This window comes from Pipistrellus hanaki (genome assembly GCF_964339955.1).
Source record: "Pipistrellus hanaki genome assembly, chromosome: 3".
Taxonomy (NCBI): domain Eukaryota; kingdom Metazoa; phylum Chordata; class Mammalia; order Chiroptera; family Vespertilionidae; genus Pipistrellus; species Pipistrellus hanaki.
The window spans coordinates 65,644,636-65,716,724 of NC_140505.1; the positions used below are offsets into that span (position 1 = coordinate 65,644,636).

The following is a 72,089-nucleotide window of genomic DNA, read 5'->3' on the forward strand; positions in this document are numbered from 1 at the left end:
TGGACATCTTGTACTGAGTCAAGCACCATTATAAAGCTCTGTAGAGATTTTTTTCTTTTCTTATGGACAAACTCACTGTACATATGGGCCTATTTTGCTGGTAGGTGCCTAATACTTCAGAATGAAGAATGTGGCTGCATAAAAGTTATGGCTGCAGGATGAAGCCACTGGGAGAGTAGCCAGAGGGAAATGAAATTTCTTTCATGGGAATTGTTGCTAGCGCAGTCTCGGATGTATATACAATACTGAGCAAATACATTTCCTTTTAGAGCCAGTCTCTTGCTATTTCCCATAGACATAGATTTACATGAGTATATATACCCTACTGCCACAGAATTGAGTATATTTTGAAGTTATTTTAAATTAAACAAAATCTATTATGAATGTATGGCAACTATAAGCAAACAACTTTGATTAAAAATTTACCAAATCTGATCTGTATTGTAACATACAAAATTGCTTAGGACACAAATCAAAGATTGCAAATATGTACCATCAGCATATGATAAAATTACAATGATGATCATTGCTAAGATTTTTTTTAAGCCATAGATTCATGCCCTAACTCCAAGTTGTAAATCAGCTGTTTTTCATATCATCTTGAATTACTATACATCACCTCCCACTGAATTATTTGATTTATACCTGATTTCGTAATTTATTATACCTTAATATAATAAATCTTAAATCTAATGACTCCTCACAATTTGCAAGCACCTTCATATACATAAATTTAATTATTTTCTCTTCACAATAATCATGTGAAAAAATCACTGATGTGCATTTAATTATAAAAACCAAGCACAATCTCTCTCCCTCTCTCTCTCTCTCTCTCTCTCTCTCTCTCTCTCTCTCTCTCTCTCTCTCACACACACACACACACACACACACATTTTCACAAAATAGGTAAAATAAAAAAAGTATCCCAGGATTAAAAAAAAAAACATCTATTTTTGCACAGACTCTTGCAGTAAAGCTTTTTAACCCAAATTTTAATAGCCTGTTAAATAATGTATAATATCAAAGAGCAGTTAGAACACCACTCCAGATGCCCAGTGGTACGTAGGCCAAATAGAAGAACCTGAAGCCAATGATAAGACACAGCCTGACTACAAGCTTCCTGTCTTCAGTGGAGTGGAGGCCCAGGACAAGTAGTGTGAGCAGGGCTCAGAGGGCTCCCCGAGCCAGCCTTGGCAAGCCATGGCCCTTTTACCTGAACACCAAAGACAAAGGGCAGGAGCCTGTTAACCAAGTGATTTAGTCACAGATGTAGTTGTTCCAAAAAATTTGAGTTATTACAGGGTGGTCCTTAAGAATCTCAACTTAGATAAACTGTTGGCTTCTGTCTCAAAGTTAGACTCTCCCTTAAACAATGTGTCTATAATTTAATGATTTTTCTGGATACCATAAGAAAATTATGCTGAAAAAAAATGTCATTACATTCCTTCATTTTAAGGGTTTCTCAGAAAACTTTTTTCACTAACATTAATATTTACTCCTTGTTCTATATTTGTGCTGGTAAGTCTAATAGGAAGCACTATGGCTATATAATGCATCCTTATTCTTTTTGAAAGCTATGATGGCATAAATAGATAAACCAGAGGTATTTGTTTGTTTGTTTGTTTGTTTTGTTTTGTTTAATATATTTCATGGATAACTGAACTTCTGACAAAGTGAAATGCCTTCATCTGTAAAGTGGGCAAGAGTGTTCAGTGCCAATGTCTCTTCAGGGACTTAGTACGATTTTTTTTTATCCAGGAAACTAAGTAGATCTTAACTATGTGTGGTGTCCTACAGTAAAGTAGTCATTCCATACTTTAAGATTTACATGCTGATTACTATGAACTTTATAGATGCAAACAAAATATTGGGGTATGAAGGACATTGTTTGTTGAAAAGACAGCAAATTGTCCCCGAGAATTCATCTTTCTTCTTCTTTTAAAATATATATTTTATTGATTTTTTTTATAGAGAGGAAAGGAGAGGGATAGTTAGAAACATCGATGAGAGAGAATCATCAATCAGGTGTCTCCTGCACACTCCCTACTGGGGATGTGCCCGCAACCAAGGTACATGCCCTTGACTGGAATCGAACCTGAGACCTTTCAGTCCACAGACCGAAGCTCTATCCACTGAGCCAAACCGGTTTTGGCTCTCTCTTCTTTCATTTGATAATAAAAAGGCCTGTCTTTGGGTTTTAGCTGGACACTTGACATTTCCCAGCTTCCCTTTCACTAGCTATAGCCCTATGAATACATTTTAAACAGTGGAATGTGAGCAGAGATAATATGAACAAATTTCGGTTCATATTGGTTATGAGGAAAATATCTTTTTTCTCCTCTTTCCTACCCCAGAAAGAGGTAATAATCAGAGCAGCCACCTGAGGCTCACTCACAGAAGCCAAGTGATAAAAATGGAAGGAAATTCTGCTAGCCTGGATGTCTGAAGGATCATATGGATCAATATGACCAATCCATCTTGGACCAGCTGTTTACGTCTGGTCTGTTACAGGAGGGAGAATAAAATTATATCTGGTTTAATCTCAGTATTATTGGATCTCTTTGTAATGCCAGCCTTGCTAATTAACATACCACCTCAGCTTTGTTTAATAAAAGAACATTTTGTAAAGTCTTGAAGTCAGAATTTTTATCATAATCAACACTCAATATTCAAATATGCTAATTTAACAAGTTGAAATAAAAGTATGAGTAGAATAAGTGAAGATAGTGCAGTCATGTAGCACTAGCTTACTGAATATTTTATAACATTAAATTTTTTTAAATGTCCTTTAATATTATCTTGAGTATGCTATTTATAACCAAGATGTCTTTCAAATGCACCACTCAATGAAATCTGATATTTTAAAGGAAGAATAAGGACCTATTCTGAAAGTTTACTATCTAACACAGAATATAATGTACTTTAATAAAATTATATCTGTAGTATGGAAGGATGATATTGTTGGCAGAATCCACATGGAGAAATGTAAAATCCTATATAATAAAAGAGTAATTGCAAATTGACTATCATTCCAAGAGATAAGATGGCCAACCCCATATGGTCAAAGATGTCTGCCCCCATGTGGACACAAGATGGCATACAGGAAAGAGCAGTTTTGGCCAGTTAGGGGTGACCAGGCCAGCAAGAGAGGTCAGTTATGGGGGACTAGGCCTGCAGGGGAGGGCAGTTGTGGGTGATCAGACCAGCAGGGAGGCAGTTAGGGGTGACTGGGTCAGCAGAGGAGGGCAGCTGGGGGGGGGGGGACCAGGTCTGCAGGGGAGGACTGTTGGGGGGGACCAGGCTTGCAAGGGAGGGCAGTTGTGGGCGATCAGGCCAGCAGGGAGTGTAGTTGGGGGGATCCAGGCCTACAAGGGAGGGTAGTTGGGGGTGACTAGGCCTACAGGGGAGGACGGTTGCGGGGACCAGGACTGCAGATAAGGGCAGTTAGGAGTGACCAGGCCAGCAGGGAAGGGCAGTTAATGGTGACCAGGTCTGCAGGGGAGGGCATTTAGGGGTAATCTGGCAGGCTAGGGAGCAGTTAGGCGGCGATCATGCTGGCAGGGAAGTGGTAAGGGTTTAATCAGGATGGCAGGCGGAAGCAGTTAGGGACAATCAGGCAAAGGCAGATGAGCGGTTGGGAACTAGCAGTCCTGGATTGTGAGAGGGATGTCCAACCGCCCATTTAGGTCTGATTCCTAATGGGCAGTTGGACATCCCTCCTCCCCCCCTGGCCTCTAGTAATAATAATAATAATAACACAAAAACTAACAACTAAAATTTATGTGATATCAGTTTTGTGACAATTTTCCTTCATAGAGTATATTATTCAATCCTTAGAAACTCTATTTAAGGTTTCAATTATCATGGACCTTCTGCTTCTGAGGGCCTCTCACATATGAATGGCCAGTCATTTCTCACTCAATCCTTATCAATCATCTTTGTCCCAAAGTCTGCTATTACAGTACAAGTCCTTCAATTGGTGACAGCCTAGGCATCCTTGTAGCCCAGGCCTTCTCCTCTTCCTCAATAGAGGATAAAACTGAACTGGAATTTGAGGAAGGCATTTTTCTCCCTATATTTTAATTGTGGGGTTTTTTTAGAGAGAGGAGAAAAGAGAAAGAGAGGAACATTGATGTGAGAAATATTGGTCAGTTATCTCCCATATGTACATGCCCCACTGGGGAGTGAACCCATTGACCCCTTCAAAAACATCCCCCCAGGCCTTCATAAAACTATTATTTGCATCCATGGGTTATGCATATATGCTTGTCTTCCTTTTGTTAAGTTGCATTAGTTCTTCATATATTTTGGAAATCAGCCCTTTATCAGATGTATCATTAGAAAATATGTTCACCCAAAAAGGTGGTACCCTCTTCATTTTGTTGATGGTTTCTTTTGCTGGGCAGGAAAAAAAAAATTATTTTGAGGTAGTACTATTTGTTTATTTTCTCCTTAGTTTTCATACAGTGGTCTGCAAACTCATTAGTCAACAGAGCCAAATATCAATAGTACAATGAAATTTCTTTTGAGAGCCAAATTTTTTAAACTTAAACTTCTTGTAATGCCAATTCTTCAAAATAGATTTGCCCAGGCTGTGGTATTTTGTGGAAGAGCCACATTCAAGGGGCCAAAGAGCTACAGTTTGCTGACTATGGTCCTAGGAGATATATCTCTAAATTTATTGCTATGAGAGAAGTCTGAGATTTTGCTGCCTATGATTTCTGCTAGGATTTCTATGGCTTCTGACCTACATTTAAGTATTTTATTCATTTTGAGTTTATTCTTGTGCATAGTGTTAAGTTTCATTTTTCTGCATGGAACTGTCCAATTTTCCCAATAACATTAATTGAAGAGATTGTCTTTACTCCATTGTATGCTATTGCCTTGTTAAATATTAATTGATCATAATAGCTCGGGTCCATTTCTGGGTTATCTGTTCTGTTCCATTGATCTATAAGCCTGTTCTTCTGACAGTACCAGACTACTTTGATATCCATTGTGATCCCTCCTACTTTGTTCATCTTCCTCAAGATTGCTACAGAAATCAGTCATCTTTTTATGGTTCCATATAAAATTTTTGGAGTATTTGTACTACATCTGTGAAATATACTGTTTGTATTTTAATAGAGAAAGCATTGATCTTATAGATTGCTTTGGGTAGTATGGACATTTTGGTGATGTTAATCCTTCTAATCTGTGAATAAGGTATATTCTTCCATGTGCTTATATCTTCCTCTATTTCTTTTTCTGATATCCTTTAGTTTTCCAAATACAGGTCTTTTAATTTTGTGGTTAAGTTTATTTCAAGGTATCTTACTTTTTTGTTGCAATAGCAAATCAAAATATTTTTTAGTTTCTCATTCTGAGAGTTCATTATTGGTTATAAAATGCTATTAATTTTTAGCTGTCTTTTAGTATCCTGCTACTTTGCCAAATTCGTGTATTAAATCTAGTTGTTTCTTGAAGGAGTCTTTAGGTTTTTTTTTTAAGTACAATATCATGTCATATGCAAAAAATGACATTTTAATTCTTCATTTCTAATATGAATGCCCTTTATTCTTTTCTTCTTCTCTGATTGATGTGGCTAAGACTTCCAGTACTATGTTGAATAAGAGTGGTAAAAGCACACATCCTTGTCTTGTTCCTAATCTTAAAGGAAACACTTTTAGTTTTGTCTCATTTAGTATAATGTTGGCTATAGATTTTTCATAGATGGCCTTTATTATGTTGAGGTATGATCCATCTATTCTCATTTTGCTGAGAGTTTTTATCAAAAATAAGTGCTGGATTTTTGTTGAGTGCTTTTTCCGTTTCTATTGATATGATCAAATGATTTTTGTCTTTCAATTTGTTTATGTGATGTATCACATTTATTGATTTGTGAATATTGTACTAGCCTTACATCCCTGGAACAAATCCTATCTGATCATAGTGTATGATCTTTCTAATGTAATGATGAATCCAATTTACTAGAATTTTGTTGAGGATTTTGGCATTTATGTTCATCAGGGATATTAGCCTGTAATTCTTCACCTTTATTGTATCTTTATCTAGTTTTGGAATTAGGATAATGCTGGCCTCATAAAAAGAGCTTGGAAAATTTTCTTCTTCTTGAAATGTTTGGAATATATATTTCTCTTAAAGTCCTCCAGAAGGGGTGTGTGTGTGCTTATTAATATATTCAGGTGTCCTATATTGGGTGCATATATGTTAACAAGGGTTATATCTTCTTGTTGGATCATCCCTTTAGTACTCTGTAGTAACCTTCATTGTTCATTGTGATGACATGCATTTTGAAGTCTATTAATATTTTGTCAGATATGAGTACTTCATGGTAAGTATAAGTGACCACATTTTGTCCAAGTTTAACAATAGTTGAGCCTTATATATAAGTACATGAACAAATTAGCATCATTTATCATGCATCATTTTCAAATGAACAATTAACTTATTTTTAAATTTCTGTGGACTTCAAGTTTGCAGTGCATGAGAGAATCTGCATATATACAATTATATGTGTACTAGAGGCCCAGTGCCCAAATCTGTGCACCTTGAGAGGAACTGTGGGCCTGGAGGCTGCAGTGGACACAGGACTGGGTCTTGGACTATTGTTTGTGCCCCTGCCTGGCCCCTCCCACTGCAGCCCCCAGTCCCCTCTCTGCCAGCAGCTCCGCTCCTGCTACTGCCACTCCCAAGTTTTAACAGCACTGGCCCTGCTTGCACCTTCTAAGGACACAGAGAGATTGAGGCTGGTGCCAGCAGCAGATGCAAGTGTGGCCAGCCCTGTCAGCTGGTATGAGCAGTGGCTGTTACCCTGATTGCCCCTCAGGAGCAGCAGGGAGGTAGAGAAGCCCTGAGGTGTGATTGGGGCCGGCAACTGCTAGTGGTGCCAAGTGATTGCGACTGGCACTGGGTGCCAGCAGTGGGTGCAAGCAGGGCCCACAGTGGCAGCAGGTGTGAGCACTGGGTGGGATTGCAGTGTGCGGGAGCAAAGAATTTTCAGTAGCCACCAGAGGCTTTCCCCGATGACAGTCACCAGTACCCTGCCTTGCCTTGGTCTGGTGACCCTCCCTCACCTGCTCTACCATCCTGCTGTGGCTGACGCCCACCATGTTCCACACCCTGCTGCCTGCTGCTGACATCCACCATGTTCCGCATAGGACCTTGAATATCAGTACACATCATAGTGACCATTAAAAGAGTTGTTCAGTTGTTAGGTTGTTCTGCTGTTCAGTCCATTTGCATATTAGCCTTTTATTATATAGGATGGCTATTTTAAGCTTTCCCTTATAACTAAATGATGGATCGAGTTAATATATATTTAATTTGCTTAAAACTATGCCCATTTCCTTGTTAAAACTATATATCTGTTAGCTACATTCTTACCATGGATTTTTTAAAAGAATTATGACTATGCAGAACATTTGATAATTGAAAAAATAAGATGTTCTGTGATGAACTGAGGATTTAATGAGAAAGGTGAGCCTATTGTAAAAAATAAATCTGGAGTTGAACATATATTTTTTTTCCTTCTTTATATGATACCATTGGATGCTGTCTTTTTTTTCTCTCACATGAATAAAAACAGAGACTCGGGAGGCTTCACATTTAAAGTTTATGGGCAAGCAGGATGCTGCTGAGGAAAAACAGAACAAACTTTCTACACAACTTTTATCTGAAAATTTGGAAAGTGAGGAAAAATGCATGTCCCACTTTCAAGGTGCGTGATGAGATAAAATAAATCAAGGATTGGAGCTGATTTAATTCCTTTAGCCTAGGACTAAAGGGGATTCTACTTTTCTACAGTGGTTACAGAAAATTGAATAGGAGAGCACATAAAAATGTATGTCAAGGCTATAATTATGTATATAGAATATGTACTTGTCTAACATGTGCTCACTGTAAATATCAGTTTAAGTTCTTCTGGTACATCGGAGAAAGAGATCTAGAAAGAAGAAGAAGAGGAAGGAGAAATAGATGTAAAGAAGGGAGAAAGTATGCAGATGGAAGAAGATTGGAATGAGAAATTAAACTTGTGAGAGGAAGGAAGGAAGGAAGGAAGGCATAAAGTCCTGTGGGTGGTGAAATCCTTTCATCATTGCTTCATTTATACTTCTTACTTATGATAATATATGGAGAGCTTATAAAACATATGACATCATATTTTCCAAGAACTATTCAATATTGCTGCTTCTTATTCCCATCCAGCATAACACAAACACAATTTTACTGAAATATTGCATGCTATAAATAGAAGACAGAAGTTGGTATTATATTCATTAACATTAAGAGGTATTTTCAAATTATCTAGGCAATATTATATTCTAAATCATGCAAACCTCAATACCCAGGACTGATTAGTGCTATAGATGTCATAGCCTGCTCCATATTTCTCTGAAGTTCTAGTTTTGTACTGCTATGCTAGCTCAGTTTGGGAGTTCTCTATGCATATTATCTATGAGCCCACTAGAACATTTTTGTTCATGTTCCTCTTCTGATCAACCCATAAGCTGATAAAAAAGACGAGAAACAAGAAAATTGTGTGAAAAATAAGGTAATTCAAAATAATCCCTTGAATAGTATCTGAAAGTTGAGTTTTAACTTCAAAAGTATTTATTTTTCTATTTTCTATGCCATTTTGTAGAACATATATCTGTATTTTATTAATAAAAATTTTAATTAGATAAAAATTACCATTTTTGTCTCATTCATAAAGTCTACAATAAAACATAAATATTGAACACTTTAAAATGTTAGCAATATCAGTACATATTTATGTGCTAGTCACTAGTATTATCTATTGGTTTGTTAAATAATTTTGGCCTTAGTGCATACCTATCTGAGTTGATATTTTCTTTGTCTGTGTCTATACCCAATCTTTGGCTAAGCCAATTAATTAATCTGCCAATTAAATAAAACAATCAATTAAATTCAGCTTATCAAATGACAACTGTTGCTTTTTACTACATCATACCAAATACATATTTGAGTATTTTTATATTTTTCAACTATTTTGACAATATGTATAAAAACATACTTTGATAAGAGCCTTCTCCTATGCCAACAACAGTTATGAAAGTGAAACATTACTGCTTTGAAAAACATCATATTTATCTTTTAACTGCTACTTCCTAGTACAAAGTAAAGGCAATACTTATTTATTGACTAAATTATTATTTTATTACTAAAGCAAGCATTTGGATACCTAAAATATCTGGGGATAGATGTAAAATGTATAACTGGTTTCAAAAAAAGACAAAAATAAAACAAAGAAGCATTTCTAATTGATCTGGCATTCTTATAATCATATAATCATCAAATTATTCTTTCTGTTTTTTTTGTTTTTGTTTGTGTGTTCTTGTTTTTTTAAGGCTAAAATACAAACCACCTCAAAATATATCTGTTTAAAAACATCGTATACTTTATTAGGCTCAAAAATCTGCCAATAAGCACTCCTCTGGTGCATCTCATCTCTGAAGACATCACCTGAGAAGGCTCAAATGAACCTGGATAATCCATTCCCAAGAAGGCATAGCACACAGTTAACAAGCCAATGCTGGGTGGTAATGAGTTCATTTAGGCACGTTTTTCAGCAGCTTCACTTCCTCTATGTTGGTCACTCAACATGGATGCTTGGACTTCAGAAATCTGTGACTGAGTCTAAGAGTGAGTATACCAAGAGGCAGTAAAGTAGAAGCTTCCCATCTCTTGATATCTTGACCAAGTGTTGACACAAATCACTTAGATATTGTTTTATCAGTCAAAGCAAGTCACTCTATCTTTCGACACATAATCTAGGGCACATGTGTCAAACACAAGGCTCGCGGGCCAAATCCAGCCCGCCAGGCCTTGCAATGTGGCCCGCACCGTGCTGTCATCACTGCACTCCGCTGTCAGTTTATGACATTGTCAGTTTATGACTGTTTAGTAAACCATTCGGCCCGCGATTTAGGCTGGATTTTAGATTTTGGTCCCTTCTCTGATTGAGTTCGACACCCCTAATCTAGGGGAAAGAATTCTCTCCTTTTGGGAGAGTGAATTTGCACTAATCTTTAAGCTGACTTCTATCTAGCCAAAGATTTCTCACATTCTTTCCATGTACAAAATATTACAGGAAACCAAGGTATACACCTGTTTGTGCTGCCTCTCACAATCACACCAAAATTACAACTAAAAGACAAAACGACTATCATCCAGAACCTCCTATAACTCGAAGGAAAGAGAAAAGTGCCAGCCTTGTCACCCCTAACTGTCCTCCCCTGCAGGCCTGGTCACCCACAACTGCCCTCCTCTGCTGACCATCTTGTGGTGGCCATCTTGTGTTCACATGGGGGCAACCATCTTTGACCACATGGGGGCAGCCATCTTGTATGTTGGAATGATAGTCAGTTTACATATTACCTCTTTATTATATAGGATAATTGATATATAACATTGGGTAATTTAAGACACACAAAAAATGATATGAAATATGTATTATTTGCAAATTATTTCCAAAATAAGGTTAGTTAACTCATTTATCCCCTCACATCATTAGAATTTTGTATGTGGGTGTGGTGGGAACTTTTAAGATCTAATCTCTTACCAACTATCAAATATACAATATAGTATTTCTAACTAGTCAACAACTTGTATATTACTTCTCCAGAAATTACTCATCTTATAAATGGAAGTTTGTACTCTTTGACCATGTTCATCTATTTCCATCACAACCACCTACTCCTGGTAATTACCAATCTGCTTTCTGTTTCTATGAGTTGGTGATGTTTTGGATTCCACATGTGAGATCACACACCATATCTGTTTCTCTGCCTGACTTATTTTACTTAGCATAATGCCCATAAGATTCAACCATGTTGTTCCAAATGACAGGATTTTATTTTTGTTGCTGAATAAATACCAGTTATATTTCCCTCAGAAAGTTGGTGTTAACCATTTTTTTTTACACATCACTAGTTTGGATGCCCTAAAAAAGGCAAGAATATGCAAGGACTCAGAACACTTCACCATTATGTTTGGTGTTTCAGGCCTTACTCAAAGAATAGAAAAGCTCTTATTGAAATTTAAAACACACACACACACACACACACACACACACATACACTAGTAGGGAGGATGAATTAAAAAGAGGAACTAATACCTGCAGAGAAATTCAGTCCAGGAGGCTAGCCTATGAGATTAAGAATATTGATTTAGGCTAGGCTAATAGCAGTGAAGATACAACAAAGTAAATATGTATAATAACTATTTAGAATATAATATATACTGAAACATCACTGGATTGAATAAAGAGATGAAAGAAAATGTGATGTAATGGATAATTTCTTTCACAATTGAGTAATGTTACATAATGTTACATAATGATAATGAAGAAATGTAGGAAGGTGAGCAATCTGGGAGTAGGGGAAGTAGGGTTTTTCAATTTGTTTGATATACTACAACTAAGGTAAACTACTTAAGATATCTGTAAACTATTTAAGATCACTAGAGAATAAAAAAGTCACAATAATAATTTATTCAACAGATCATATATAAAGCACAATTACCTATACAGGTTTTAGTAACATAAATACTACTTATTTTAGGGAATCTTCTATTTCCCAGAAATGATATTATCCTATAGAGCATCTAACTATTTTGGAAATAAAATCAGAATCAAAGTATTGTTTTGTAAACCACATTCAGAGAAAGAGATTATTAATAAATCTAATTTAGACTTTAATCTACATGACCATATGCTCCTCTAAATAGCAGACATTCAATTACTAAACGAAAGAAGGCCAGACTAGATATTGGATGAACACAATCAGATTTTTGAAAGGATATTTTATTTAAACTATAAAGGAACCTGATTAACCACTTTAAAGTAAAATTGGGTTGAATTCTTCTTATTCTGTAGACAGAAACATTATCATTCTTATTGTAAAATGGCTCTATAAACATTGATAAATTTTGCCCATTTACTCTCTGTTTTCAGTGGTGAATGCAGTATACCACTCTGCTAGATGAAAGCACAGTAAAAATAATCATGTGTTGCAAGCCATTTTACTTCACTTATATTCCATTTACTCTTTCCTAAGGGCACTGTATGAGGTTATTGCATTAAACTGTAATAATTCCCTTGGCTATCTTATTTGATTTAGGCAAAAATGAGTTTTCATCAAAATTTTGCTTATAAATCTTTTCTTGAATATACAACATTCAACAAATAACACTAACTGATATTTGAATTGTGTTTTATAGCTAATCTTGTTCAATCCTTGGTACTCATAACTATTTCTATATACACTAATTCTCAGAAAATAGGACCAGAGATTTCAAAATATTCCCAAAGTTTGAATGTCCACCCATTTGTTAAACTCAAACTTAATGTTTACTTTAGTAGTTCACAATGACAGAACATGGCTAGTAGAAACTAATTATGTTATTTTACTAATTTCAAATCAGAAATCAAGTTCATCATTTATTTATGAAGTCTTGAGATAAGTAGTAGTAAATGCACTGAGGGATGAGTACGGTCAGTTTAAATGAATATGACAGTTTTCAATTCCAGGCCTATTATTTTTCTGTTATATCCTTAAGTAGAGAAAAATAACTATATACTTATAGTAAGAGTATACAAAATAATATTTTAGGAAACAATGTTATGTAAAATGTGTAGATAATTTGCAGTGTATTATATTTGACAGATTTCAACTAGTGGTAATGAAAATAAAAAAAGTTCATAATTATATATCATGTTTAAAAAAAGAACTAAATGGATAACTACCATATTTTTCCATTTATGAGATATCCCCATGTATAAGATGTCCCCTACCCCCCATTATTCCAACCCCAAATTAAGAAATCAATATTATAAACATTTTGCTGGTTTTCCTCTTAAGGCTTTCTTCTTTTTTGGCACCTTAAGAAGTTCTTCCTGTTCTCTACATTGTCTGATCTTACACTTAGTGAGAGGAGGTCCAAATTGTCTCTCTGCAGCTCTATTTCCATGCTCTTTTGCATAACTGATTACATTCAGTTTGAATTTTACAAAGTAAGACAATCGCTTACTGGTATTTATCATTTTTATTTTTTGACATCTTTATGGGCTTAGAACACTCTGGTGCCTGTTGCATCTGTGCATACTCCACCTCCAATTATGGCATCAGCTGACATCAGTAACAAGAAGGCTCCTGATTGGAGGAAGCCTGCTTGACAAGGTATGGGCAGCTATGCACCCTCTAGGCTTCCTCCACAGTTGACTTCCATCTATAAGACATACCTCAATTTTCAGTCTGACGATTTTTAAAAAAATAGCATCTTATACACAGAAAAATATGAAATATTGCTAGAGGAAATAAAAATTGGTAAAGGAGGAAAAAGACTTCCAGAATTAGAGAAAACACCTCTGAAAATCCACTTCACAATAAAAGCAACAATAATACTAACAAACTTTATTTAAATAGAAATTTCTGGAATACTGGAAATTGATTAATGGATCCCAACAATATAAAGATTATTTATTCAAAAATACACATTTAAATGTAGGTAACCACAGCAAGCTTAATAACATTTTATAATTTGCTTTAATTGCATTTTCTTCTTCCCAGTTCTATTATAGTTTTAAATACCTACAAGCTAGTAATTGCATTAGCTGTTAAAGTCTGGAGCCTGGAATCCAGTGGAGGAGGCAAAAGGTCTGGAGCTATCCCAAAAGTTAGGTATCCCAAGAATTATCACTATTTAAGTTACATGATAGCTTGCTGTAAAGCTATTCTGCAGGGCTTATTTTACCTTATTCGGAGTTTGCTCTATATGAATTGGCCTATGACCTGAGTGCTTGATAAATACAGTCAGGAGCAATTGTTTAATTTTGCAGCTACCTTACCTACAATTACCACTCTCTCAGCTCACCACGAAGAAGAAATTATGGAATAAGATGGGCACGAGGAGCTTTATAAAGCTCCATCATATTTTTGAGAATCTTAAACTTTCAAAAACATATCCAGACCTCCGTGTATGGCCAAGAAAATCTTAATCTCTCAATTCTGAAAAACCTGGAGGCTCTGCAAGAAGTAAAGGCTAAGGTAGATTTGAAGCTGTCTCCTGGAATGTGGAAAATAGGCTCCAAACACCCAGACATCCCGCTCAATAAAAGCTAGGTGGCAAAATGGTTCAAGGCATCTTAAAGAAACCTCTGTTCAATCATTAACCAATCACTAGGCTAATTAAGCATATACATCAGTGGCTCTACAGGTACATAAACACACACTTTACAAAATTAGTCCAGGAAAATCACTCTGAGGAAGCTGGAAGGGTGATCTGATTTCTAGAGTTGTAACATTATATTATTTAAAATGCTGATTTTTCATCAAACATTATAAGATACCCAAAGAAAAAGTATTATCCATACACAAAGCAGTCAATGGAAGCTGCCCTTGAGGAAAACTAGATGATAGACCTAATAGACACTTTAAGCCAACTTTAAATGTCAAAGAACTTTTAAGACATATCTAAAAAATTAAAGGAAAGTATGAAAATAATGGTTTACTAGATACAAAACATCAACAAATGGGTAGAAATCATATATATAATCAAATAAATTCTGGAAGTTGAAAAGTATAGTAAATAAAATAGTTCATTGAAGTAGTACAACTACAGATTTAAAATGACTGAAGAAAGAATCATTGAAAATGAAGACAGGCTAATTGAGATCATCTAGTCCCAGAAAAAGAAAGGAAAACAATGAGGAAAAAAAATGAACAGAACCTCAGAAACCAGTGTAACATCATCAAGTATTCAACATAAATATATTATGAGGCTTATATGGAGAGAAAAGAAAGTGTCAGAAAGATTATTTAAACATATAATGGTCAAACACTACCCAAATAGTTTGAAAAATATGAGTCTAAATATCCAAGCCAGTCAAAAATAGCTAAGAGCCATAAGATTTTCAGTCACATGTGGGATATAAACCTGAAACAACTGGACACAAACAGCAGTGTGGTGGTTGCTGGAGGGAAGAGGATGGATGGGTGGGGGTGGGTAAAGAGGGCATAATATAAGGTGATGGAAGAAGATTTGCTTTGTATGGTGGGCATACAGTGCAATATATAGATCTTATATTATAGAAATCTATACCTTAAGCCTATATGATCCTATTAATCATCAAAGTCATCCCAAATTATTTTAATTTATAAAAAGAAAAGAAACAATAAAGGACAAAGAAAAAGAGTTGGTTTGTTATAATCAGAATCAATAGGAGATATACAGGGTGGGACAAAGTAGGTTTATGGTTGTGAGTATGGAAAATAATACAATGAATAATAAAAAATAATAGAAAAACAAACTGTTTCACATACTCATCATACATATACAATAAGGAATTGGCTCACATGATTATAGAAGCTGACAAGCTTAACATCTGCAGTGAGCAGAGGCTCACCACCAAGAAGAGCTGATGTTGCAGCTCCAGCCTGAATGCTGACACAGGTGTAGGAGCAATAATAGTGCAGATAAGACCAAAGGCAGTCTGCTGCCTTTTGTCCTAGGCCCCATTTCAGGAGACTTGATAAATGGGCCAACGTAATGAGAAATAAGTTGCTTCTAAAATCCAGAATGGCCCACCGGCTTGTGCCTCCTATTTTTTTGGTGATAGGAACAGCCAGCTTCAACAACATACCTTTTCCTTTAAAACGGATATCTCAATATGCCCCACACCACTGGTTGCCTATTCATTTTAATAAAGTAGAAGGCTCCTGAATTTCTGTAGACTATTTCTCACCTTCTGGTACGTAAATGTTTTATTAATAAGTCTAGAGTAATTGCTACTTCTTCCTCATTATGTTCAATCAGTGTAATGTCATCAATGTAATAGACAAGTATGGAACCTTGTGAAATAGAAAGGTAAATAAGACCTTTGTAAAGTAAATTATGACCTGCTCTGGAGAGCTGATGTATTCCTGAGGTAGGAGGCAGTGAAGGGGTATTGCTGGCCTTGCAAGATGAAAGATAATGTTATGGTGGTCTTTATTAACAGGAATTAGGAGGGAAGCATTTGCTAAATTAATAGCTGTGTGTCAGGTACGAAGGGATGTGTTAATGTGCTTAAGCAATGAAACCACAGCTGATACAGAAATTGAAGTTGCTACATAATTAAGCTCACAATAATTCACTGTCATTCTCTAAATTCCATCCATCTTCTACACAGGACAAATTAGCAAGTTGTATTTGGCATGGTGCATCCTTCATTAGGTGGCACTAATCTTGGCAATTGCTCCATGAATATGATATTGCTTTTGGTTTACTATCTCTGTAAGTAGAGGCAGTTCTAGTAGATTCCACTCAGACTTTCTGCCATATTGCCCTCACTCCAGGAACAATTGGGTATGCTGCCAGAAACTGAATATATCCATTATGATTGTGCATTTCAAAATTGGGGAGATAATTAGAGGGTGGAATCAGGACCCACAGCACAGGCCCACAATGAGACAGGTCACCTAAAACTCCCATTGATCACCTGATCTCTATGAGCCTCTCTTCTGAGTGGTAAATGCCATTGATGTTTTGTCTATCCTGGAATTAGTGTCAGTTCAGAGCCAGTATTCAGTAGCCCCCCAAGGGTTGATTATTCCCTTTCCTCCCAATGCACAGTTAACCTGGTATGAATTCTTAAATTCCTTTGGGCAAGACTGGGAGAAGGATTAATAGTACAAACTTCTGCCATTGTACCAAGATTCTTTCTCAAGTGGAACTGGCATTACCTTCATTCAAGGAGTTCTGGACTATGAGCTGGCTCAAGTATGGGAACTGTTTGATGCATATGACTTTCAGTTTTTTATGATTTGGGCTAAATTTTTGTTCACTTGACCTGAATTCTGCTTATAGAGATCAGGTAAGATTTGAGTAGCTTCCAATCTATTTCATTTCTAGGAACACCTTGATCAACTAGCTAAACCCATAAACCTGTGTGAGTCAGAGGATTCTAACTGCTTTCACTCTACTGTCCTTTACAGTAACCATGCCCACCTTGCCTTTGAGGGCTGAGTACCACCACTTGACTACCATCACTGCAGGACCCAATTACTCGCATTGCATTTAGGTTTCCTTTCAGTGACCACAGTTTCCCCTATAAGTCCTGGCTTTCAGAAAATGGCAATGATGGAACTCCTCACTGAGAGCAGGGCTCCCCACATAAACTAATTTCTTACAGTCATGATGAAAGTTGTGTCTTCTGGACCCTTCAGGATGGATGAGTGACAAATATCTCTAACCTTCTAACATCTTCAAGCCTTGGAATACCTTCCTCTACAGTAAAGTATGGCAGGCTTTGAATTTATAGCTCACTCTCTCTGGGCTACCTTTTAGTCCTGTTTCAACCAAATAACCAACCCAAATTGTTACAGCTCTTCCTAATTCCCACTATTCAATTTAGAATCTTCACTTAGTGGGCCCTTATCAACAAATTTGTCCTGATCCAATTTTATGTTTCTTTCATCATTATTCAATATCCTTAATATCCACATTCACATATATTCCTCATATTTCTGTCTCTACAAATGAGAAAATGCAAATAACCATTTTGGAGTATAACGCACCTCCTTGTCCATCACCCTTTGCAACTTTTTTGGTGGTCTGCTGGAAACTGAGTCTAGTTATAAGTCTAGAAGCAAAGAGGTTTTCTGAGCTTGGTTCCTAAGGAGAATCAGCATTGTCTTGCATGGTAACTGCCCCAGGGGAAGCCATTACAGTTTTCTTAGGCAACACATGGTTATTAATATCCTCATTAAGGGATGGTGAGTAGGTCCATATTAAAGGTAGAGATGCTGCTTCCTCATTTCATCAGCATCTTTCTATACATCGCATTCCTAACTTTCAGGATCCCACTCATCTCCAATCAATGTTCTCATTTAAACAGGATATAACCCATGAGGCTGAGAATTCAATTTGCCTGAATCAGTCAGCCAATTACAAGATGAGATTTGGATTTGGTTTTCAGCAATTTCATTCCTATGGCTACAAGAAGCTTTCGGATCATTTATGCAGCACCTGAGCTGGGAATTCGAATCCCTAAACTCATCCATGTTGTCTACTGACATTAGTAGCAAAACCCCAAACACATTATACTGATTAGTTTGAAAAAAAATGTTTGAAAGTGCCCTATACATAGTCACTTTTAACCTTATACTAGTAAATGTTTTATTAGGAGTGTCCAATGGTGATAATTTAAGTATTTCTATTGCCTCTTATGCCATTAGCAGTATCTCTCTGGTTTTGGGAATAGAGTCATTAGTGTCTTTAAATCTAATCAGACTAGGAAGCCAATTCTAGAATCTCCAGAACAAATTCACAAAATTCATGCTTAAGATCCTGTTCCTCTAGAATTACTCTCAGTACCAAAATCTGTGTTGGCCAGGGTTCCCCATAGACTATTTTGTGTGTGTGTGTGTGTGTGTGTGTGTGTGTGTGTGTGTGTGTGTGTGTGACAAAAGTATGTGTGAAGATATTTATTATAAGAAATTGGCTCAGGAACTCCAGTGAGGGTTGGCAGGCTCAAGACTCAGGAAACCTGATGGTGCAGTTCCTGTTTGAAGGCCAGCAGGTGGAGACCAAGAAGAGCTAGAGAGCAGATGAAGTCTGAATATAGTCTTCTAGATATATTTTTATCTTGCTTAAGAGGCTGCTCTTTATGTTCTGTTTAGGCCTGCAACTGATTGGACAATGCCCACCTGCATTATGGACAGCAATATGCTTTACTTGAAGTTCACCTATTTAAATGTTTACCTCATCCAAAAACATCCTCCAAGATGGCACACATGTTAACTATTACAGACAGCATATTCAAATCGCTGAAAGAAATATAAAAGGTCAACTAAGAATCTTATATAAAGAAAAACTGTCCTTTAAAGATGAAGATGGGACTGCCAATGTGGCTTAGTCGTTGAGTGTCATGGTTTGATTACTGGTCAGGGCACATGCTCCAGTTGCAGCCTCAATCCCAAATGGGGGTCCTGCAGGAGTCAGCCATTGTAGATTCTCTCTCGCCTATGATGTTTCTATATCTCTCTCCCCCTCCTTTCCTCTCTTTGAAATCAATAAAAATATTAACAATGAAGATAGGCCCTGGCTGGTATGATTCATTTTTTAGAGCATTTACAAGGGTCCTGGGTTTGATTCCCAGTCAGGAGTGCGTATCTGTGCTGCTGGTTTGACCCAGACCCTGGTTGGGGTGCATGTGGGAAGCAACCAATTGATGTGTCTCTCTCACATTGATGTTTCTCTGTCTCTCTTTTTCTCACCCTCCCTCCTGCTCTCTCAAAAAAAAAATAAAAATAAAAAAAAATATTCTCAAGTGAGATTACAATAAAAAATGAAGAGAGAGCACAGAAATTCTCATATAAAATAAACTGAGGGCCTATTGTTTTCAAATTTGCCCTGCAACAAACACCAAACGTAGTACTTCTATAGGGACACTAGACTAACTCAAACCCACAGGAATATAGAGCACTGATGAAATTAGCTCTATGGCTAAATATAAAATGATATGCATTCTTGTAACTTTTTCAAACCTCTTTTAATAGAAAAATGCAAAAGCATTAATGGCCTTAATGGGGTATCTATAATAATAAAAGCATACTATGCTAATTTGACTGGGCGACATTCTAGATGAAGTCCTGGCGGAGGAAACCCAGGCAGAGGCAGCTGCCACGGCTGCAGGGGCCAAGCCCCTTGCACGAATTTTGTGCATCAGGCCATTAGCAATGTATAAAGATGTAATATGTATGAAAAGAATAGCATAAAAGTTAGCAGTGCAAATGGGCTATTTTAGTGCAAAGTTTTTGTATAGTATTGAAATTAACATGGTAATTAATTAAGCTAGATTGTTTTAAATTAAGGTATTAATTTTAATACCCAGGGTAACTACTAAGATAATAATTCCAAAAAATCTATAATAATGAAAGTGTAATATGCAAAAATGGACGAATAGTCAAACATCGGAATGACCGTCTGGACGACCTTCCAGCAAAGAAGGGCCGGGGCAGCCGGGGCTGTAAGAGCCGAGCCCCTTGCATGAATTTCATGCATCAGGCTTCTAGTATTTAAATAAATAAGAGAAATAAAAGTATAAGAAAATGTATATTATCACAAAAGAAGGCAGTATTAAAGAAACAGAGAAACAAAGATGATGCAAATCTTATACAAAAAAAAAAATGGTAGAGTTAAATCCTGTCACATGCTAAATGACATTAAAAATAAATGAATTAAAAACTTCAATCACATACTAGTATACATTTTACATTTACTAATATTTTGACCAATCATTAGAAGTCCTTATAAATCTTGTGCTATCTCACTACCATTGCATAGAAATTTAAATTGATTCAGGGTCTTTTCCAAGGTTAAACAAAAATCCTTAAGTTGTAGTTTGACTATTCATAATTCAGATGTGAATATGAGTATAACTACAATAAATTTTTAAAGACTTTATCTAATACTTGATACAGCTTTCTACTCATGAATTAAACTCTAATTCATAATATTTTTGACTTATTAGTAATAAAGTCTATTTCATTAAATTACCATTTATTTTATTTTTTTAAATATTTTTTATTGATTTTCCACAGAGAGGAAGGGAGAGGGATAGAGAGTTAGAAACATTGATAAGAGAGACACATCAACCAGCTGCCTCCTGCACACCCCCACCAGGGATGTGCCCGCAACCAAGGTACATGCCCTTGACCAGAATCAAATCTGGGACCTTACACAGGCCGACGCTCTATCCACTGAGCCAAACCGGTTTCGGCTATCATTTATTTTTAATTAGACATAGTCACATTCAGGGGAGAGAAAAATCAAAATCTATTTTTGTTAATAAACAAACATGCAACCAATAATATATTCTAATTCTACTGATTCAATTGTGTTTTAGACCTTTTCATTATGTTGATGTTGACAATGGTATGAAACCTGATTAGACTGTTACCATTTAAACCCCATTAAAAAATGAAAATTGAGGCCCTGACTGAGTAGCTCAGTTAGAACACTGTCCTGATACACCAAGTTTGCAGGTTTGATCCCAGGTCAGGACACCTACAAGAATAAACCAATGAATGCAAAAATCAGTAGGACAACAAATTGATGCTTCTCTCTGTCTTTCAAATTGCTCAATAAATAAAATAAAAAAGATAATTAAAAGGTGGTCATGAAGAGTAGATATAGAGGAGTACAGAAAAAATAGTATCAAAAAGGGATTTTTTGTGTGTTTTGGGATGAATCTTGTTAAACCCAACCTACTATTTAATCTAAATGTAATTCAGTAGCTTTCTGTCAAAAGGTGGCCTGTAGCTAGTGATGACTACTTAGCACCAAATGGAAGTACATTAGAGATAAAAAGTGAATATCAATAAATCTGCAAAAATAGCAGGCATAAATCAAGACTGTTTCAGGCAACTAAGAACACATGGTTCTTTCTACTTAGCTATGGCACACTAATAGCTCCCTCATTAGAAGTTATAACTGCCTCTAAAGGCATAAGGCTTTATGTTGATCAATTGTACTCCATACACAAATAACAAATAAAAAAGATCATAGCCTATTCTAAAATCTTAAACTATGAAACTTTTAGAATAACATATAGAAGATTAGCATGACTCTAGGATAAGCAAATATTTCAAATTTGTTCGTTTAATATCCTAAACTGTATTGATTTAAGTCACAAAACATTCTTTCTCTTTCCTTTCCAGCAAGATAACTTTTCTTAATCTTCATTTTGAATAGCAAAAATGAGCTATCCAAGTGATTTTTCTTGGGATAAAATCTGCTTTAATGCAACTTTTTTATTTTCGCCTATAGTAGAAGTTTTACAAACCCTGTCTTACATGATATTCAATGTCCCTAAACTACTTCTTTTGTGGATTATCATTCCTCTCACTATAAAGCTGTTTTCACAGCATTGATGACTCCTGAGAGATGTTACAGACTCTATAAGCTACAATGCCTCTGTCAAGATCATGTGTTTTCCTTCCATTGTCCAGATCATCCAAGCACCGTATACCACATGGCTGCTCTTTTGTGGAAACTGTGAGCATTGCCCTGTGACCATGAGGTAATAGCTGCCTGCCCCCCAACCTCTTCATTTAGTCAAAATTACAAAAGCATCACTGCCTTGCTCTAGGAAGCATCTTTAAAACATGCTCATTGTGTTATACTTACAATCCCTCCCTCCCTTTGTCATGTATGTGTGCATACACAAAAATACACTTCATGTAAAATATCCTGTACTTGTTCACTTGGACAAATAAATATCTTTCAGCATAACCTGTGTACTGATTAAAGTTAAAATAACTTATTTTTACTTACTATCACAGTGCATTAATGGGATTTAGGACTTGGGACTGCCCTATTAGAGAAGAAACAAGAACAGGAGAAGGAGGATGAGCAGGATTCTGATGCTGAGGGAAAGTAAACAGAATCCTACGGAATTCAGAAAGATTTATTTTAAGGTACAGCCATGTAACAGACTGCTTCTAAACAGTATAATGAAAATTAGCAATAACTATATGTATTGCTAAGGAAGGATCTCTAGGACATTGGTAAGTAAGGTAAAGTATGGTGCATACAATTGTGCATAACATAATTAAATGTGTTTTTAAATTAATATATACACATGATTATCTGTGTATTTCTGAAGAATTATATCTATTTTAGAGTGTAGAAAAAAGGAATGTGTAAGGAGGGCACATTTTACTCCAACATGTTTCTATTATTTTATATTCTTACCACACATCTGTATTGTTTTAAAGTTGCTTTTATTTTTTATGAAAGGACTTACTGTACAACTAAATAGCATATATCCTCAACATAATAAAAATGAATTAAAACTTACTTTTGTTCCCATCTGGATTCCATGCTCATTGAAAGTGGAGAATCACTTGGTACAGCTATCAGCCTCTACACATTCCTTTGGCAGGAGTTAAGAGTAAAATTTGAGTAGGATATTTAATGACTATGATGCACTCACTGTTTGAAATGTAGCTAGTTGCAGCTCACATGACGCACAGCAAATTTTGAGGGCCAGATGAAATGCAAGTATGGAGAATGGAATTGGAGTATGCATGTCCTCCATTAATGCATTCAATGTTTTTATAAACACCGTGTTGGCCAAACAAACCATATACACAGCTACCCTCACTCCACACACCTAAAATTAAAATCCAATCTAGTACTAGGACTGTTTTTACTTCTTGGTCTTTTTTTTTTTTTTTTCAGAAAAGATGGGTTACAATTTAATAAGGAAATAAAAGATAATAGAGAATTTTCTTGTACAGTTTCTGTTTAAGAAGTTAGAAACAGCAGGACTTAATTTACCATCTCATGAAAAATTTTGCCAAGTCTGGAGCAATGAAAATCTGTACTCCAGAAGTCAATACAGCTACTGAAAAATGAAGAATTAGAATAAAAATCTTTAATTATTTTGCATATTTTGATTACCATCTAATTTTGTTAAGCATTAAACATATGCATCTATGCATAATGCAAATTACTTGCCACATTTTTATTTATTTACAACATAAACCTCCAAAGTGCTGTATGTCTTTAGTAAAGTCAATATGATATTAAGGCAATGTCTTCCATAGAAAGTGGACCAGGTTGCATCCTGTCATGTGATCTGCTCCTTCAAAATCTCCCCAGTGGTTACCACCTACCATGACCAAATTAGCCACACAGCAATGGGAGCCAATCATTGTAAGAGTTAAAATGAATAGCTAAGATGCTCTGTCCATTCACTTCATGTGGACAAATGTGCCTTTGCACAAGAAAGATGGCTAAATGAGACAATTTGTGGGAGAGAACTGTGTAGAATAAGAAAACTGTCTACCTTGGAAACAGTAATGAATATGCCAGCACGCATTTACTTTACAGTTTTCATTTTTGTTCCACATGATGCCTGATTATTCAGATCTCTGAAACCACACACATTTTTAGCAGAATAGACTTTAAACACAGTGAGATGAAAGTACACTTGCTCTGAAATGGATATTGAGAATTCACTACATGCTTCATTATATTCACTTAAGTTAATCATTATGCTATAATCACAGACACTGCCATTTAATTCATTCTGTTAAAAGAGCAATCTCTTATTAGTGCATTACTCCTGCTCCTTATGAATGAGGATCTGCAGAGCTGTTAAATCCTCATTTATGGGTTACTGTCAGTGTTATTAAAGGGGTGAGTAAAAATATTGTATGCGTATTTTGCACTATAAATCGTTTATGATCAGTACCAAATAGCATTCTTTAAAAAAAAATGTATTTTCATTGATTTTAAGAGATGAAGAGAGAGGGATAGAAATACTGATTGGCTGCCTTCTGCACAGCTCTCACTGGGGATCAAGTCCACAACCCACACATGTGATCTGACCAGGAATCAAACCATGACCTCCTGGTTCATGGGCCAAGGCTCAACCATTGAGCCACACCAGCTAGCTCAAATGATAATCTACTTATTTGCTGATTATGTGTTAAACTGATTTATAATTCCAGTTTAAGGTTACCATCTGAAGAGAGAGTGGATTAATTAACATGATTCTATTCAGATTTGATCTTACAGAACAAGAATGCATTTCATCACTTTTATAAGCCACTTCTTTTACAATTTATAAATGTTTAAATGATAATCCAAATCATTGTGGTGAATATAAAATATGCCAAAGAAAAAAAATCAAACAAACATTTTTTGAGTAAAAAGATGTTTTATTTCCCAAAATATTGTATTGAAAAAAGATGATCTAATAAAATGTGTAATAAACTGACATTTATTTACAAATAATAGGAAAAAATTCACTTTTTTTCTCCATGTCTCAGTAGGTGTATTATTCTGGCATACACATGAACTATTTTTTTATTCCTTTTTCTATTGAATCATATTTTCAAGGTTTGGTACATTGATAGGAAAAGATATAGCTATCTTCTGTCATCAAATATATGGGAAAATAAAATTCATCTTACTTGGGAAACAATCAAAAGTGAAATCCTTATTTAAAATAATTGGCACATTTTAAAAATGTAATTTTACATTACACATGAGCTTATATAATTTTTGTATTGTATAGGTAAATGTAGATTCAATATTTTGTATTAGTCTAATTTAATTTACAGCTTATCATTTTTAATCCTAATTTTATACACATAACTGATCACAATAAAATGAGATTTTATTAGAGAAGTAAGTAAGGAGAAGATGGTAAACTATAGAGTTGCCAGCTCAAAATGAGGGGTCCTCTGAATAATCTCGCCAATCCCTTTGTGAGAGCATCTTTCAATACTGTTTTAGTTTTAGTAAGTGTTTTCTTGGTCCATTAGGTTCAGTCCAATTTTCATGGTCCTGCATTAAAAAGAATTCTGTTCCCTCCACCTTCAAGGTTGTCTGGTTTTTATTTGATCATAGAGTTTAGTATAACTATCTTTAAATAAAAATGGGGAACATTTTATGATCAATGCAGCAATTGATAAGATGACAAGAAGTATAAGTCACAATTTTACTACTGGTATATAAACTGTAAATGGGTGGAAATCTAGAAATTTTTTGTGTGTTTTTTTTAATTCACTAAACTATGCTATATTTTTCTTAAGGACTCTTTTGTAACATTTCACCAGAAGCAGAGTCAGTCTTTCTTTCTTTCTTTCTTTCTTTCTTTCTTTCTTTCTTTCTTTCTTTCTTTTTTTCTTTCTTTTTTTTTGGGGGGGTGGACTCATTTATTAAACATTACCTTTAATCAAACATTGTTTTTCTTGAAATATGTAAGTATATTTTTGTTATTCTTTCCAAAGTTATTTATTTAACTAGATTTTCTTTGATTTTATATAGATAAATTTGAATAAGGATCCTGGGTTCTTTGTGAAATTATCTTTAATATCCTCATTTTTATAAATCCTTTATGAATTCAGCTTCTCAAACAATACAGGCAAATATTTGTATACTGCAGGAAAAAATCTCACACACATTTTGAATTCTAGCAAACAAGAAACATGCTCATATTTGTATTTTACATCCACACATATTCTTGTGTGTGTGTTTAATAAGAACACATGACATTAGATCTAACCTCTTGACATTTTTAAGTTACAACAATACAGTACTGTTAATTATAGGCACAGTGTTATACAACAGAACTCTATAATTTATCTTTGTGCACAGGATTGGGGGGGCCAAGGGTGTCCCTCAGCCTGGCCTAACACTCTCCAATCTGAGATCCCTGTGGGATCGGGCCTAAACCGGCAGTTGGACAACCCTCTCTCAATCCGGAACTTCTGGCTCCTAACCACTCACCTACCTGCCAACTTGATTGCCCCTAAATATTTTGCCTACTGGCCTGCTTCCTCCAACTGGTTCCCCTCTGCTGGCCTGCTCGCCCCCAGCTGCTACCCCCTCTGCCAACCTGATCACCTCTAATTGTCTTTCCCTCTTGGCCTGATCACCTCTAACTTCCTCTGCCTTGGCCCTGCCGCCATGGCTTTGTCCAAAAGGATGTCTAGAAGATCTCATGGTCTAATCAGCATATTACCCTTTTATTAATATAGATAGGATATGACATATTGCCATAACTATAATATATCTACCAGTATTACTCTATGAAAATGTGTACTTCATGCAGTAGGAAGGCATCTAATATATTACATTTCATATGTTGTAATTAGTAGGAAATACTGCATTTGTAGCTATAATATACACCCTGTGACTTCCCTTCCTGATTTGGGAATGGTTCCCTAGTTCTTTGAATGTCTCCTGGCCATGTTTTTTTTTTTTTTGTTTTTTTTTTGTTTTTTTTTGTCATTTAATGTAACATTATTTACTGTTTATTGCACTTATTTGAGGCCTTTAATTTCTAATCACCAAAGATTCAAAGGACTATTTTTCCATGAAATTTAACATTAACATTAGAGAATTCATGTATTCATGTGTTTTTATTGTAAACATCTGAATTATTCACAGATCCTGAACTCATAAGGGTGGACCATGCACAGGCTGGTAGCAAGCCAGGAAGCCACTCTGCAAGCAAACAGATACTCTGCATAAGGAGAAAAGTCATAGCACAACATTTAATGTCCAACCTGAGTCACCTCAGAATGCTACACATATAGATTTCTTAATTCATATAGTATCGGGAACTAAAATGCTTGGTTGGTGATGGGGTTGATCTGGTTTCAGGAAGATTATTCCTGAAATAATTAAGGAAAGGGGGAATCACTCTTTCTTCTTGGTTGCTTGCTCCTCCCCAGCACCTTCATCTTTCTTCACATCTTCAGCTTCTTGGACATCTTCTCCTTTACCTTCACCTCCTTCTTCCTCCTTTGCATCCTCAAATTCTTCCTTGGCACCTTCTTCCTCTTCCTCTCCTTGCTCTTCATAAGCCTCTTCTTTCTCCTTCTCTTCCTCAGCTCTCCTTCAGAGGGGGGGGGTCATCCTTAGCTTCGTCAGCTTTTCAGCCTCAATGATTCCCTCCACCTCAATCTGCTCCTCCTGGACTTGGCTGGTGTATTAAGAAGGGAAGGAGCCAGTGGACAGCAAGTAGGAGCTAGTCTGTAAACCATTGTAGGCAGATCGGCCAAAGACCTGGGAACTCTGGGAGTAGCCACTGGCTATGCTTTCCATGCTGGTGAAACTAAGCCAGGTCTCCTCACCTTCCAACAGTTTCCTGTAAGCTGCAATGTCAATGTCCAAAGCCATCTTCACATTGAGGAGGTCCTGGAATTCTTTTAAATATCCTGCCATTTCACTCTTTGTAGTTCTCAACTCATTCTCTAATTTGTTGATTGTGTCCTGCATAGCACTAATGTTGGCACTCTTGCAACTGCTTTCCCAGCATTTCGTTCATGCCCCAGCTTGCTTCCATCTCCAAGGTCTTGGCCTTGAGCAGGCAGCAGTGCTCGGACACCTCATCCTTAGTGGCACACAACGTGTAGGTATTCTTGGCAGCACTCTCGGTCAGTATGGTGAATCAGCTTTTGTACCATCCCTCGGCATTCTGCATGTTCTTGGCAGCCAGATTCTCATACTGGGTGTGGATGTCCTTGAAGGTGGCAGAGAGAGGTCGGACTTGGAGATCTGAGCTACTGGATCTGCACTTGCAGCTAGGTGATCTCTTCTCATGCACCTTCTTCAAAAAGGAGATTTTATCCATCAGGCTATTGGTGTGCTTTTCAAGCTCCATGCCGGTGAGAGCTGCCTCATCTCCACCTTTGCATGCCTCCATCAGACAGCCCCCTGCATGCTCATGGTTCAGCACCTCTTCCTGGTAGCAAGCCTGTAGATTGCTCCCAGCCCCTACTGATCACTGGTGCCTATTAACTGCCCACTTCCCTCTCCTGGCCAGGGACAGGGCATGGTAGGGCAGGGCACAGGCATCCCATTTTCATTAAAATGTTCAACCTGATCCTGCTCTACTGGTGTCCACAGGTGGCCCAGGGGCAGACAGTGATCCTAGAGACCTGGCCACCCTCACCTACCTAGGTCCCCAATTTTCACCTGGACCCTGTGGGCTGTGTCAGGCACTGCCTGTGCTGCCTGCCTGGGTCCCTGATCATGGCCTGGACCCCGAGGGCGGCATCAGGCACTGCCAGTGCCACCTGCATATGCAAATTTACCCACCATTTTTGTTGGGTTAATTTGCATATCACTCCTGATTTGCTATGAGTACAGCAGAGCTATGGTCAATTAGCATCTTTCCCTTTTATTAGTGTAGATAACTGATTACATACCCATTCACTAAACAGCAACTCTTTATTTCCCCTATTCTCCACCCTAAACCCCAAGCCCTGTAAGCCACCATTCTACACTCTGCTTGAATGAGTTTACTCTTTCTGATTCCTTACATTAGAATAGTCATGCAGAATGTGTCCTTCTGTGACAGACACTTAGCATAACATCCTTCAGTTCTTCCATGTTGTCATATATGACAGGATTTCCTTTTGCCATATATATTACTTTTTCTTTATCCATTCATCTGTCAATGGACATTTAGATTGCTGACTTAAACTCATTTGGATATATAAGCATGAGGAAATATTATAAAAATAACAGTCATCATACCTTCAAAAAGTTGGAAATATTTGAAGAGATAAGGCAAATACATATAAATGCAAACGAGTCAGATAATTTTTAATTGATGTCATCTAGGCCACTGAAAATAACTTCAACAGATACCAAAAACATGAATTTATTTGAGTATATAAATGCGGAAAAAAATGGAAAAGGCAAAAATATACAAAATTACTAACTTTATAAAATAAACAACTGATTATCTTTAAAAGAAATCATGCCTTACAGATTTATTATGATTACTATTGTGAGATGTAGCAAGAATAAAGTAGTCATCCAGGCAAAGGTCCTTGGAAATGTTTTTTAACATTGTTTTATCTAAAGGTGCTCAGCAAAACTAAAGCAAACGACAATCCCCAGTGAATTTTGTCATCAATGATTCAAGTAACATTTATTTGAAGTCTCCTACATTCTGGGTTCTAGGAGTAGAATGTTTCTTCTATTCTACCTCCCCCTCTTCTGATGGAACAGACAACCTCACCATGCCTCCTGTCATTCATTCCCACCACATCGTCCAGCACTGCCCTGCATGATGAACAGGATAGTGTAGAAGTTAGGATGTGTTACTTCAAGAGAAGGTTATAAAACACAGTGCCTTCTGTCTTGAACCCATTGTTTCTTTTGCATTATTTGCTCCAGTGAAAGACATAATATCAACAGTCATATGCGTAGGCTTAGATGATAAGAAACTGAGTATCTTCCCAATAGCCATCAGTGTGAGCTTGGAAGTAGGTCCTCCAGACCCACACAAGCTTTGTGCTGATGGTCAACACAACAGCTGGTGCCTTGATTGCAGTTTCATGCAAGACTGAGCCAGAATTAACAGACTAAGCAGTTTTTTAGACACTTAAAAATCCAGAGAAATTTAAAATGAATGTTTCTCATTTTAATCTGCTACATGTGGGTAACTTTTATGCAGCCATAAGTAATTAATACTTGGGTATCTGGAAGTGGCATGTTGCTGTAAAAAAACAAAACAAAAAAAACCTTATAGGACTGCTTTGGGACTGAGAAGAAGGTTTTGCAGACTTAGGGAAAAGGCAAAGGTCCTTGAAGAAGCTGCTACTTGAAGACTCATGGCCTTTGATAAGACTATGGGTAAGGGTTTATGAGTAACAGTTTCAAGTATTGGGTCGGCAACTAAGTAATTGCGGGTTTCTCACATATATGGCTTCAGTTGAATTTTTAGGTTTGCAGACGTAGTACAAATGTAAAACACATTTTGTTATTTGATAGTTGGCTATTCAGCTGTTAATCAGTAAAAAAAGTTTTTTGATCTGTTTTGTAGTTTTCGTTTGGCGTTCGTTAAAAAATGGAAAATCAAAAGGAACATTTTCGTCATATTTTGCTTTTTTATTTCCTCAAAGGGAAAAACGCATCTCAAGCTCATAAAAAGTTATGTGCTGTTTATGGTGACGAAGCCTTAAAAGAACGGCAGTATCAAAATTGGTTTGCCAAATTTTGTTCTGGTGATTTTTCACTCAAAGATGAAAAACGCTCTGGTCGTCCAGTTGAAGTTGATGACGCCCTAATCAAAGCAATAATCAATTCGGACTGTCACAGTACAACACGTGAGATTGCAGAGAAGCTTCATGTATCACATACATGCATTGAAAATCACTTAAAACAACTTGGCTATGTTTTAAAACTCGATACATGGGTTCCTCACGAAATTAAAGAATCACAGTTAACGCAACGCATTAGCAGCTGCGATTTGCTAAAGAAACGTAATGAAAATGATCCATTTTTAAAACGACTGATAACTGGCGATGAAAAATGGGTTGTTTACAACAATATCAAGCGGAAAAGATCGTGGAGCAGGCCAGGTGAACCAACTCAAACAACATCAAAAGCTGATATTCATCAAAAGAAGGTTTTGTTATCAGTTTGGTGGGATTACAAAGGAATTGTCTACTTTGAACTCTTACCACCCAACCGAACGATCAATTCTGATGTCTACATTGAACAACTAACGAAATTAAACAATGCAGTTGAAGAAAAGCGGCCCGAATTGACAAATCAAAAAGGTGTTGTATTCCATCATGACAATGCAAGGCCACACACATCTTTGGTCACTCGGCAAAAATTAATGGAGCTTGGTTGGGATGTTTTGCCACATCCACCATATAGTCCTGACCTTGCACCATCTGATTACTTTTTGTTTCGATCTTTACAAAACTCCTTGAATGGTAAAAATTTCAATAATGATGATGATGTCAAATCGTACCTGATTCAGTTTTTTGCTAATAAAAACCAGAAGTTTTTTGAACGTGGGATTATGATGCTGCCTGAAAGATGGCAAAAGGTCATTGATCAAAATGGGCAATACATTACAGAATAAAGTTATTTAGTTCCATGAAAAAATTGTCTTTGATTTTCTTTAAAAAATCCGCAATTACTTAGCTGCCTACCCAATAAAAGGAGGTAATACCACCATTATTGGAAGAAGGAAGAGATTTGTTCAAAATTAACAACCTTGTTCTCCAAAATCATGAATAAAGTAGAAAATTCATGTAATGAATTGGATGATCTAACCTGTAAGATCCTAAACATAATGTTAAACATGCCACCTGGTTTCTTTTTTGCTGCTTTTAACAAAATGCATGAGGATGGAGATAAACGAAAGGAAGGGCTAGTAAGAAAGAGGAGCCATGACTTCATAGTTTTTAAAACTCTCTGCCTCTCCTTGCAGCAAGATGCTGCAGTGAACAAATGGCTCCCCCTCACAGTAACCACAAAGGGAAAACTTGTAACAATTAAACACAAGAAAATGAACAAGAAGTCAAAGCATAGTAATAACAAAAAACATCAAAACATAAAAAAGACAGCGGTATAAAAAAACAAGGAATAATGGATCTCCAAAACAACCAAAACACAATGAACAAAATGCCAATAGTAAATTCTTTCCTATAAATAGTTACTTTAAATAAAAATGTATTAAATTCTCTAATCAAAAGACATAGAAAGGCTGAATAGATTTAAAAAATAAAATAAAATCCAAAGATATGATGCCCGCAAGCAACTTTAGTTTTAAAGATACAAATAGACTGAGAGGAAAGGAATGTAAGAAGTCATTTCAAGCAAATGATAACTTAAAAAAATGCAGAGGTACCTACAGTTGTATCAGACAAATAGACTTTAAACTAAAAGTAGCAAAAAGAGAAAAAAAGTCCTAGCGGTTTGGCTCAGAGGATAGAGCATAGGCCTGCAGACTAAAGAGTCCGGGTTTGATTCGGTCCAGGACACATACCTTGGTTGAAGGCTCCTCCCTGGCCCAGGCCCTGGTCAGGGCTCTTGCAGGAGATAACCAATCAATGTGTTTCTCTCACATTAATATTTCTTTCTGTCTTTCCCTCTCTCTTCACTCTCTTTAAAAATCAATGGAAAAATATCTCAGGTAAGGAATAGAAAAAAAAGGGTGGGGAGAAAAAGAGGGTCATAATAGCAAAGGGGTCAGTTCATTAAGAATATATACTAATAAAAGGGTAATATGCTAATTAGGGCTGATGTTTTCCAGATATCCATCCAGACAAAGCCAAGGCAGCTGTGAGGCCTGGGGCTCAGGCCTTGTGGCCAGCAATGGCAGCAGCAGTGGGGTGATGGGGGTGGTGCCTTCACCTGATCAGCCCAGTCACCTCACACAAAGGGAGGCCAGATTGCGGCTAGACCCACTCCCAATAGGACATTCCCTGAGGGCTCCTGGACTGTGAGAGGGGTAGGCCAGGCTGAGGGACACCCCTCTCAACCAGATTAGAAATTTTTGTGCACCGGGCATCTAGTATATAATAACTGTACTTGAGTATATAAAGCAAAAATGAACAGAGCTAATAGGAAAAACAAATAGTGATACAATCACAGTTGTGCTATTTCATATCCTATTCTGAACAATGGATAGACCATCCAGACAGAAACTCCATAAGAAAAGAGCATATTTGAACAACACAATAGATCATATGAACATATAACTGCAGAATGCACATTCTTAGAATATGGAACCATATGTTAGGCCACAAAGCAATTCTTAAAAGTTCAAGAAGATTGAAATCATACAGAGTATCTTCTCTGACCACAACAGCATAAAATTGAAAGTCAATAACAAAAGGAAAACTGGAAAATACATGAACACGTGGAAATTTAAAAACACTCACCTGAACAATCAATGGATAAAAGAAGAAATTTAAGGGAAAATAAAAAGTTTCTTGAAACAAACAAAAATTAAAATAAATATGCCAGAACTTATGAGATGCAACATAAAAACATTACTAAGAAGGAAGCTCATAGTAATAATACCCATTAAACAAAATTCATGCATTGATTGAGAGGGGTGGAGGAGCGGGTCCCTCAGCCCAGCCTAAATCCTCTCAAAATCTGAAAACCTCAGGAGATGTTGGGCCTAAACCAGCAGTCAGACATCCTGCTCACAATCCAGGATGTTGCATGCATCAGTGACCATAATTTTCATACAGCTGAAAGGCATGTTGCTTTTGCATGGGCAGTTACATTTTTTGCCCTGATTATAAAAAGTAATACATATTCCTTCTGAGGCAGTAATACCATTTTCTCTTGCTTATGGATGGAAAAACTGAAGCAGAGAGAAATTAAGTAATTGGCTTTGTCACACAGTTATAAGTGTCAGAATCAGGCTGACCACAAAATGTGCAAGCCAGAGTCCATGTATGTCATTGCTGCATCATCCTGTTTTGTTCAGTGTCAGAGTAGCCTTGCCAGGTTTTAATTTTTAATAAATCTAAGAGACTATTCCCAATATATAGAGAACAGCCTGACCAGTGATCAGACCTGACCAGTGATCAGGGCCATCTGTGGGACAACTAGTGGGCTGGGAGATTGGGAGGCCCCCACTGGCACCTGCCCTGGTTGGTGGTCTGGCACTGCCTGCTGTGCAGCCCCACCCATTGATCACTGCCACAGGTTCCCTCCATCTCAAGGGACAGAAGCTTAATGCAAGAGCTGCCCTCACATTCCCCCCACCCCTCCACCTGGGGCAGCTGGAGCATCTGCCCCCTGGTGGTCAGCATGAGTTATAGCAATCGCTCATTCCACTGGTCTTTCCTCAGTTCGGTTGATTTACATATTAGGGTTTTATTATATGGAATGATAGTCTTTCCTGCTGGGTTTCCAGGATGCTTACTGGTTATCACCCATTGACCCCATATGTGGATCTCAACTTACTTCCATTATGGCTGATCATAGTTTTCTTCTGATTGAAGCATGGCCATCAGAAGTCTTATAGTATTTTCTACACATCTTGTTCTACATTTGGTTATTTATTCACTTTTTTAATATACTGAGAACTCTATTTCCAAGCAGTATGTTGAGCTCTCCAAAGTTCCAAACATATTTTTGCATCAAGCATAAATATTCAAAATAAAACTTCCCAAACAAGTCAGGGTACTCATCTGTATAGCATTCAAAACACCCTGGTGTGTGTGTGTGTGTGTGTGTGTGTGTGTGGTATACAAATAAAGGCTCACATGTAACTACATATAAACATTTTGACATTTTCAAAGATATAAAGATAACCAAATGTTATTGTATGTTGGATTGATAACTCCACTTTATGTCCTACAGAATTTAAAAGACAAATAAATAATTATATATTTATATTATTGTTCATACAATAGATAAAGATATAACTTGTGACAATGACAGCATAAAGGAGGTGGGAAAGAAAACAGTGAATTCAATTTACAGAATGTCTCCTTTGAAAATCAGATCCCAGATATTATACTTACATTTGTTTTCAGACCCGTAGTGAGATCTTAAAGATAAGTGTTTTTAGACCAACTTATCTAAAGGAAGTTAAGGGAAAGGTATTTAGAGGCAGTTATGGTCCTGATAACCTCAAAATTATGCTTTGTTATAATATAGTGGAATAGTATATTTAGGTTAAATAAGATTGCTGAGCTGTTTGACAAATTCCAGAAAAACATATGCCTCTAGACATGTTGGCATTATGCATAGCAAAATTCATTAGAATATCTGATGTGAAACTAAGTTTATAAAAAAAGTAAATTATTAAGTTGGAAGATAGAAAATTTTGCTCAAGGTGTTCACATATTATAAATGCCACTGTCAGATGAATGCAAATGTTACTTTCCGAAAGTAATTTTGAAAATTGTGTGGCAGCTTTTAGAGGAAAACAATGATTTATCCCCTACCAGCGCAGCACAATTTACTACTGGAGTATTCTAGGAGTAGTCACAATATGCTGTTTTTAATTAGTTGCTTGCTTCTCCCTGGAGGATTTGGAGCTAAAATATTTCCATTAATGAAATTCCACCAGTGAATTCAATTTACAGAATGACTCCTTTGAAAGTCAGATCACCTCCAACATCTTTACCCTTTTGGTCAGTTATCCCTAATGGTGCTCTAGGAAAAAGTGCAGCTTAAGAACATTTGGAAATGGGGTCTTTTTGCCACCATGTACCAGTTACAATAAGTTAAGATAACTGGGGCTGCTAATCAAAAGACCCTGTAGCTAGGATGATAAGCAGTAATTTAAACTATCACAATGCTAATTTATTTGACAACCCCAAAATATTCACTTATTTAGCCAGCACATTTAAATAGGACCCTCATGGTAGAAAATATTGAAAGCAGCTTTAAATTACTTAAGTTCCTCTCTGGGACTGTTGACACATTGGAAGTCTCTGGTTTATACCTGTCATTATGTGCCTGGTTATCAAGATATGATTTGCATCCCAATAGCTCCAACTTGAGATAATCTGTGACATGGAGGGATTCTAACTAATGGTCCTATAGTTAGCGACATGTTTTACTCCTGTTCTGTGCTGACTCTTAGAGTGTCTTCCCACATTTCATCACTTGGACAGCTTTGGCAATTTCAGCATCACAAATTGGAAAAGAAGTCTCTCTCACCCATCGCTGAAGAAAGGTAAAGTCGGCAACCACAGACCAGGGCACATTGGCACATGTGCTTCATGTTGACTTTGTTACCTCTTGTCTTGTGCCTAAAGTTTGCTGAAATCTCTCCATTCTAAAAACTAAATTACAAAGTTCCTCTCATATTCTTTCTCCCCAAAGTACAGTTATACTAGTAAGTAATTTCCTAATGCATCATTTAAAATGCACTAATTGAGGAATCCAGTTCTAGAGAATCACTTGAAATTCTGTATTCAACTTAAATGAGCCTCTTAAATCTTGCTTCTTCTATCTTGCAAATTCACTGCTCCCCCATCCCCATCCATCAACTTCTTTTTCAGAGATGTAAAGCTACAGTTCTAATTCATGGATAGATGTCATTTAAAGTCAACACATTTTTAAAAAATATATTTTATTGATTTTTTTACAGAGAGGAAGGGAGAGAGAGAGAGAGCTAGAAATGTTGATGAGAGAGAAACATCGACCAGCTGCCTCTTGCACACCCCCCACTGGGGATGTGCCTGCAACCAACATACATGCCCCTGACCGGAATTGAACCTGGGACCCTTCAGTCCACAGACTGATGCTCTACCACTGAGCCAAACTGGTTTCAGCTAGTCAACACATTTTAATTTTTTTTTAAAGAAATCATACATATAGAAGAGACTATAAATCATGTATGTATGGAGAATCAGTAAGAACCTGCTTAACTATAAATAGTATACTGACTTATCTGATAAAATTAAAGTATAGCTTCTTTACCTATTTATGCAACATTGAACAAACATAGTTTAATATTTCCTGCTGAAATGGAATTGTAGTGGATATTTTAATGTAAGGACTACATCCAAGTTAATGCATGATGTTATAGTTCATTCATTTTTCATAGCAATAATATCTACTATATAAACGATTTATTGTACAGTTCTATTAGGGAATGGCTATGTAATTTGTGAGGCCCAGATCAAAATGAAAATGTGAGGCACCTATTTGAAAAAGTATTAAAAACTTTAAGACGATTTGGCTAGTTTGTCTGAGAATCCTCAGGTACACCAAAAGATAGCAGGTTCAAGGGCACATAATGAAGGCAATCAATCTCTCTCTCTCTCTCTCTCTCTCTCTTTACAGCTGCCTTTCTTCCTCTCTCTCTAAAAATCAATAAACATATCCTCAGGTGAGGATAAAAAAGAACAAAAATACCGCCAACAACTTGAAGATGATGACAGCAGAGTATTAAACCAATCATAGGGATATTTTAAGTATGAAGTCCTATAAGATTACATAGATCACATGCCCATAAAGCCATTCTTGATTCTCTCAGTGATTTACATGTAGGTCATTGCAGTTTTATTTTCGTTTTTCTTCCTTTTTAGTTAACAATATAGCTGCTACAAATATCCTGCTAAATTTCTTCTGGGACATAGATTCAGAAGTTACTCTATTATATGTATACCAGCCTTTTTACTGTTTAAAGGTTAGGCATTTTTTAAATTTAGTAGTTAATGGAGGGCTATTCAGCAAAATGTTTAGTACAAGTTACATTTTCAATACAGATTTTTCTTTTTTTCACATCATTATCAATCTATTTTATACTTAATGATATATAATTAAAACTCCTTGTGATTTTAATTTGCTTATTTTTTAAATGTACATATTTTTATTGATTTCAAAGAGAAAGACAGAGATAAAAACATCAATGGTGAGAGGAAATCATTGAGTGGCTGCCTCCTGCATGCCCCACACTAGGGATCAGGCCCTCAACCTGGGCATGTGCCCTGACAGGGAATAGAACTATGATCTCCTGGTTCATAGGTAGACGTTCAACCACTGAGCCACTCCAGCAGGGCTAATTTGCTTATTAATAAATTAATGATTTTCCTTTATTTTATAACTTGTTCTAATGACAATTTGTATTGAAATTACACTTTACCCCTTGTAAGGAAAGCTGACATCTTCACAAATTGTGTTTTCTAATCACTGAACACTTTATATGTCTCCGTCTTAAATCTTTTTTAAAGTTTTACAATTATATATTATAATTTTTATTTTGAATTCTTATAGATGTTCATTAGGATTTCCTCTACTACCTAATTTTCATCTAAGCATTTACCTCTAGTTTTACTTATTTTTAATGCAATGTGTGAATGACAATCTGCTAAATAACAGAAGGGAAAAAGTCTGTATTTCCTGCTATTAATTGACAGACTTTTTTCTTCCTGTGAAAAAAGAAATGTTGTCCAGAAACAACATTCCCTCAGTTTAAAATCCCAAAATATAGATTTTTCAAGAGTGATCTATATTTATTGCCTCTATTTTCTGATTATGACTTTGCAATCTCACTACTTATTGGCTAATCTACTAAAATTTGGTTCTTCTGAAAGATCATTGACCATATAATACTAAAGTCACATAAATGTTAACATTTTAATCTCTGCTTCTATTTGACCTCTGCACATGTCATACTTTCCTTCAAAAGCTCTCTTTTTTTTCTTCTTGATAGCAGTGCATATTCCTGATTCCTTCTTTCTTTTCAACTAACTCCAGAGTCACCTTCACTGATTAAAAAATCAACATGAAACAAACAAACAAACAAACAAACAAAAACTTCTCCCAGGTTGCTGCCTTGATCATTTGCTTTAAAAAATAGTTTTTCAGCAGTTTTCCTCAATATTTCCATAGCTTTAAATAATATTATTTAGGTAATAACTGTCAATTTTATATTGAAAACATAACTTTCCTATCACTAACCAAGTCTTCAGTTTTGTTATTTGTCATGTCCATATTTTGTTCTACACAAGATATCATACAATTTAGTGATGACTAAATTCACACAGTCCTTATATCCCACATGTGATTAATGATATCACTTTTGTCAAAAATGTGACAAAATATTTAACTCTTAGGAAACAGAACTCTTTGAGTAACCCTAAGACTCTAAAGTGATTTGTAATATTTACAGGATTTTGTCAGAGATACTCTGTTACCTCATGGGCAGTAAATCATGAATTCATAGAGGGTTTGTTTTTGTTTTTTTTATTGCCTTGATAGATGTATTTTTTGAGCAAATTTACATAGTTTATTAAACAGGAAATAAACCTCTCAAATAATTTCAGTTCAGTTTACATGCTAAACTTTCACACATCTCCTCCTGCTGAAAGGTTGCTTCTTTTCTTCTCATTATGTGCTCTCAGCATTTAACTCTCATCTAACAGTTTGCATCAGTTTTCTTCTCTATCAGGAAGCCATGTATTTATATGTGAATAGATCATAAAAATTTTAGGATTTTAAAGCTAAAAAAAAATAATAAAAGAAGCTTTAACATATTTAGGTTGGATAATAAGGAGAAAAAAATATTTATGGAAAACATAATATACTCCCAGGACTGTGTGAGGCATCTTACATGCAATAAATCAATAACACGTTCATTTATATAGATTGTAATGCTTTCCTATTTGCAGAGCAGGAAAACTGAAGCTTAGAGAAACTAACTTTTCCAGGATTCCTCAAAGGGATTGAGCCACTTGGCTCAGAATTGGAAGACTCAAAATCCTTTGCACTTAAATGAACTTCCTGGTGGTTTTTTCCCTCATAAAGAAATGCAGGATGACATAAGGCAATAGCATTATCTAATTCAAGAAAACTGTGGAAAAGAAAGAGATGTTGCCCAGACAGCTGTGAACAAGATCCCCCTCATGTATGAATCCCCAAAGGACTTCCTCAATTCTGATTGAAGTTACTTGGAGCACAGAAATTCCAGTCCTTGAATCTCAAAATAATACTCAATTTCACTGTTTCTGAAACATCAATATAATATAGTATGTCCCATATAGTTTCCCTCCTGCTTCTCAAATGCATCCTATTCTTTTGTTACCATTGTACCAATGATCTATGCGTGAACAAGTGAATCATAGCTAGACTAGTTGAATAGCAGCAATATTTCTAATAACTACTGTTATGGACTAAATGTTTGTGTCCCTCCCCCCACACCCTGCCCCAGAATCCATATATTGTGATGATATTAGGGGACCGGGCCTTTAGAAGACAATTAGGTCACAAAGGTGGAGTCAATTCATTTTGGACTTGCTCAGGGCCTATTATCTTTTCCTTTTCTATTTCTCTTTTTGGAAGGAGAGTGTCTACTCTCTACTTGACCCATCTCAAACTATGAAGTGTATAACACATTTGATTTCACAAGTTCAGAGCTAAGAAAGTTTGCCTCAGTATAAATTTTACCTTGAGTATTACCCATATCTGATTTAGATAACTTTTAAATGACACTTTGGAGTTCAATGTAAAAGTTGATTCTGGAACAAGACTTTGGAGGTTATGGAATGGAACAAGTATCTTTTGCACATGAAAAGGACATGAATTTTGGAGGGTTACAGGCAGAATGCTATCGACTGAATGTTTGTGTCCCCACAAAATTCACCTATTTAAATCCTAACCCCTAGAGTGATGATATTAGAACATGGGGATTTTTCCAAGTAGGTCATAAGGGTGAATGGGATTAGCACCCTTATAAAAGAGGCCTAAAAATGCTTCCTCCCCCTTTCTGTCATGAGAGAACATGCCACAAAGACTGCCATTTATGAACCAGGATGAGGATTTAAAAAAACAATAAACTTTTAAGATGGTGACAGCAGAGCACTAGACAATGAAACTGCCAGCACCTTGATCTTGTACTTACCAGACTCCAGAACTGTGCAAAATACATGTCTGTTATTTATAATCCATCCAGTCTACAGTATTTTTATAGTAGCCCAAGTGGACTAAGACAATTATATCCTTTGCTTCATTCATAAGGGAAGTACTAGATGTTATAGCAGTAAATTAAAATTTGTGTCCAAAATAAAAAGACAAGCTAAAGCATGTTTAAAAAAGAATTTATAAATTATCTAATTATCAAAACAATAGGGATGAAAGTACAAAGATTATGTTTCTTATGCCAAAAAAAGTATAATAGAAAAAAATTACAATACCCAATTTTTAAAAATTATAAAATAAGAAACATAATAAATTAGTTATACAAATAAAGTGAATGGGTGCTCTTGATTATGACTTAAACATAATATTATAGTCTATATCAGGGGTCTTCAAACTACGGCCCGCGGGCCACATGCAGCCCCCAGGGGAGTCTGATCCTGCCCGCCAGGTTTTTTAGGCAGTGAGCGCAGCCGAGGTGTTACAGTAGGAATTAGTAGTTCATATAGTCCGGCCCTCCAGCTCTCTGAGGGACCGTGATCTGGCCCCCACTTTAAAAAGTTTGAGGACCCCTGGTCTATATTATCATTCTTCACACTTATTTCTACTGCTTCCTATGAGAGAATGACACTCCCTGCCCAATGGACCTCAGGATTGGTCATGTGCCTTGCTTTGCCACTGAAATAAAAACGAAAGTGATAATTCAAGCAAAGGTTTAGGATTTAGAACATTATTAGCCATAGTTTTGTTTGTTTTTTCTAGTAAGGGGGGCAAAATTCTTTTAAAAAGACTAATTGGTATCCTGGATGAAGTTGATATGGACAGAACCGCACTGATTTATTATAGATGTGTGACCAGGAGCTAGAAATAAACCACTATAGCTATAAAACACTGAGATTCTTTGCTCGCTTTTTTTTTTTTTTTTAACTGGCATACAGGTTATCATATCCAGAATAATAGAGTGCTATCTAAAGAATATTCTATCCAGGGTTTTACAAATCATATATAACCCTTTTTATCTACCTACATGCTTCAGCTATTATGTACCTGCCTTTTTGTTGGGATGGTGAATAAGCCATGAAACAAAGCCCAAACCTCTCTCCTCACAGACCTTACTTTCTAGAAAAAGGTGAAAGGTAAATCAAATACTTAAATTTTAGAATGTTAGAATATGATAAATATTGTGGAGAAAAATAAAACAAGGATAATTAATGGAGAGTCCAGTGGTTGGGAGGGCACTGAACATTTAAATCAAGTTCTCAGGAAAGATGCCAAAGAGAAGATAACCTTTTCTAAAGGTTTAAATGAGGTGAAGGAGAGCAAGTCTCAAAGGTATCTTGGAGAGAATCTTGGGCAGGGAGAGCAACTTGGACAAAGATCCTGAGCCAGGAATATAATCATAGCAAGAAAAACAATGAAACCAGGCCAGAGTGAGTGAAAGAAATTAAAGTAGTGGATAAAATCAGAAAGATAATGCTATTCAGGTCATGTGAAGCCTGGTTCTGGCTTTTATACTGAAAATAATTGGCAGCCACTGAAGTGTTTAAACAGATACACATTGAGAAGAATACCTTGGCGTTTGTATTGTCATGTATTCAGAAGGTAGAATCCAGCTGGACAGTAAATTGGAGGATTTACTTGTATTGTAGTTCAAGAAAAAGGTGACAATACCTTCAACAGGTAGAAGCAGTGAAATTTGATTGATTTCTGCTTGTAATTGACTCTAAATTGGTAATGATGACTGATTAGAAGAATGTGATTCCAAAAAGGTATCAAGGATGACTCAAGTCTTTGCCTGAGTGACAGGAAAACTAGAACTGCTTTTAGATAATCTAGAGGAGTTGAGGATTGAGGGGTAGGAAAATCAGGAGTCTATTGAATTAATGAGCCTATTAAATTTGTGCAGTCTCTTAGATGTCCAAGTGGAGATGGTGAATAACTAATGAATTCATGGTCTGGGGTTAAGGAGCATTAACCAAGCTACAGATATACACCTAGTGGCCAGATTATTATGATCACTGAACGCATAATAATCTAGCCACTCAGTATCCTATCTAATAAAAGAGTAATATGCAGATTGACCATCACTCCAACACACAGTATGGCTGCCCCATCTGGTAAAAGATCCTGCCCCCATGTGGACACAAGATGACCACCACAAGATGGCCAGCAGGGGAGGGCAGTTGAGATGGACCAGGCCTGCAAGGAAAGGCAGTTGGAGGCGATCAACCCTGCAGGGGAGGGTTGTTAGGGGTGATCAGGCTGGCAGAGGAGGAAAGTTGGGGGCAAACAGACCGGCAGGGGAGCAGTTAGACATCAATCAGGCTGGCATGGGAGTGGTTAAAGAGTGATCAGGCTGGCAGGAAGAAGTGATTAGGGGCAAACAGGAAGGCAGGCTGGCAAGCATTTGGAAGCCAGCAGTCCTGGATTGTGAGAAGGATGTCCGACTGCCGGTTTAGGTCTGATCCTACTGGTTTATGACCTCTATTATATATGTACTCAGACTTTTAAACTCTACAGTTTTTCAATTCTCTTTACATTATCAAATGATATATGAAATCAAATAGTACATATACAGACACATTAACAGCACAATTCATTCAAGGAACATTAGAAATAGGAAAAACAATTCTATAATATTGCAAAGTGTATTAAATCCCATTATTGCAAGGGCAAGCCTTTTAAGTAGACTTGAAAGGCAAGTAAGAATTAGGCAAGGAAAGGGCTAAGCATTTAGTGAAACATATGAAAAAGTTCAATAACTTAGGACATGAAATGTGATGAGTCTATGTTCAAGGAAAACCTCTAGATGATTTGACATGCGAAATATTTCACATATTTTAAAACAACAAATACTAATATTGCTCCACAGGCACTTCTAGGAAATAAAGGAAAGAACACATCCTATCTCATTCCATGTGGCCAGTGTCACCCTGATACAAAGCCAAACATAGAAATCATAATATTCAACTTAAAATCACCATTCCTTATGAACACTGACACATGACATTAATATAATAGTAGAAAATCAAATTTAGCACTTTGAGGAACACACTCTACTGCCTAAACTCAAATAATGGACTCAGAGACACAAAGTACAACAACAAAAATAACTTTTTAAAAAAATATATTTTATTGATTTTTTACAGAGAGGAAGGGAGAGAGATAGAGAGCTAGAAACGTCGATGAGAGAGAAATATCAACCAGCTGCCTCTTGCACACCCCCTACTGGGGAAGTGCCCGCAACCAATGTACATGCCCCTGACCGGAATCGAACCTGGGACCTTTTAGTCTGCAGACCAACGCTCTACCACTGAGCCAAACCGGTTTCGGCCAAAAATAACTTCTAATAGCAGTCCTGCAAGATCGGGTGTCTGGTAGGCAGGAAGGAAGTTACAACAAGAAATGTATCCCTAGTCCATAAGTCCCTCCCCTGGTTCCTCATTGGCTGAGTACTTTGTGGTTCACAATCTTCCCAAACATTGCCTAAGTTTCCTTATTTCCTATTGGGTTATTTAGGAAGTGGGCTATGGGCTTTTTAGTTGACTGGACCTCTCTTTGTCTCTTTGTGGAGGGCAGGCCTTCCTGGGGTATGTGCTTTCTGACATGTACACAGTCTTTAGCCACTTCTTCACTCCATTGTGGTCCATCCTCCCCCTGTTGGTTTGCTCTTTCTAACATCCTGTTTGCCCAGGGCTTTCCAGGTGCAGGGGCTTTGTCACATCCCCAGGCCTCTAGGCAAGCAAATTACCAGTAATTTTCCTTTCAGTGCTAAATGCCTTGCCTTGAAAATGGACCACCACTGACTTTATTTCTAACAAGCACCGTATGAAAAATAATTATACACTGAAAGACAGCAAAATTTGCTACCCTGAAGCTGATTTTTGAATTTTTTCTTTTGAACTCTTTATTAAGAAACAAAAGACTCAGAAAAGAAAAACACCTTTGAGCCCTCTCAACCCCTTTCCTGCCTAAGAGCTTCAGAGAGGAAAACCTGCTTTAGGAAGAGAGTCTTGGCTTAATCACCTTGAGAATCTTCTCTCTAGTATTAGTGTCCCAAAAATTCTAAGTTATTTAGCAAGAATTTGTCTTACATGTGTGTTCTGCTCTTCCTCAACAACCTGTGATTCACCTGTTCTGACTTTTGAAATCTAATGCTGCTCCCCTTACCCAACCCTTTCTCCTTTATCCAAAAAATGTCATATGCACCCAATGTTGTTTTCACTGTCTTTGGAATGTTCATGCTTATGTAGATTCCCCCTGAGCATGTATTAAAACATTGATTTTCTCCTGTAAATGTATCATTGTTAATTTGATTATTTGCCCAGCCAGAAGGTCTTAGAATCTGGAAGGAAAAGTATTAATACATTTTTAGCCCCCACGGTTTGGGTGAGCCAGCTAGAAGAATTCACTGTCTTGGACATGACTACCTCCCTGGACAGCTGCAGCTGTGAGATCATGGACATCTAGCCATAGCCAGGGTGGTAAGCATTTTATCATGTTTACCTCTATGATCTCTTATCTGCAGGGTTCAGTGGAAATTTGAAGTGGTGAGAATTGTTTTATCTCTTCTAAATTTAGATTGGCAGGATAAAATATTAGTGAAACTATTTTTCTGGGCAAATCCAACTCCAGTAAAAAGCTGTTTTTGAATACTCTTAAATTGACCCCATTCCTTCCAGAGATGGTCTATTAGCTTTGCCAGCTGGGTGATGCCGATGCATCTGACAGGCAGCTGAACAGTCTGTGGATCCAAGCTTAGGGAATCTTAAACCTTCTCTGTTCAAGGGAGAAAGCCTATGATTCCCTGTGTTCTGAAGCAGCTTTTGAGAGACAGGGCTCACCATCTTTCTGAGGCCACCTCTGGAAATGAGCTATTAAATCTTTGAGCGCCATATCCTTTGTACTCTTTATGGAAGTTTTCGGCTTCCTAGTTTGGCCATAAAAGGCTTATCCATTTGAGTCACTATTAAAATGCAACTATTAAGAGGAATGATGATGTGAGAGATCCCTTTGGTCTCTCCCTTTGATGTTTCAACAACTGGAACAGCTATAACTCAACAAAAAATTTCCTTTTAAATTCACAGAAATATCTAAGAGATATGTGCATTGGAACATCTAACTGTGAGCAACAGTGAGTGAACTGGGGAGTTGAGAAGAAAGAAACACTGAGACAAGCCAGAACTTAGCCTTACAGCCAGGAACTCATGGTGGAGCTCATCCAGAGAAGGAAGGAATCTGATTGTTCCAGGCAAAATGAACAAAGAGATTCAGTGGGTATTCTTGAAGGGGTGGGAAGAAAAAGCTGTGGCTGAGCTCAGAGACCTGGGCAAAGACATGGCACAGAGTTCCAGCCCCAGGTGTGAGTTGGTTGGTATTTCAGAGAAACAGAGCCACAGAGCCTTGCTGCCCTTTAACCTCCAGAGTTTGCCTCCTTTCACTCTTGGTGTTGGTTGCACAGCACATTATCTGCAAACCTGTGAACTGGTACTACAGAATCACTTTTTTTTTCCCCTCTGAGCAAAGGGGGCATTCTAGGCTGGTTGTAAGGTTGGTGATGCAAATGGGACCTCATGAAGATCCAAGGTCATCATTACTGAAAGCAACAGTGAAAGCTTCTGGATTCCTCCAGCTCACACTACCACCATGCATCTGGCTATGGGGGCCAACACTGGGATTTCATGGATTTTGAGTCCCATCACACACCTCATTTCCTTGCAGAGTTGGTCCCCAGGGACAGAGGTAAGCCTTTCACTAGAGAGACAGCCACGTATCAGGAAATATCACTCCACAGAGATATAAAAAGCCAGGGAATGGCAAGAGAACTAAAAAACTTGTGATTCAGAGCTACCTAATGGAAAATAATAGAAAGACTTTGTTGTATCAATCTACTTGAGAAATGCACTCATACATAGATGCCAAGATAGAGAGGGAATTTATCAAATACCATGAATAACAAAGGTTGTGAGGCAGTTCGGAACACAAAAATCTTCAGAAAACAAAATTAAAAACCAGTAAATATGTTACATAAGTGACAGAGAATTCAAGATGACAGTTCTGAAAAAGCTCAGTGAAATGCAAGAAAATACAGTTAGGCAGTTTATTGAGTTCAGAAAACAAACTAATGAGCAAAATGAGTACTTTTCCAAGTAGATTGACAATTTAAAGAAGAACAAAACAGAAATTTTGGAAATGAATAACTCAATAAAAGAGATAAAAAATAAACTAATAAGCACAGGAAATAAGAGTCAAGCAGATAGAAGAATTAGTGATATCAGAGATAAAAATCTATAAATGACAAAAGGAAGAAAATAGAGACTTAAGCATACAATAAAAAAAGAAAGAACTCTATGAAAATTATCTGACTCTATCAGACAGACCAATGTAATAATACTCGGCATATCAGAAGAAGAAGAGATGGAGAAAAGAATGCAGAGCCTACTTAAATAATTAGTTGATAAGAACTCCCCAAATCTATGGAAGTAGCTATATCTTCAAATCCAAGAAGAAAAGAGAACACCTAAAAGGTTTTCTCCAAGACACAGTAGTAAAACTGTCAAAAATTAATCACAAAGAAATAATTCTCAAAACACCCAGGGAAAACAAGAAAGTGACTTATAAGGAAATTTCAACAGGTTATCATTGGACTTCTCAGTAGCAACTCTACATGTCAGAATAGAGTGAAATCAAATATTCAAACTACTGAAAGAGAAAAATTACCAGCCAAGAATAATATTTTCAGCAAAGTTCTCCTTTAAATGTGAAGGATAAATAAATACTTTTCCAGATATACAGAAGATGAAGGAATTTATCACTAGAAGATCTCCATTGTAGGAAATACTGAAGGGATTATTCTACCTGAAGGAATGGAAGATAACAACACTACAAATAAAATCACCAACAAACTGACAGTATAATTTGTGACAACAAAAGCATAAAAGGGGAGCGAGTAGAGGTCTGCATTTTTCAAAGGAGAATGGAGATCAAATGCACTCAAAAGGAAAAGGACTACTGTATATATGAAACATTTTTCCCACCAACAAAAAGCCCAAACTGAGACACATAACTTTTAAAAAGAAGAGGTATGGAATACCACCAAATATAAGCAACAGGCATAAACACAAAGAAAAAGAAGGATTGGTTGAACAGAACTACCAGAAAGCAAAAGATGTAATGGTTATGAGAAATCCTCAAATATTAATAATTACACTAAATGCTAATGAACTGAATTCACTAATAAAAAACACAAAGTAGCAGCTTGGAAAAAACAAACAAACAAGTAAATACAAGACAAGAGAGTTATGTTTAAGTAAGTCTGTGCAACTAGGAGAGGTGAGTGTTGACAGGTCTACCTCCTGAGAAGTCATATTCTATTTTAATAGTGCATTAATGCCTGAAACACAGCAAAGGTGATTTCAGACACATGAATAACCTCAAAACCATATCACAGATTCTTTTACTCATGTTATTTACCTGCACCAGCTAAATGCTTATCCAAAAACAATGTCAAAGAAGAAATAACAAAGGGATGGTGACCATTCGTCTCAGTCTTTCTGTATTCATCAGCAAGCTAAAGGCTTGTAGTATGGGTTGCAGTATGTGTGCATATTAAAAAGTGAAGATATTTGAGTTAGTTTTGTGTAACATTTCCATTCTTCTAGTAACAATAAAACATACTGCCATGTATAAGTTATAAAAAAATGTACAATTTCAGTGATTCCATACACAAAAATATTATTATATTTGCATTTAAAACAATGAACAATATAAAAACAGATGTTTTACTTCTTGCTAAACAAGCAAAAGTTTCTATTTTCCTCACTTTGAACATTATTTGGTAATAAAACAAATAAACAAAAATATGACATTTACAGATTATAGAAAACCCATAATATTTTAGTAGCTTTAATTCCAGTTTTTATTCTGCATCATGAGCAAGGAGTTCATCACCTTTATTTTGTACTGAACGCTGAAAAATATATTAACCGGCCTCATCTGCTGGCAGATTTTTTTTCTCCATACTGGCTATTCTGAGAAGGTTGTAGGATTAAAGAGTCTAGCTTGCCTGGAGGCTGTAATTTTCTGGGCTTTAGCTCTTCTACTTGACGTGAGATTTGCATGTAAGTCAATTATGGGATAGTGTTGATTTCTTAGATTTATGTGGGACCTTCCATTTGAAAAGCTAAACCTGGGCTTGCAAATCCTGCCGGTAGGAAATTGTTATAGTTCTGACAGCAAAGCTGATCTTTGCTGTAACATTATCTAAAACTTTGAGAACATCCCCAAGGCTTTCTATAACCCAACTGCTCCCTGCTCACTCTCACCTTCCACCAGTATTATATACTAGAGGCCCGATGCACAAAATTTATGCAAGGCCTTGTCCCCAGCCCCCACCCACCCCACTGCGGCCAGAGGCCTGTGCAGTCTCTGCCTAGGCTGCCACCCACTGTGGCTTTGTCTGGAAGGAAGGACATCTGGTTTAATTAGCATATTACACTTTTATTATTATAGATGAGCAAAATTGGCAGATTTTCACTGAACTATTACCCTATATAATAAAGAGGTAATATGAAAACTGACCTCACTCTATCATACTGTCACAAGATGGCTGCACCCACAGCGGAGGCAGAGTTTCCTTAATGAGCAATCATCAGGGACCTGAGACTGTGTGACACCTGGCAGGGGCAGAGGACCTGAGGCTGCAACCCTGCCCAGTGGGGCTTGAAGGGATACCTCAGGCCGTGCCCCACTGCTGTGCTGCCAGGCCAGGGGACCTAAGGGTGTGCCAAGGGACCTGAGGTTATGCCCCCCACCCAGCAAGGCTTGACAGGGGCCCTGAAGCTGCACTCCCCACACAATGGGGCTTGATAGGAGTGGGGCCAGCCGGTTCTAGGTCTTACACAATTTGGAGGTGTACGTGGGTGGGCGGGGACTTGACTCTGGGTCCTGAGGTGTGCCCCAGACTCTGACAGGAGGTAGATTTTCATATACATTTTACTAATTTTCTTTCATCTTTGACACTTCTACCATGTTTCCCCAAAAATAAGACATCCCCCCAAAAAATAAGACCTAGTGCATGAAAAGATAAGACATCCCCTGAAAATAAGACCTAGTGCAACTTTGGAAGAAAAAATTAATATAAGACACTCTTATTTTCAGGGAAACAGGGTATTTTAGAGAAAAGGCAAATAGCAATATTAAAATATTTCCTCTAATTAATTCCCTTTTAATGTGCACGAATTTCATGCACCAGGCCACTAGTAACAATATAGTTTGTTGACAACTTAAGCTCTTTCCATTTTCTGGCTACTAAATCACAAATTTTAAAAACAATATAAACAACCAACAGCTATAACAATACCATCAACAGAATTAATTAAGCTTATAAAAAATAGGCACTTTTGTCTACTTTAAAAAAGTATCCTATATAATAAAGAGGTAATATGCAAATTGACCCTCATGCCCTCATGTCACAAGATGGCTGTCCCATATCATCACAAGATGGCTACCCCCATGTCATCATAAGATGGGCACCCCCCCCCCACTGTCACAAGATGGTCTCACCCACATTGAACAAGATGGCCACAGGAGAGGGCAGTTGGGGGCAACCAGGCTGGCAGGGGAGCAGTTAGGTGTCAATCAAGCTGGCAGGGGAACAATTAGGGGGCCATCAGGCTGGCAGGCAGAGTGGTTAGGGGCAATCAGGCAGGCAGGCAGGCAGGTGAGTTGTTAAAAGCCAGCAGTCCCGGACTGTGAGAGGGATGTCCAGCTGCTGGTTTAGGCCTAATCCCGCATATAAAGTCAAATATCCTCTAAGGCACATGTGTCAAACACAAGGCCCGCGGGCCAAATCCAGCCCACCGGGCCTTGCAATGTGGCCCGCACCGCGCTGTCATCACTGCACTCCGCTGTCAGTTTATGACATTGTCAGTTTATGACTGTTCAGTAAACCATTCGGCCCGCGATTTAGGCTGGATTTTAGATTTTGGCCCCTTCTCTGACTGAGTTCGACACCCCTACAAGGGATCCCACATTGGGAGTGTGCAGGCTAGGCTGAGGGACACCTCCCAGTGCATGAATTTCATACAGCGAGCCTCTAGTCACATTATAAGAGAAGAAAAATCAGGCAGAGATTTAGGCAAACCCCAGAAACAGTAAAAAATGTAACACTATTTTTAACTCTAAATAGATAAAAAAGGAAATACTGACTGAAAGATAGCAATGTTCTAAGGTACCATGAGATATTGCTAAACTTGTACAAAATAATAGTTTTGTTTAAGGATAGGGGTAGCAGCTGAAGCTCTAAAAATCAAAGTTGACTTGTTAGGGAAAAAATATTTGAGTCATAGAAAACATTTGTCTAGTTATGAAAAAGCACAACTAAACGACGAAGATATTTAAGGAAACATGAACTTTGGGAATAACAGATAGATCTAAGAGTGAGTGTATATATATATATATATATATATATATATATATATATATATATATATATATATATATAGAGAGAGAGAGAGAGAGAGAGAGAGAGAGAGAGAGAGATGCTGTCTGGTCCTGAGATGCAATACGGTCCCTTTGCTCCAGATCACATGTTTTCTTACCATTCTATCATTTAGCTTCTCTTTAGAGACAAATTTTTTGAAACATTTGGTAAAATCATTGTCCCTCAGTCTTCATTTTCATTTCTTTTACCCATTACTTTTTCTTTCTAGAACTTATATAAAATGTTTTTATAACAAAAAGCATCGACCTGGGGCTCCAGTAGCGCAATCGGTTAGTGCACGGGACTTATAAGACAAAAAGCATCGACCATATGCAAATTAGGCTGGGACTCCATAATGGGTGAGGACCAGACAGGAGGAGGTTGAGCGCACAGGTGGGCTCAGAGTGGAGGTGTAGACAGAGGTAGGGGGGCCTGCCTGAGCCAGCACAGTGTCTCGGACGGCCCCAGCGAGGACATAAGCAGGGGGGCAAGGGGATGCTGCAAGCCAGGTGCAGGTCCTGACCCCTGTGGGATGCCTCCTCGCACAGTGGTAGGTGGGGTGCCTCCTCATGCGATTTCAATCATACACTGGGCCTTTAGTAAAACCATAGAATTTTAAGCTTAGGAGGGACCAAACCTCTATCTTTACATCATTCTTAATCAGTTCTATCAGCTTCCTTCTGCATGCATCACACTGGGGATTGAGCCTGCAACCCAGGCATATGCCCTGACTAGGAATCAAACTGAGACCTCCTAGTTCATGGATTGACATTCAACTGCTGAGCCAATCAATTTCAAAGATTGGCTGGAAATTCATGAAAGAGAGTCTTAGGCTGTAAACCTGGCAAAAAAAAAAAAAAAAATTATGAGATTTACATCTCAAAGAGACACAGAAATAATTTACAATATAAAGTTTTCCAAAGTAAATCCTCTGTGAATAGGGAGGTTTGGTGGTCATTAGTCACGGGAGGGGGGGAACAAATAAAACATGTCTAAAGTTTAGTCAAACTGGGGAGAATTTTAAGGCTTTTGTCACACCTCTTACTCTCTGTTAATATCTACTTTACACATGCCTTTCATTATACCTCTGAGTTGACCTATCTTCCCAGGGAAGTGCTTTCATTTAATTCAGCCTCTCCTAATGCAATTTAAGTCCCTTTCTCTACATTCTGCATTCCATCCTCATGGCTTCCTATCTAAACTCCTTTAAAACAAACCAACCACTGTGTTCATCTCTTCTTGCTCCTTCCTCCTAGTATCAAGTCATTTCCAGAAGAGTGGTAACAAAGCAATATGTTCCCTTTGCTCCAGATCACATGTTTTCTTACCATTCTATCATTTAGCTTCTCTTTAAAGACAAATTTTTTTAAAGATTTGGTAAAATCATTGTCCCTCAGACTTCATTTTGATTTCTTTTACCCATTATTTTTTCTTTCTAGAACTTATATAAAATATTTTTATAACAAAAAGCATGGACCAATTCATGGTTCCCTTTATACCTGATTTGGCAACAGCATTTGGATGTACTGAATATACTCTCTGCTTTGATATTCACTTAGCTACCACAATAATATAATTTCCTCATTTTACACTTGAGTTTCAGTCATTATTTTTGTTTTATTCACCCTTTTTTTCCTCTGCCCTTTTCCTAAGTGTTTGTGTTATAAGAACTATGTGTTGCTGAAACCAGTTTGGCTCAGTGGATAGAATGTCAACCTGCAGACTGAAAGGTCCCAGGTTCGATTCTGGTCAAGGGTATGTACCTTGGTTGAGGGCACATCCCCAGTAGGGGGTGTGCAGGAAGCAGCTGATTGATGTTTCTCTCTCATTGATGTTTCTAACTCTCTATCCCTCTTCCTTCATCTCTGTAAAAAAATCAATAAAATATATTTAAAAAAAAAAAGAGAACTATGTGTATAACCCTCTTCTCTTCTCATCTACACACTCTAGCAAATCACATCCATACATTTCTGTTACCATCTATGAGATGATAACTTTTGACTACATAATTCTACCCTAAAGATTCTTCTTGGACTGTTGAACACACATAAAACTTAACATCTCACTATGCATATAAAAATAGTACACAACCAACCTGTACAAAACTGAATTCATCACCTTTACTTTCATGTCCACAATGTGGCTCTTGTATTTTTCTCCATTTTTTTAATTAGATGGCTTCATTTACTGAATAGAAATCTGGAAGTCATCCATGATTTCTTTCTCTTTCTCATTCATTTCAACTCAAAAAACAAGTCATTTAGTTTTTAAATGATATACCCCCTTAATTCTATAAAATTTTCTCCATTTTGATAGTTATTTTTTTTTTCACTATTGGTCCATTATCTCTCATCTAGTTTATTCTCATAATTTTCTGTCTGGAATTAAGCATGGCCTCCTTCTAGGCAATTCTCTAGCATTTAAATATGTGAACCTGGCTATGTTACTTAGTACATCAATTTTTTTTTATTATGTTCCTTACTTCAACTCTTTATAAAATAGTTAAGCACGTTGAATCATACATAATTCACCATAGTCCAAAACCCCTCTTGAACTATTACCAGTGGAGGTGGGGCTCTTGGGGTACTGCTGGAATAAGTATTTCCAGAGGCCCCCATAGAACAATGAAGTGTGTTAAAAAGCTTTATTTCCATGGAATTACATCCCTTCAGTAAAGCTAAAAACAGAGCCAGTGTCCAGAGTTTCCTTTCCATGTTGGAGCTGGGTCCAGTTCAGCATCAGGCTAGTTGAAGTCCATTAGTCCATGGCATGTAGGGTTCACATGGCTATGGGGCATGTGGACAAATGCAGGAGAGTACCACAATCCCCGAGTCATACAAGTCCCAAGGGTCCCAAGAGCAAATTTCTTTTTTGTTCACGGGATTAAATATTCCAAATTGTGTGTCTGGCCATTGACATTTGTCTCAAGTGTGATTAACAGAAAGCACCTTCCCTAAGTCACCCCAACTTTACTGGTTATGTGTCTATTTGTTGATACCCTGGGGCAGTGGTCAGCAAACTCATTAGTCAACAGAGCCAAATATCAACAGTACAACAATTGAAATTTCTTTTGAGAGTCAAATTTTTTAAACTTAAACTTCTTCTAATTCCACTTCTTCAAAATAGATTCAGCTAGGCCGTGGTATTTTGTGGAAGAGTCACACTCAAGGGGCCAAAGAGCCGCATGTGGCTTGCGAGCCACAATTTGCCCACCAAAGCCCTGGGGAATATAAAATTGTAGCTTCCTCATGAAGCTGCCCAAATGATATTTAGTCTATAATATTTGACCTTCACTTTGTTCCTTTTCTTTTATTAATAACTAGGTTAATTATAACAGTATCAGTACTATTTTCTATCTACCCTAATTGTCTTTTATTCCTTCAGATATTAAATGGTCTCATATCCCAAGTTTTAATATTTTCTAATTATTCTACCAGAAACATACCTCTGCTTCCTTCACACAGCCTTTCATTGGGAGTATTAGCTATATTGCAGTAAAAACAATGCTAAGCTCTCAATAACAAGCATTATTTTATTATTATTATTATTCTACATGCTGCCATCATGGCTCAGATGTTACAACTTTACAAAATAGTAAGACAATTTAATCATTATTTTATCTTTATCTTGACTAAAACACCCATGTTTTCAGACACTTTGTCTGACTGTTGTTTTGTCTATTTTTATCAGTATCTTACATGGCATGTTGGGCTTCAGTAGAAATGTTGAACTGATTGAATATGTTAGCATTCAGGGAAACCTTAATACCTATCATTTAGAAATAATATACAATAAATACTTATATAATGTCTGCCTTTCTCTTTATATCTATATTTATTGTATTACATGTTATGATTTCCACCAAGAGTTTTAAAAAGGTTTCATTAATGTACACTTAATTTCATCAAAAATTAAGTGTATATTAGTGTGTAAAATCATTATCCAGTTTTCCAAAATCGACTGTAGTACCTCTATAAATTTTTCAAATGTTATGATAAATTTATTTCTATCTAATAAGATCAAAGAACACCTAAAATAAAAAGCTGATTAAGTATATATTAAATTACTTTTTATTATTTTTATTTTACTACTTTCCCAAGGACACAGTGTAAAGTGAATTGAAGTGAACAAAATTTGAGTGATCAATATCAACATAACCCAAATTACTTTGAATCATTTGCTCATCTCTAACTATTATGAACAACTTGAATTGACATTTTCTATATCAATTAACATTACACTGAATATACTTCAATTTAATTTCCTCTTAAATACCTTTTTTATATGCTACATGGAACAAGATCCTGTGGTGTATTCTTCATTTCCAGTTTATATGCTTCAGTTGAAAGATAATTTGATTGCTTTTCTTTTGTGTCAGTTAGGATCCTATTAGAAGTTTTTCATACAAATATGAAACTCAAAATTGAGTTTGTAATTCCCTGTGCAGAATTACTTGGTCTACTTATGTGATCTTTTCCCAAAGAATATGAACATTTTTGTCTCTTATAAGTCATAACAGGAAAAGAACTGAAAGAAAAATTCAACTTGTAGATGACTGTCTTCAGTTAAACCACCCCAAACATGGGTCGGCAAACTTTTAAGAGCTACTTTATTAGCAACTTTTAATTATACAATATATTATTGTTAACTAAAGTCACTCCCCCAGAACTTATCTTATAACTAGCAATTTATAGCTTTAACCATCTTCACACATCACACACACACACACACACACACACACACACACACACACACACATACCCCTTCCCCCTCTGGCAACCAGCTGTTTTCTAATTTTATGATATCACTTTTGCAACTTCCACATATAAGTGAGATAATGCAGAATTTGTCTTTCTCTGTCTGACTTTTTCATTTAGCATAATGCCCTCAAGGTCCATCCATGTTGTTAAAAATAGCAGGATTTCCTTTTTTATATCTGAATAACATTCTATTGTGTATACATACCACATTTTCTATATATATTCACCCACTGAAGGACTCAGGGTTTTTCCATGTCTTCACTATTATAATTAATGATAACATGAATATGGTGTATAGATACCTTTTTGAGATAATGATTTCCCTCCTTTGGATAAATATTCAGAAGTGGAATTGCTAGATCTTATGGTAGTTCAATTTTCAGTTTTTTGCATAACCTCCATACTATTTTTCATAGTGGCTGCACCAGTTTACATTCCTACCAACAGTGCACAGGGGCTCCCTTTTCTTTTTATCTTCACCAACATTTGCTATTTCCTGTCTTTTTTAATAGCCATTCTATAAAGTGGAAAGTGATACCTCATTATAGTTTTGATTTACACTTCTCTGATGATTAATGATGCTCAGCACCTTTTTATGTACATGTTGGCTATTTTTATATCCTCTTGGCAAAAGGTCTGTTTAGTCCTTCAGCCCATTTTAATGTTGTTTTTCTGCTATTGAGTTGTATAAGTTCTTTATACATTTTGAATATTAATGCCTTATCAGATACACAATTTGAAAATATTTCCTTTGATTCCATAGGTTGCCTTTTCACAAACTCTTAGCAGGATGACATTAATAGTCACAGATTTATAATTTCTTCTTATGTCCTTTTCCCATCATCATTCTTATAAATGCTGAAATCCTACTGCTACCCTCAAAAACATATTTGAAGGACAAAACAGTGAGGTATTAGTAGAACACTGAATAAACAGAAAAATATAAGAGAATCTACATCTCATTTTAAATTTCAAAACCTTGAGAATGTGATGAAACATTCAAAAAATGTTTACAATGAGTCTCTTAACAATTCACATACAATAATGTAAATGTCAGATGAATATAGGAGCTAACTAAAATCTCAAATATGTTGTTATAGTGGATCAAATGTTTATAATATATTTAAATGCTAATATTAAAGATGAATATCTAAAAAAAACTAATTGAGTTATATGATACAAATAAAAAAACTCTGCATATTAATAATGATTATAAGTAGTAAAATTAAAAAGGAAGCCCGGGAATTATTTTCACACAAAATCTCAGTTAAAATAAACTGATTATTTATGAACACTCCTATTTAAAAAGAATAAAAAGTAAGAGACCAATAAAAATGGGTGTATAATCTAAGCAATCAAGTATCAGAGTAAAATTTTAAATGCATAAAGTTTAATTGCATCAAAAATAAAAAATAAGAAAGAATTAAAGTATATAACAGCATTTTTTGTATAGTGAATTGCAACATTTATAAAGAATTATAGTTCTCCTTATTGTGGAGTATTTGATAAAATATGTGTTTTTATACTTTACTATTTTTGCTAAGCATTTAAATAACATATTATGACATCTCTGAAGAAAACTTAGAGATATAAATCAAATATTTTAAAATGTGTACACTTTAATTTGGTAATTAGACTTGAAAAATTATCCTAAGGGAACATCCACAAATGAGAACAGACTTTTATGTACTATAAAATTCACTGTACTGGTTTTATGAAGGAAAAAAATGGCTTAAATATTCTTCCCTGCAAGAACTATGAAATTGATAATGTTTATTATAAAAAGTTGAATATTATTTTTAGTCATAATGAAATATATATTTGAAGAAAATGACATAAGAAAATGCTCACAATGTAATATTAAGTAAAAAAGTGAAGAGACAAAGTAAATTCTACACTTAATTTTGTATGCTTATGCATGAGAAAGGGATGAGGTTCCCCACCTGCTGGGCCTGCACCTGTTCCTGGGCCTTGCCCTTACCCTCGCCCAGCCCCACCCCCATGAGGAGCCCTCAGGGGAGGAGGGCAGGTTTGGCAAGCTGGGTGGGTGCCACAGAGATGGGGGACGAGAGGACCTGGCCTGCAGAACACCTGGAGGTGTTGCTGCAGCCCTGCAACATCCAATTTACAACCCCACCCAAGCTGTGTGCAGTGGCTTTTGCATATGAATGGCCTGACCTTGGTCAAACTAAAAACTCTCAAACAAGATGCAGCTGGGTCAGGGAGCCCCAAATCTATCAATAAAAGGCCCAAGACCTGGCACCAGCACCAACCTGCCTTGCTTCATAGCTAGGCCTCATCTGGGCCTTGCTTCCAAACTCAATACAAAGAGGAAGAATCTTCAGATCTTTCCTTAGCTCCTGCTGGGTGGCCCCAGGCAGTGGCTGACTTTGCATCTCCCTGGAGACCCAAGAGCCAGTGTATCCAGAGGTCAGTGTCAGACAATACCAGATTACAACTCTACACATCCATAGGATACACTCAGGGGGCAGATTCAGTGAGCACCAAAGCTCCACTGAAACAAATACTGCCCCTAAGGGTGTCTCCCACTGTGATTGCAACTGGTCCTCACAGGCAATTGGCCTGGAGGTCAATTCCTCCCAGTGATACCAACAGCAATCAAGTCTCAATTACAATAAGACTGTGCTCCCAGTATACAAAGGTGTGCACCTAGAGCTCCCAGCTCAGGTGACTGGGGAGTCTCAACCACTGGGCCCTATAGAACACCTACTACACAAGGCCACTCTATCAACTCAAGGAGAAATAGCTGTTTTACCCAATAAATAGAAAAAAACACAGGGAAGAAGCCAAAATGCAGAGACAAAGAAAAATGTCACAAATGAAAGCAATGGGAGAAAGCAAACTATTGAATATTGAGTTCAAAATTATGGTTATAAGGTTACTCAAGAATCTTTTAGAAACTACCAAAAAAAAAAAAAATTGAAAAGGACCAGTCAGAAATTAAACATACACTGTCTGAAATAATGAATAATATGCATGGCTTCAACAGTAGAATAGATGATTCTGAGAATCAAATCAATGATCTGAAATATGAGGAAGCAAAAAACACCCAACCAGAAAAGCAAAAAGAATCCAAAGTATGAAAAGAGTGTAAGGAGCCTCTAGGACAACTTCAAGCATATCAACATTCACATTATGGGGATGCCAGAAGAGAGAGAGAGAGCAAGATATTGAAAATCTATTTGAAGAAATAATAACAGAAAACTTCCCCTACCTGGTGAAAAAGACTTACAAGTCCAGGAAGCACAGAGTCCCAAACAAGAGGAACCTAAAGAGGACCACACTAAGACACATCATAATTTAAATATCATAGGATGCCAAAACCGGATTGGCTCAGTAAATAGAGCATCGGTCTGCAGACTGAAAGGTCCTGGGTTCGATTCCGGTCAAGGGCATGTATCTTGGTTGTGAGCACATCTCCGGTGGGGGTGTGCAGGAGGCTGCTGGTCGATGTTTCTTTTTCATTGATGTTTCTAACTCTATCCCTCTCCTTTCCTCTCTGTAAAAAATCAATAAAATATGTTTTAAAAAATAAAATAAGTAATTTGACAGTCTGCCTGTTGCTTTACTGTCTCTATATCTGACTCTTGGTTCATCAGTTTATAATGTTCTTTATCATCACAAATGAGTGAGGTTATGTGGTGGAAGGGTATGTATGGGAGGGAGGGAGGGTGGCAAAAAAAAATCAATAAAATATATTAAAAAAACAAATAAATAAATAAAAATAAAATAAAATAAAATGGCAAGGGCTAAAGACAATGAGAGAATCTTAAAATTGCCAAGAGAAAATCAGTTAGTTACCTACAAGGGAATACCCATATAACTGTCAGCTAATTTCTCAACAGAAACTTCGCAGGTCAGAGGAGAGTGGCAAGAAATATTCAGCATGATGAATAGCAAGGACCTACAACCAAGATTACTCTACCCGCCGAAACTGATTTGGCTCAGTGGTCTGCGGACTGAAAGGTCCCAGGTTCCATTCCGGTCAAGGGTATGTACCTGGGTTGTGGGCACATCCCCAGTAGGGGGTGTGCAAGAGGCAGCTGGTCAATGTTTCTCTCTCATTGACAGTTCTAGCTCTCTATCTCTCTCCCTTTCTCTCTGTAAAAAATCAATAAAATATATTTATTAAAAAAAAATAGATTACTCTACCCAGCAAAGCTATCATTTAGAATTGAAGGTCAGATAAAGAGCTTCAAAGACAAGAAAAAACTAAAGGAGTTCATCACTACCAAATCAGTATTATATGAAATGCTAAAGGTATTCTTTAAGTAAAGAAAGAAGAAGAAAAAGAAAAGAATAAAAATTATGAACAACAAAATGGCAACATATATATATATATATATATCTTTCAACAACTGAATCTAAAAATCAAAATAAATGAACAATAAATCTAATGAACTATAAATCTAATCTGATCAGAGGCATGGAAATGGAACAAGCTGACAATGTTTAGAGGGAAGGAGCATGGGGGTGGGAAGAGATTAAACAAAGATCTTCTATGCATATATGTATTATATGGACACAGACAATAGGGTGGTGAGAGCCTGGGTTGGGTTGGAACTGGCTGGAGGAGGGTAATGGGAAGAAAATAGAGGGATATCTATAATAATCTCAGCAATAAAGATTTTTTTAAAAAAGGAAATTAAAAAAAATAAAAATAAAAACAAAAATATAACAACACTTCTCTTGGTTTTCTTAGAGGCCCAAATGAATACAGCACAGATTATATTCATGAGGTAAGCCCAGAATGCCAAGAAGACTGAAGTACTGTCTATATAATTGTAATCCAAAATGAATAAAGCCCAAAAATCTCTATGTTATAAAAGCAGATTATACTTACATATCATATGGTTAGACATAGAGATCTGCCTCTCCACCCCCAATTAGATTTCTTTTTAGAGGAAGACATATGCCCTCCTCCCTCTATAAACAGGGGAAATTGCATTTCTTTGCCCTTTGCCTACAGAAGAAATGTCTGGATACTCATGTAGAAAATAATCTCCACTGGCTCTCATCACATTACACTAAGGATAAGCACCAGGGCAAAGAGGGAACCGATGTCCTAATTTACTGTGAATAAATTAACCTGTTAACCAGGGAGTTCCCTTTTTAATTACGCAATGTACAATGGACGCATACTCTTTCACTAGGACGTGTCAGTACGTCACGCCCAGTGGACGCAATTTTATATTATTATTTTTTTATTTATACTTAATTAAAATAAATGAAATATATATTTTTTTAATTTACTTATATATAAAGCACAAAGGAAAATACAAAATTACAAACAAATAGAAAAGAATACCAACAAAAAAATGGAAACATCGAATTAAAAAATTATAAATTTTACAAACAATTATAAAGATTACAAAAAATATATATTTTTTATTTCTATACACAATAAAAAATATAAAAAAGTTAACAATTACAGAACAATAAACAAAAGTACACAAATAAAATGGAAATATTGAGTTTAAAAAATTGAAATATAGATGTAAAAATTCAAAACTCAACTTCCGTGTAATATATTTTAAAACAATTGTTGATACATAGTGCTACCTTAGAATCAGGACACTAGTATGTAGATTCTTTCCTAACACCTTTTTTGTAGCAAACTCGGCATTTCCTGGATTTAGTTTTTCCTATATCGCTTTTCATTTGTTCTGGAAAATGCCTTTCAACCAAGCATGATGGTTTAGTTGTAGAGCTGCTTGTTGATGTCTTTGGGTGGGTTTTCACTATGTAGTTATCTACCAATTTCTCTACACACTCTATCAAAAAGTGTAATCGATCCAAATGACCTTTATCTTTTTTGTATATAATATATGCATTGAAGCAGCACATATCAATTAATCATAGAAAAAATTTTTTATAATTTTTTTTTACTCTATTATGGGCAGCCATGTAGGCCACCATAACTCCATCTCCAAAATCTATGCCGCCCATATTCTTGTTATAATCCAGGACAACATTCGGTTTTTCTTGCCTTCTTCCTCTCTTTTCAATCATTGTCTTTTCGTCATTATGAATAGAACTGAACATCAATACATCTTTTTTATCCTTCCATTTTAAAACCATAAGTTTGTCTTTGATTCTTACTATAAGTTCATTTTTCTGTAATTTTTTTGTTTTTATTTCACTGGGGATTCCGACTCTGTTTATCCTCATCGTTCCAACAATGTCTGTATTGTTTTGACACAAGAGTTCAGCCAAATGAATTGATGTAGAGAAATTATCTAAGTAAATCCTATACCCTTTATTGAGTAAGTCATGTGTTAGCTCCAAAACAATTCTTGTTGATTGTTTTTCTTGTGTGTAGTTCGAACCATAATTTGTGTCCTTGCCTGTGTATAAAATTGTATTTTGTATGTATCCAGATTGGCTTTCACTCAAAATAAACAACTTCATTCCAAATCTAGCTCTTTTTGTATATTGTTTCCAAGATAAATTTCCTTTCCATAATAAAAGAGATTCATCTACGCATATTTCTCGTTCATATACATAAAAACTTTTAAACTTTTCTAACAAATTATTGATGATTGGATCAGTTTTATATGTTTTTCTATTATATAAAGGTTGGAGATATAAAAAATATGAGTAAATAATATATAATAAGAAAATAGGTAGGTAAGTGTAAGGTACATACCCATCACTGCTCACCCAGAACACGTCCACCACTCTCAATAGCGAAATTATGCTGATTCCCTCCGTGTCTTACATTCATGTCGAGACATGTATGGATGACTAATACCTTTGTTGTTCGGAAATATACATCCTCCCCTTTCAGGGCGCAACATATTGGGTCGGCAACTAAGTAATTGCTGATTTTTTAAAGAAAATCAAAGACAATTTTTTCATGGAATTAAATAACTTTATTCTGTAATGTATTGCCCATTTTGATCAATGACCTTTTGCCATCTTTCAGGCAGCATCATAATCCCACGTTCAAAAAACTTCTGGTTTTTATTAGCAAAAAACTGAATCAGGTACGATTTGACATCATCATCATTATTGAAATTTTTACCATTCAAGGAGTTTTGTAAAGATCGAAACAAAAAGTAATCAGATGGTGCAAGGTCAGGACTATATGGTGGATGTGGCAAAACATCCCAACCAAGCTCCATTAATTTTTGCCGAGTGACCAAAGATGTGTGTGGCCTTGCATTGTCATGATGGAATACAACACCTTTTCGATTTGTCAATTCGGGCCGCTTTTCTTCAACTGAATTGTTTAATTTCGTTAGTTGTTCAATGTAGACATCAGAATTGATCGTTCGGTTGGGTGGTAAGAGTTCAAAGTAGACAATTCCTTTGTAATCCCACCAAACTGATAACAAAACCTTCTTTTGATGAATATCAGCTTTTGATGTTGTTTGAGTTGGTTCACCTGGCCTGCTCCACGATCTTTTCCGCTTGATATTGTTGTAAACAACCCATTTTTCATTGCCAGTTATCAGTCATTTTAAAAATGGATCATTTTCATTACGTTTCTTTAGCAAATCGCAGCTGCTAATGCGTTGCGTTAACTGTGATTCTTTCAGTTTGTGAGGAACCCATGTATCGAGTTTTTGAACATAGCCAAGTTGTTTTAAGTGATTTTCAATGCATGTATGTGATACATGAAGCTTCTCTGCAATCTCACGTGTTGTACTGTGACAGTCCGAATTGATTATTGCTTTGATTAGGGCGTCATCAACTTCAACTGGACGACCAGAGCGTTTTTCATCTTTGAGTGAAAAATCACCAGAACGAAATTTGGCAAACCAATTTTGACACTGCCGTTCTTTTAAGGCTTCGTCACCATAAACAGCACATAACTTTTTATGAGCTTGCGATGCGTTTTTCCCTTTGCGGAAATAAAAAAGCAAAATATGACGAAAATGTTCCTTTTGATTTTCCATTTTTCAACGAACGCCAAACGAAAACTACAAAACACATCAAAAAACTTTTTTTTACTGATTAACAGCTGAATAGCCAACTATCAAATAACAAAATGTGTTTTACATTTGTACTACGTCTGCAAACCTAAAAATTCAACTGAAGCCATATATGTGTGAAACCCGCAATTACGTAGTTGCCGACCCAATATATTTCAAGGACGTATTCATATGTCCTACCCGTACCCGATATCGTTTACGTTTGACGTATTTATATGTCCCGCTCGGTTAACAGGTTAATAAAAAAATCTGTCTCTGATCCAGAATACCTCTTGTGTCCATCCAAAATAAAATTAACAAAGATAAATGCTAAAAAACTCCATAATCACCAAAGTTACAATAAGCAATTCAGGAATCAGGAAATTAAAACACCCACAAAACCAGAGACTAGACACTGAGACATTTTTAAAGCAAAACCCTGTACCATCATAACCTTAACTGACAGGGTGGGGGAGGGAGTACCTGTAGCAGCAGAAAATTGGGTTCTGATTCACGTTTACTGCCCAAATGTCACATGAAAGAATTCAATTTGTGGAATCTAATTGGCATCCAGAATTCTGGCTATCAGGCAGCCTGGAAGCATAAGTTGTTGTGTGTTCTTTTTTTTTCTTTTTCTTTTTTTTCTATGATTAAAAAAAAAAAGAAAAAAAAATTGAGATAGAAAAAATATCACAGAGAAATAGAATATATATATATCCAGTAGAAAAAAAAGAATGTCAATATTCAATAGAACATTTAATTAATTAAATCTAGGGTCTATTTAAGAAAACACCAAGAATTTAAAAAAAAAAGATTCCCATACATTATCAAAAATGGTCTGTTAAAGTTTTAAGATTGGAATTTGTGAAGCCAGTTTTAAGAGGTTTTAATGCTAGAGAAATGATAATGGATTTATTGAAGAAAGTGGAGATGTGACCTTAGATATAGCCAGAAATGGAGAAAATATTTGGGTAAATTCTCCAGGATTACATTCCAAGACACTTCCCCCTCTTCTCTCCTCCCATTCTATCCATGGAGCACCAAGGATGCAAATGTTTTACAATTTGCATTTTTCTAATCTAAATATCTCAACTATTAACCACTTTTGGGAGCAAGGATCATAGCCTTGGCCTAGAAACTCTTTAAGCAGCATGTAGAGCTGCAATCTAAAGGATCAAAGAGTAAAATGAATCAGCATCTCCTTCACCCCTATGGTTAAGAAAAAGAGAAATATGGTAATCAAGGATATGCTAATAATCACTTGATTAAAATGAATATCAAAATAAATTTGAGAGATTTCACTTATAAATTTTTAATTAATAGGATACATTATTTCAAGCCATAAATCATTTTTCTTCAAATGCAAAAAAAAAAAAAAATTAAAATAGATAAAATTTTGTTGTTCTACTTGGAGGGACAAACAACAGCTTGCAAATCCAGCACATTTTGAAACAAGTAAAAATGTCAGATTTCAGTTAAATGTGTTAATTATTTTGAAAAGAAATTATCTTGAACACTTTGGCTCTTAGATAACATAGAATAAAGCAACTCTACACAGTTATTAACATTCTCTCTTCTTGAGGAACATAATTTCTGATGTAGTAAAATTAATCCTTTCACAATCACTTTTTCAAGAACCCTAAATCAGTATTTTTTAGGGTGCTGTCAGATTTAAGGGGAAAAAAACACACATACTAATTTTCATTAGCAGTTAGAAGTCTTCATCATCACAGCTATGTTCAGATTAAATATGCATATTTGCATGTCAACCATGAAGAATACATAAATATGTCACCTTTCCTAGTGTTACCATGGCAACATTACAATTAAAATTATCCAAGTTAAAAGAAAATAACCTCAGTCTGCAATTGCTAATAAATGCAAGTAATGCACTGATTCAGAAAACTGCAAATATATATTGTTATTTTTATCTTTTTTCCTTATGCCTCTAGAAAAAGAGACAAAGCAAAATTTAGAGAAAAGGAAAATTGTTGATAATAGTTAAGCATTCTTAGTAAACACTTTTAGAATATGATAAAAAAAACAAAACAAATTTGAAGCACTTCTCTTTGTCATTCATTCCCTTATCTTCCCATTTTAATCACTATGTATGTCTTCTTTAGTTCTGAGCAGAATTGGAAAAGTAAGAAGTTCACCTTAGTCAAGCACCCCTTTTACATTAGTTTATACATCCCTCTCTCCCACCTCCCACTTCTAGTATTAGAGCTACCATGGCAGAATTAGCATCAAAAATGGAATGCAAGTAACAAAAACAGTTTCCTGTTTGAGCACCACCAGATCTACTCCTTTCTTTGATCTTTCCTTGCAATAGATCCCGAGACAATAACTTAGGTTCCAACTATTTGATTGAAAAGAGACCTGGAGAAATATAACTGAAGAATTAGGGGAAGTGACATAAACAATAAAGTGCATGGCAATGATCAAGTTTCTACTAAAGGCAATTGGTGCTTGCTGTCATTGGAACCTCTGCGATAATGGGTGAACATGCCTCAGAATCAGCCTGATGGGGAATGAAAGGCTGAATCATTTATGTCCTGATTCCACCCCCCATTGGTTCAGGGTTGCTTCAGCAGTATGATCTTTGGTTGTGCCTGTGTGTAGCCCAGTGAGCCTCCTTACTACTAGAACAAGCCCTGAGGCAGAGAAGAAAGACAGGCATAAGCCCTTGTAATGCGCAGCCACCAGAGGACAGTGAGCTGTAGGTAGCTTCAAATAAACTCAGGTAAGCCAATGAGACACCGAGCAGACATCAGTGGCATCGGCTCTTTATTTGATGCAAGGCTCCAAGCCAGATTCTAGGGTGAAAATAGTTAACAAGACAAACACGGATACCTCATGGAGTTTATGGAATTTATAGTAACAGACAAGCCTAGACGATTAACTCTGAATTTCAATTATTTGATTACATGTGATACCTTACATAACTGACATTTTGTCTCATCCCTATGCTTTTTCAACATAAGGGGATCATGTTGCTTCTGTTTCTCTTGCCCACCAACCTATGTGGTCCCATCACCACTTGAACTCTATCTGGGAACATAGATTCTCTCTGTGCTTGTACAGAGTTTTTTGTTACTACAATTTCTTAGCCCTCAGACCAGGTGGCAGGACAATGAACAGGATGAAGAATATAAGACATTTTTGTCTTCAGGAGTCTAGCAATCTGAATCTGTGCCAGTCACCTAATGTATATTCTTAATAGCCTATAATTAAGTCACTGGCCCTTTCTTAACAATCTGGTCTAGCAAGACCTGTTTTCCTAATTACAAGCAGTCCTGGGGTTATTTCGGACTCCATGTAGGTCATTTCATGGTTACATTGCCATCTCCCATTTACAGTATTTATAAAAAAAATGTTCCGTCATTTCAACGCATATACATCTGTGCTTTATGCTTTTTATTATTTATTTACCACAACTAAAGGTCAGGAATTGTTATCTTTCTTTTAATTTCATTTTTACTGCTGTGTGTGTGCTCCAGGTGAGTGACATAGGTGCTTATGTAGGGGGTTATGATTTACAGCAAAAAAACATGTTACGTCACCATAGGAGCAAATCTCTGAAGTAACCCAAGAACTGCCTGTACTCCCAATTTGCAGAGGGGTCATAAACAAAGAATGTAACAGCTTAGCTATGGGGGAGGTCACTGACACCACCCATATCCCATACCAGGCATTTATACAATCTAACTTCCCCATTCTGACTCAGCAGGGACTGTGGAAACCCACCACAAAGGCCTGGTAGCTTGGAAACAGAAAACAAAGAAAACAATGGGTATTGAGGGAAAAACTTCCTCCATATTCATTCACTCAGGATTTGGAGACCTGACCACCTGAGTCATTGTACTAGTACATCTGAAAATAAATGGGTTTATCCTGGATCTCTGAGTACTCCCTGTGTATTTTCCGGTCACCTGGTAAATTCTGTAACAAACACAGATAAAGCTTTTCCCTTAGTCTATTTCACTGCCTAAATTCTTTTTATACATTTTCTAGTTGTTGGGGAATTAATCTACATTCATATTGATCACATAATATCTTAGGCTCTAATTCCTTCAGGACACTGGATTTTCATAATCAAAGTCTATTTCAACTAATACTCTTAGTGAATCAAGAGTATTATCAGCATTCCCTGATGCTACCTCCTGGTCTCCCCTCAAGCCAAAAGTAGCCACATTGCTGAGTTTTATCACCATAAATAAATTTTCCTGCTTTTTAACATAATATAAACGAAAGTCAAACAGTATGTATTGTTGTATTTGGGACTTCTTTTCTTCACTATTACATAATAAATACTGTATTTTTCCATATATAAGATGCTATTTTTTTCCTAAAATGGTTAGACTGTAAATCAAGGGGCATTCTATACGCAGAAGTCAGCCAAGGAAGGAGCCACACAGGTGCATAGCTGCCCAGACCTGGTCAAACAGGCTTCCTCCAATCAGGAGCCTTATTGTTACTGACATCAGCTGATGCTGTAAGTAGAGATGGAGGTGGAGAGTGAACAGATGCAACAGGGACCAGAGTGTTCTGAGCCCATAAAGATGTCAAAAATAAGAAGATAAATACCGGTAAGCGATTGTCTTACTCTGCAAAATTCAAACTGAATGTAATCAGCCATACAAAAGAGCATGGAAATAGAGCTGCAGAGAGATAATTTGAATCTCCTCTCACTGAGTGTATGATCAGACAGTGGAGAAAATAGGAAGAACAACTCCTTAAGATGCCAAAAAAGAAGAAGGCCTTAAGAGGAAAACCAGCAAAATGTTTAAAATATTAATTTGTTACTTTGGGGTTGGAAAAGTAGGGGCATTTTTACATGGAAAAATATGGTAATTCTTTATGATAACTTTGAGATAGTCTATTTTATAAGAAACCATAATATATTTCTTCTACAGTTTGTGGATATTTGGTTTATGTCTAGTTGTTTGCTACTGAAAATAGTGCTTCTGTGAAAATTACTGTACATTTGGTAGATGTATAAATATACATCTTTGTTGTATATATACAACAAAGTGGAATGGATGGACCATAGACTATATGTATCTGTTCAATTGTTAAAACTTTTCCAAAGTGATTTTATCAGTTTTACTTTTAATTGCTTGTCCTCAGTTATTTTATGCTAAGTACAATTAATTGTTATTGTTGTTGTTTTACCTCGCTGGAACCACATATCTAGTTTGATAAAAAAAATCTGTCAAAAATTTCAGACTTTATACATACGCAATCATTTTGATAGTAAATACAGTATATGGATAATTTATTTCTTCTATTCTAATTCACAATTTTTATTCTTATTACACTGAGTAGACAACAACCAATTTAATGTTAGAAAAAATGTTGAGTAAAACTGTTTTCACAGGCATTTTGAATCTATATAGATTTTGGAATAAAGCATTCAATATTTTATTATTACACTAGAGTCCCAGTGTATGAAATTTGTGCATGGAAGGGGGTTCCTCAGCCTGTCCTACACCCTCTTACAAGCCAGGACTCCTCAGGGGATGTCCAACTGCCAGTTCAGGCCCAAACTGGCAGTTGGACATGCCTGTCACTTTCTGGACTGCTGGCTTCTAACCGCTTGACTGCCTGCCTGATTGCCCCTAACCACCTCTGCCTTAGTCCATGCCATAGCAATTTCGTCTGGAAGGACATCTGGAATTATGTCCAGAAGGATGTTTGGCTGTCCAGTCTAATTAACATATTACACTTTTATTATTATAGATACATTGCTTGCTGAAGTAATTTTTGTAGATATTCATCAGGAGATTGATTTTTCTTCTAGTGCCTAAGCCCTTACTTTTGTCATGAATGGGTGTTGAATTTAATAGATACTAGTATGTTGTTGTTGTTGTTTTCGCATCTACAAAGACACTAGTGTTGTCCCTGGCATGGTGGCATAGTTGGTAAGAGCACTTTCCTGATAAGCCAAAGTTTCAGTTTTAATTCCCAGTCAGGGCACATTCAAGAATCAACCAATGAATGTATAAATAAGTAGAAGAACAGTCTCTCTCTCTCTCTCTCTCTCTCTCTCTCTCTCTCTCTCTCTCTCTCTCTCTCTCTCTTTCTGTCTTTCTCTCAATAAATTAAAAAAGAGACACTATTATTTTCTAGGATCATCATAACAAATTCCCACTGATTTAGTGGCTTAAAATAAAGAAGCTATTCTTTCACAGTTCTGGAGATTGAAAGTCCTCCCAAATGCAGGTATCATCAGAGCGGAGCAGAGGTTCTAGAGGAGGACCCTTCCTTGCTTCTTCCAGCTCCTGGTGTTTCTAAGTATTCCTTGGCTTGTGTCTATGTAACTCCAATCCCTGCCTTCATGTACACATGACTTTCTCCTCTGTGTATTTTTACTAAATGTACCTTTTCTTCTATATTATAAGGATGGATGCATTTAGATTTAGGGTCTACTCCCATAATTCAGGGTAAGAGTATCCTCTCATGATCCTAAACTTAATCACACACATATTCATATTAAGTAATAATCACAGATTCCATGGACTTTAATACCTCAATGGTACTATTTTTAACAGTACATATTCATATAATTTATCCCAATTTTGTAATAACTTTATGTTACTTTTTATAAACTAAACTTGCACTTTAAGGATGAATCCAATTTGATCATGACACATTACACTTTTACGTATTGCTAGATTTGATTAATAATATTTTCCTTACTTTATTTTGCATCTATATTCATTTAATATATTATGCTATAATCTCATTTCTCTTATAAAATTGCCTGGTCATAGTTTGGCGTAACATTTATATAGGCATCATTAAATGAGTTTATAATGTTCTTTCTTTTTGTATATCTAGAAGTGTTGTTTAAAGTTTTGTGTTAGTTTTTTCTTGAATGCTTGCAAGTATTTGTTAAATAGTTTAGTCCTTTTGGCTATTTGTATAAGATATATTAATTATGTATGGAATTTATATAATATATCTAGTGTAAGAGAGCTTTACAATTTCATACTGTGTCACTTTGGGTAATTTGTGTTTTTCTAGGAAGTTTTCCATTTCAACCATTGCCAAATTTATTGACATAAAGTTGTTTATTAGTCTGTATCAATTAGGTCAATATTCTTAATCATGTGAGTAAAATTCTTTTAAATCCTTAGCTTTTATTTGCTTTTTCTATCATTAGTTAAAATGTGTTTGACAACAGAAGTCTGAGTCATTTTGAAAAGAATTATAAATAACATGTAGACAAAAATGTGAGTGAACTACATTCCATATCTAAAGTACAATCATATCATTCACGAAGCACAAAGGTCTTTTAAGATAATCTTAAAGTAGATGATTATTATCAGAAAATAAGTAAACACATAAATGTATAAATAATCAAACAAACAAGTGAACAGTAAAGAGATTACTACACTGTAGAAATAATGATTTGACTTCAATTACCTAAAGAGGGAAATTCTTTGCTATTTTTTTCTTTAACACGATGATTATTGTGTATTAGCAATGTTCCTTCATGAAAAGCCTATTTTGTATCTGAAGTAATTCTTAAAGTTTGCTCAAATTTGGAAGTTTAAGTATTTAAAAAACTGACTCTGCTATAAACTGAAATTTGTCTCTGTATTCTATTGTTATAGTTTTCTCACTTAAAATATAAACAATAAAGAATGTTAAGGGACACAATGGTGTATATACTTTTATTACATATAATTGGCTATTGACTAAAAAGAATCAAGCACAGCATATTCTAATTATTAATCTTGCTTTCTGGGTCAAATATTCGTTTTGATAATGTGATGATTAGACTATTCCTTTTATAACCATGACTCAGGAATAATAATAATAAAAAAAAAAAAACAAAGGAAATAAGTATTATTGATTTACCTATCATTTAAATAGAAAAATCCAATCCTCATCTTACCTACAGGATCCAGGGCATAATAGAGCACCATAAAATAACTGAAACTAATTCACCCATTGCAGCTACTGTTTGATTCTATCAATTCTAGGAGGATGGGACTTGAGACCCAATTTTACTTAAAAAAGCATAATGATGTGGATTGTTAAACCGAGCCATGGACAGTGACAAGCTACTAACATTATATCCATTGTGAATTACATCTATCCTTAGGGGAAGAAAATGTTCTTAAATTAATAATATTTTACTTTAAGTCAAAGGTTCTGAGAAATTGTAAAATTTGGCCTATATTTCCATTTTCTCTTTCAACCCCCCTC

General features: G+C 36.2%; 1 pseudogene across 1 annotated transcript; it reads right to left on the bottom strand.

Moving 5' to 3' along the window:
• Positions 1-27,228: 27,228 nt before the first annotated feature.
• On the bottom strand, positions 27,229-45,582 carry LOC311619649 (neurofilament light polypeptide-like; annotated as a pseudogene). The gene is made up of 2 exons: positions 45,531-45,582; positions 27,229-28,308 (listed from the first exon to the last, which is right to left on the bottom strand). The product of its transcript is annotated as a neurofilament light polypeptide-like (transcript).
• Between the last annotated feature and the right edge of the window lie 26,507 nt (positions 45,583-72,089).